Source organism: Silene latifolia, chromosome 10 (genome assembly GCF_048544455.1).
Source record: "Silene latifolia isolate original U9 population chromosome 10, ASM4854445v1, whole genome shotgun sequence".
Taxonomy (NCBI): Eukaryota; Viridiplantae; Streptophyta; class Magnoliopsida; order Caryophyllales; family Caryophyllaceae; genus Silene; species Silene latifolia.
The window spans coordinates 32,837,737-32,909,825 of record NC_133535.1 but is presented as its reverse complement, the minus strand read 5'-3'; the positions used below and the strand labels follow the sequence as shown (position 1 = coordinate 32,909,825).

The following is a 72,089-nucleotide window of genomic DNA, read 5'->3' as shown; positions in this document are numbered from 1 at the left end:
GTACAAAATATAACATTCATATCACTTAAGTACACTATGAATACAACTTCAAGGAAACATAATGCAAATTCCGAACACTAACATTACATAATTAAACATTTATTTCCGCGACATTACTCTTCCCCTCTTAAAGGAACTTCGTCCCCGAAGTTCACCGCTAAACACTTTCCGTACCGTGAACCAACACATACGTGCCAACTGTGACATTACCCATACTATAAATAACCTTACTTAATATTACCAAGCTTACTCTATGACATTACACAACTCATAGCAACAGAATGTGACGGCAATAAGTATAGACTCATACCAAACAGGGAAGTTACGATAGATAACATTGAATCATCAACATGCAAATGTGTAGACTCGGGGCAGTTATGACACGTTCTTACTATGTTTTAGTATTCCCACACTAAATAAATCTTCATGAATCGATACACTACCTCAAGTACGTACATACCAACGTAGACCGTTTACGCAAAATGATACTATGAAACACCTACCCACTTTAACATGTAACAACCACATAAATCTCACAGTTAATAATCATACATCACAAGGGGTCCCTGTAACAGTACAATTCGGCCGAGTATGAACGGTTACTCGGCCGAGTAAGCTCTACTCGGTCGAGTATAAGAGTATACTAGGCCGAGTAAGCACTACTCGGTCGAGTATTGTTTATACTCGGTCGAGTTGTAACAGGCAGAGAGCCAACAATTGCAATCCAACATCCTGTGTTACCTGCAACCAAACATACTACCACAATACGGAATATAACAAATTCCACGAGGTCCACCGTTAAGTCAACAGAAAAGTAACGGCCTTAAGGCCAAGTACAGTCATCCATAGTAACTAATAAATCCCGAAAGTAAAAATCCAACGAGAAAGTAATAAGTCCAACAAAAAAGAAATAAATCCAACATCAAAGAAGCTACTCCAAGAAATCTAACAACACAAGGTCAATAACGAGGACCCTCCTCCATGTCATCATCATCACCTGCGCCAGAAGTACCCGCGCCTGAACTGCCCACACCTGGAAAACCTGCTGCTGATGCATCTCCTCCTAGTTGACTGCCATAGTTGGCTCCCCACGGTCCCGCAAGGCAGCCAAACTCAGTCTCCTCCAGAGGTCTCCAGTAACTCGGGTCCACTCCATAATTGTGGAATACTCCCGTGTCCACTCCTGGTCCCCTCCACCAGACAGGCTGTGCTAGCTGTGTCCCTATGCCCTGGTTAAGGGTCATCTCGTGTAGGTTACGGAGCACCAAAGTGGTGGAGATCCGCTCATCCAGGTCACTCGGCTGCATCCTGGGGTTATGCACGGTGGGGTAGGGCGAGTACTGGTACGGGTAGAAGTCAGGGGCGGAGTAAGAAGGCTCAGGTACAACCGGGTCTACCCTGGACTGCCTCACCCTACGGCGCTCTCGAGGTGGAGGAGGTGCCTGCTGCTGCCCCTCAGGTACGGTGACAGGCTCGGGTAGGTCCAAGAGGATCCTAGGGTCAATCAGGTAGGTCTGGGGCGGAGGCCTAGGAATAGCACAAGGCTCCCACTCAGCCAAGTGGTCAACAACAGGGAGGCGAGCTGGATCTGGAAGCACCATCCACATAGATCCCCTCACCCTCCGGGCATAAGACCCGCCATCCATCCTCCTCAACCATCTATTCTGACACAAGTACTGAGCATCCATGGTAGAAACAGTCTCTACATACTCGTCCCTCTCCGGAGGTGGGGCCTCAAAATCTGTCAGGCGCTGAGCTAGGCGGGTAATTGTGGCCCCGCAAGCAATGTGTTGGGTATCAGACTGAGCCATGCGCTTAAGACTAGAGCACACTACCCCGGGAGCACTGTAGTAAAACGGTTTCTGACGATGTAGGTTAAGATAAGACATAAGCAATATGACCTCGTGAGAATTAAGCTTACTCACGTCGTCTCTCGAGTATAGCAAACAGGTCAACATCCTCAGAAACATACGAAGGGAAACGTGATGCACGTCATTGATCAGCATGGCACTAGCACTAGGAGCAGGTCTGCCAGTCAAATATGGAAGGTAAAGAGGTGCACCACTGTTCTTGGCCACATCACTAATGTAGCCCTCCCCCTAGGCCTCTAGACCCAAATGGTCAGCAAACTCATCTAAGGTAAGCTCATGATCCTCATTCATGAGACGAAAAGAGACAGTCTTTCCCTTCTTGTCATAAACATAGGAGCTCAAAAACTCCAAGGTCAAGTGGGGGTAGGATTTCTTCCTCAGGTGATATAACCCCTCCGTACCCAGAATCCTAAAGATGTGAAATATGTCCTCTTTAATCCCCAAAGTCTCAAGAATTCCAGGATTAACACAGCGGGTGGGGCGGAATGGACGACGCATAAGGGCCACAAAAGCCTTACGGTGATTGAAATCAGAGAAAATTACCGATGGGTGTGCCTCCACCGATGGAACCACAGGGTCACGGCTTGACTGACCCGTCTCAAGCTGAACATTACCACGAGTTATTTTACTGGGTACGCCTCTGGTATTCACCATACTGCAAGAGGACCAGTTTTAACAGGGGATTGACACAACAATTCTTATAGCAAAAGACGGCCTGTTTTCAATTGTATAAAGATTTTGAAACGATCTTTTAAGACAAATTTTATCATAAAATCACCAAATACCTTACAAATTATATGATTAAAAGCTTTAAGTTGTCTCAAACCAAAGGATAAACATCAAACAAAGAGGGTTTCGTTTTTAGCAACCCTAGGATATGGAAATCAAATTTTAAACCATGAAATTGCTTAAACAAGGGCATACACAAGGTTTATATACGATTAAATCCAATAATTAGTGAGATAAATGCTCGATTTCAGATGTTCGCAAAGAGAATTCGAAGCATAGCTGAAATTATACCATAACCTTGAAAATAGAAAGAGAAATCGACTTAAAACCTTACCTTAGATTGGTTTATAGCAAAAGAGAATGAATTAATCACCAAGGATTGACCCCAAAAGCTTGTGAAAGGAAGGATATGGAGTTTTAGAGAGAAGGAGATGTGAAGATGGGAGGCGGAAATAAGAAAGAATGGGACGAAAATAGGGTTTTTGTATAACCCGAGTAAGTCCCGCTACAGCAATACTCGGCCGAGTGTTGGGTATACTCGTCCGAGTGTCGACTACTCGGTCGAGTATCCTTATTGCTCGGTCGAGTTTTCGAGGACAGTAGCGATTATAATTTTCACTAAAACGGACACTCGGTCGAGTAGCTTTATACTCGGCCGAGTATGGTCTACTCGGTCGAGTACAATACTCTACTCGGTCGAGTTTCCAAGAGTGAAGAGGAAATCGTAAATTTTCATTGTTCCTGCAAAATAAATAACATCGTTCGGAGTTCCGTGCAACCGGCTCGTCACTATTAGAGCTTAATTCTACCACCCAAACACATATCAACACATATTTTGTACATTCACTACCAATTCGATCATCATTTCTACCTTCATTCCTCTCTTTGCTATGAAACAACTACTCCTTACCTTTTCGCATACTTAGCAATTAATTACTGTACTTGCATGGTCTAGCTCCCATAACACATCATCACAGATTCCGCTACTCACAAAATATACACTTACCACAATTACTAGGCAACAATCACTACACAACGCAATCACCATTTAACAATTGATTAGCTTACCTCTGATCGCACATCACAACCACTCCATCACCCACTCTAAACTTTGACACATATTAACATAGATATACACAACAATCATCATCAAGCAATCAACGACTCTCACTAGCTACCTTTTTCCCGTGTCTGGCTTAAGTTCGATGGGGCCATGATTTTGAAATGAGGGCGCCTTCTCACCCAAAATCTAGCATCGGTTGGGGCTCCCAACGCACATACACCAGGTTCATTTTAGTTGACACCATACATTCATTAGATTCCTTGGTTCAGGTTCCAAAATCGTCGGCTCTGATACCACTTTGTAACACCCCGCACACCAGGACGCCTTACCAAGGACCATCCCAGTGTGTGACGGTGTCACCATCTCGGTTTCCCGAGGGAGTAGATCAAATTAGACAATAAAAGAACAATTATAAAATATTAATATATCTCATACAATACGACTTAATACAAACTCTTTACGCCAATGATACAACTACAACACTCATGACACCGCATCTCTAGACTGGTAGCGTGATGACTCGATCCCTTCAATCTTAGCAGCCACAATCAACAGTACCTGCTAAGCCAACTGCTCACCATCCCCGAATGGATCACCGCAGGTTTTACAAAACAACAACAACGGGGTCAGTATTACTCAAACAATATACGACAAGCAATAAGGTAACTAGCTGATCACCCACACTCCCCAGTCTCCCGATCTCGCATAGTAACCGACTACACACCAAAGTGTGTAGCCCTGCCAGATTACCCATCGCAACAGGTAATCCACGCCGCCAGTGGGTGACCACAGCCAATCCCATCAAGTCCAGCTCATCAACGAGCAACTAAAACAAATCCCTGTCCCTTAATGTGCACATCCCCTCCCGTGGCGGGTTCCACGGAGGAAGAACTAGGGTGTGAAGCCACTCCCGCAAGTGACTCCACTACAATCATAACACACAACATTATACCTGTCACCACCTCTCCACACCAACACCGTCACCACAACGCCCATACTCTGATGATCAGCAGTTAACAATAATCACAAAGAAAATATGCCATAATAATTAACAGTAAAACTGAGTAGGAAACCCTACCTCGTCGCAAAGCATGTAAGACGTCCATACACAGCCACACACGACTCCAACAAGCATCCTAACAATGGTAACCACCTCCTATTACACAACTATACTCAAAGAATCACCCAAAAGAACACAAGGCATAGACTTACCTAACAATACGCATCGGCGGTGACATAGACGGCCACCACACACGTCATCCTTCGCTGGAAAATCCCGTCCTTTCCATGGTGAGGGTTTAGGCTATATACATTAGAGTGTGGAGATATGGGGTGATAGGAGAGGGAGATAGGCTAGGGTTAGAGAAAGAGAAACTGTCGAAGAAATGGGAAATGAAAATGAAATGAATTTCGCGAACTTGCATTTTATATTAACGTGTCGACAGCAGCCATACTCGGTCGAGTACGGGAGTACTCGGCCGAGTAGGCTCTACTCGATCGAGTATAGGTAATATTCGGCCGAGTAGCCTCAACTAGATTGAGTAAACAATCCTATAAAGCTCATGTTACAAGCCTGATCCCTCACCCATTCATCCCTAAGGTCCGTTTGGTCAACAAAGTCGGTCAACAGAGTTCTTAAATATCCTGGGTATTACAGTTTGTTGGGGATTCCGCGGATATTGTGTATCTACACTTATTATTGTAGTTCTTATTAGTACGAGTAGCTAAATATTTAATCTAGCATGAAAGGGGATCTAGGTTGTTATAAGGGGTTTAATTAATAAATTAATAAGTTAAATTGCTTTTTGTTGTGTTCAATTGTTGTCTTAAATCTAGTTAATGAATTAGGATTATTACCCATCGGATTAAGACTAATATAGGCTACGACAATTGAATAGAGTAGCTTAATTATAGCGACCGCATGTTAAGTTTAGATCTAAAGGGTATATAGTACCGACCGAATATATAACCTTAAATAACATAATTGCTCTGTTAATTATTTAAATCTTACTCCCGGATAACTGACCTAGTGAACTTGATCCCTAGATTTTTTTAATATTATTAAATTCGCTTTATTTACTTTATTGCAATTAGTTTATAAAAATCAATCAAACAACCCTTCGAGAAACTGTTACTTTAAGACGGACTTAAATGTTAGCAAACTGAATAATTACCGCCTCCCTGTGGATTCGATACCAGTCTTACCACTAGCTATTTGTTAGTACTGAGCTAGGTTTACTTTTAGGGGACACGACTTTACCTTTTATCGGGGTGGTTGCATGAGCAACGAAATTTGCGAGGGGAGGCCAAGGTGACCAAGTTTGTAAGGGGTGGCCATGGGAGACCAAGTTTAAGGGGTGGTCATAAGTGACCAAAGTAGGAGTTGATGGTTTGATCGGATAATTTGATACAATTCTTGGGGTAGCGGAAGATGGGGTAATTAGAGTGGTGGGAGTGGAAGAGGATCAGGTCTTAAGGCGTTAACCTTTATAAAGAGCACGAGGCTCTGATACCATGACAAAATTAAGAAGAAAGGTTTTACGAGTTTAGAATTGCATAAGCTACATTGATGAATAATAATACATATATATAGTGATCTACAAACAATAGAAAACTAACCTAATACAACCAACTAGCCGTAATACAAAAGATATGAGTGGAAAAATATTTAGGAAAATATAATCAAAGAGAATAAACAAATGATCCTGAGTATATTAACAATGTAAGCGGTGGAGATTATGTAAGATATGAATGAATCCTTTAATATTCTTATCAGTAAACACCTCCTAACTCGGCACCAATGCAACCCATTTCCCTCACCTAGCCTAACCTACATTCAAGCCCTAATCCACACCCAAACCATGCTTAAACCAGAGCTGAAGGCACCCTCAAACCCAACCTAAGAGCAGCGTTCCCGCACCCCTGCTCTATTTGAGCGCACGCGATTCAACCCATGGCTCGAGCTTTGAGCCACCACTCAAGCCTAACCTTTTCCTTGATATCCAAGCTTCAAATATCTCTCCATAATCCTTGCCAACCGAGCTGAAATCCTTTGTCATAAACCGAAATATACTACTTACCAAAAACCCTCAAATATCTTTCGATATTTCATATACCTATTTCATTCACACCCATTAGCTTAAATCTCAAGAAAACTATCTTTTATAGACTCCAACACCAGCTAATACCCTTCCAGAGTCGAGCCCTATATAGAATCCCTACCTCCATTCTCTATATAAGCATTCATATGAACACACCATTGAAAGAGATGAAAAACCTACAAAAAAACCTAGCATATCTCCATCACATCTCACGTAAATTCATCAAAAATCTCCTTGATAAGGTTATTTTCAGTCGTTTGCCTTAATCAAAATAAATCCTATACTACTACTAACAAAATAGCTAGTGGTAAGTTAGGGTCGAATCCACAGGGAGGCGGTAATTATCTAGGTTGTTGATATTTAAATCTGTCTTAAAGGTAACAATTTTATGGGGTTTGATTTCTAAACAACTAATAGCAATTTAAATAAAGATGATAAACAATAATATTAAAGAGTCTAGGGATTTGGGTTCACTAGGTAGTCATCAAAGGGTAGAATTTAATTCATTGATTGAGCAATTTATATTGTCGAAAGTCATATGATCGGTCGATTCTAATATGTCTTTTTAGATCTAACTTAACATGCGATCGCTATCATTAAGTTGGTCTAATTCAATTATCGTGGCCTATACTAATCTTAACCCGGTCGGTGATAATCTTAATTTATGCAAGATTAATTAATCAATTCTGATCAGTAATCAACTAATTAGAAGTAATACGATAATTGAACAACAATAGAAAGCAATTTAACAATCAATTCATAAGTAACCCCTTTTCTAACAACCTAGATCCCCTTTCACCCTAGATAAGAGATTTAGCTACGCATAATAGAAATAAGAACAACAATAACAATAATAAGAAACATGATTGCAAGCATAAAAGATGAACAATGAAATAAATGATTAATAATAAAGGAAAGATTAAGAACAATACCGTAAATAGCTAGATCCGGAAGTAAGAACAATAAATAAACTAAACTAAATATTTGAGAGAGTTTTCTAAGGTATCTATATTAAACCTATGTAAAATAAAGCATAAATAACCTAGGGTACGAGTTTTGGTATTTATATCAATACATAACCGACTTAAGGAAAGTTGCGGGAATTATAAAACTGGAAGGTTCCTCGATCGAGCCAAGGGTGACTCGATCGAGGCACCAAAGTTCAAGAACACCCAACTCTCGACATTGCGAAATTTAGTTGATTAGGTTGGTTCCTCGATCGAGTCGAGGGTGACTCGATCGATCATGAAGTTCCTCGATCGAGCCAAGGTTGACTCGATCGAGGCACCAATTTCCTGCTTCGCGCACTGAACTTCAAACGGCCGCCATTTCTTCGTTACTTGTCAGAAACAAGCGATTTTCACGGAGTTAGAAAGCTAAGAGGATAGGCTTTCACCTCTAATTGGAATTACTTGAAAATCTATTGTAGAACTCGAGATATGGCTCTTCAAAGTAGGCACTTGTAATAAGAAGCTCTTTTCTTCGTGTTTTCTTCTTAACTTCTCTTCCTTCATTCTTATGGATTCTTGTGCCATGCTTCGTATATCCCTTCATGCCCACTCCGCGATGCTCATTTCATTCCTTTGCTCCTCAAATGCATCATTCCTGCATCAAACATCAAAAGGCGGAAGTATCGACATTCTAACTTAAAAGGCATGTAAATGCTATAAACTAGCACGAAAATCGTATCAAAAGCAATTAAAGGGAGGCCTAAATATGTATATAATTATGACTCATCACTCCTCCCATACCTAGAAAGCACATTGAAAACTCACGCACGAAGCTTGGTGACGATTCGAGCATTAATTTGCTTTTTTCATCACTTTTATTCCTGTTTTGGACATCATATGTTTGTGCTCATTTTTTATTGTTTTAAAATCGTTACTGGTCTGGCCTTTTGTTAAACATCAAATATTTCATCTTTCACGATTTCATAACTGATAGGCTATCGCACACCTATACAAAGATAATATTTATACCCTAGACAACAAATGAATGTAGTACTTAGGGGTCGAACCCAAAGGAGACGGGAGTTATTAATTAATTGTTATGGAGCGAAGTTTATCTTGAGTCGATGCGGTTGATTGATTGATTGGTTGATTATGAAAATAAAATGAAAACAATAATAAAAAGAAATTGTCTAGGGAGGTCGGGTCACACATGCTAATTACGTAAATGTTTATGTCAAGTTAGGAAGTTGATTTTGCGGTAAATGATTAGGCTTAGAGATACCCACCTTACGGCATTAGTATCAACCATAGACCGGGTCCTAGAGAAATTCTCGTCCATGACTAGGTCGTCCTACTACACATGCTTAGTCTAATTCAATTCCGTGCCTCTCGACTTTAGAACGAATGAACAAACTTAATCGATGAATAAGGCCCTTAAACATAGATTAAACATTATGGTGCAAACATGTGATAGAAACAATTATACAATATTAACTTATCCTTATTTTGACATTTACAAATTACTTAATCATGCATGGCTTCCTTTATTCCCTAGACAAAGGTAAATTATTCTAACATTGTGAAAATATAAACTAAACTAATGCTAAATAAAATGATAAATAACATAATTAAAATAAAGATAAAATTACCTTGAATGAAAATAGAAGAACAATTGCAAATGGAAATAACTTGGAATAAATCTTGAACTTGATAATAGAAATGCTGTAACAAACTAATACAAGCTAAACTAAACTAAACTAAACTAAACTACTAATATTTAGAGAGAATTTTGGAATAAAAATATATGTGAATGGTGTCTAAAAGTGTGTGATTAACACCCCTTATATAGGAAATAAGAGAGTGAAATTTGTAGAGAAATCCAAAATGGCATCCTAAGCACACTCTTAATTTTCTCTTCAATTCTTGGTTTAATGCTCAAGGTATCTAAAGTTGGTGCTTTAATGCCTTGTTTATGAGTGCGATTAAGAGCATTAAGGAGGGCATCTTAAGTATTTTGGCATCCTAAGCTCTTCTTTAGCATCCAAATTTTCCACCACAATTTGGACTTGAATTCTTGGGCTTTGACTTGCACAATGACTTTGCTTGCATTTTCATTTTGATCCAACACTTTCTTTATGCAAAATCCATGCACTTCCAACACTTAGTCCAATCTTGCTCTCATACTTAGCCTTGCTTCTAGTGTTAGCACATTTTATAGTACTTTAGCTCATTTAACTCATTTTCCTACAAAACACACTTGAACACACAATTGCACTAGAAACACAATATTAGCTTAGAAACACTTTGATAAGTGCTAAATGATATGTAAAATCAAACTAATATAAGGGGTTAAAATGTATAAAATATGCACTTATCAATAACATCTTACGGATTAAAAATCCACTAAGAATTGAACTTGTGGCATCAATTTGAAAACTGTTGCGCGAAGCGCTCCAAACCGCGAATTTCAAGTGAGATTTTTGTAAATTGTTTTTGATTTATTTTAAAAGATTTAATCTTTGAAGAATTTTTTTTCAAAAACGTCGACGGCGTACCCTTAGTGAAAGCTTGCATACGACGTTCTTGAGCATCGTCTGAGATACATGTAAGTTGAGGGTGCAAATCCAATTCCTCTCTCTATTTATCATTTTTATTAATTAATTTCGTTAATTAATATTGTTGTTATTAACTAGTGTAGATCCCGCACAAATGCACGGTAAATATAGCCTTCAAATTTATAGCGTATTACTTATATTTTAGATTTATATCTCATGAATTTTTTTTTTAAATAATTAATCTTAAAATTAATCAAGAAAATTAAGTAATTCCATGAAGTGTGTTTTTCATGAAAATATTTTAACTACCTCAAATTATTTTAATAAATTCTTTTTCGTCACGAAGTTAATAATAAGATATACAGTTTATGTGTATAGACTATAGATTATAGTTTTATACCATTTTTATTTTATTTTTGTTAAAATATTATATTTTAAGTTTAATGATGAAAAGATTATTTTAAATGGAAAAATAATTTAATAAATGAAAATCTAAGTTATTTGCATATATAAGCTTGAGCATTTTGGAGGGAAAATTTTAGAGAAATTTTATTCTCTTAGTATAAGGAGAATTATGGTGGATTAATTAAGATACGATAATTAGAATGTTACTATTCATGTTGGGATCGAGGATCCGTTGTAATTGCTCATGTAATTGTATGTTGTTAGGTTTAGATTTGTTTGTTCTATATCGTATGATGATTTTGGCATGTTTGATTGAATTAGTTAATTTAATCTTGTTTGGATCGAATATGTTTGAGCATAATAAATTAGATCTCTGAAATAGGTTTAATTTAATTTGTTAAAGTTTGGGTTTTTAATTATATTAGCATGTTAATTTGTTGTTTCGTATGTTTGTTTAATTAATTCGCATGATTATTGTTAATTAGCATGTTTTGACGCAATTATGGAATAAATGGATTAAAATTGAATGCTTGTTAATAACGGCATAGATTTCAAATTTGACATATATTAATGAAATTAATTTTGTTTAATTCGCATGTTTGGATTGTTATTTGATTTAATCGTGTTTGTTTTTATTTAATTTAATTACAAAATAATTTATTAAAAATCACATGTTTTCTATTTTATCCTCAGTGTCACGTTTGTTTTGGCTAAGAATTAGACTTAATTCGAATGTTTACAATTGTTCATATGTTATATGAAATATAATGTATAATTTTGTTTGTTATTGTTTTTATTGCAATTGTTATTGTCAACTAACCATCGTAATCGTTTACTCTTGTTGTTTACTAATGGATCGCTTGGGTAAGTACTTGCTCTTATCCCAAACAGCTCCCCTTTCTCATCCAAGCCATGCCCATGATTATGTTTGCTAGAATAGCTAATCAATTCGCATGTTTAAATCACTTGACGAAGTTAGTTGTGCATTTAAATCACATAGAACGAATTTTATATGCTAGGGTTAAACATGAATGGATGCATACCGAGAAATACTATTTTGATTAAATTGGTCATTGTTTGACTAAGTAGAGGCCGTTGTTTACAACGGCCGGGGGTGGGTATTTAATTAATGAAATTCCCATCACGTACCCACACGCGGACCTATTTCTCTAAAACGATTTCTGAGTTTTCCTTAAAACTCGGTGGCGACTCCATGTTTTGAAAACCCCCGTGGATACAAATTCCTAGATCCATAGTATTCCTTATAAATATCTCATTGTGAGTTGGAGGGATAGTGCAAGGCCCATTAATTTTCTTGTATCGAATATGTTTAGTTAGGTAGTTTAAATAAGGGTTTTTAGTCTTATTCACCCTCTTACTCGGGACGAGTAAGGGGGACGAGTAAGGGTTTGGTTTGGGGAGATTTGATATAGTCTCAATTTACCCTATTTTAGACCCCTTATTTACCCCATTTACCTATCTCATTGCGCTCTTTTTGGCGGTGTGTGGTGCTAATATCTTCCTCTAGTGCTATTACTTGTTTTATCTTGATTTTGTAGGAAAACCATCAATTGATTTTCCTCAATTCGCGTGATCAAGAAGAAGATATGTCACTACGTGGGTTCAAGACGTGTCAAAGGCGGCCCCACGGCTTTGGAAGTCCCATATTGAGCACCCAAGCACTATCGAAGCAAGGCAAAGGGAACCCTAGTAGATAAAAGAGGCCGAGTCATTTCCCTTTTGGGAAACCATTTCCTAGAGGGAAGCTAGCTATTCTCCCCTAGTAAATCGCTAAAGCAAGAAGAGCAAAGGAAATAGGAGAAGCAAAGCTATGCAATCGGAACAGAGCCTGAGTCCTAGCGTTCCTTGTCGGGACAAGTTCTACCCAATTGGGAAAAATAAAGACATAAGCTATTTACAGAATTCGTTTTCCCTTATTTTTGTAATCCTATAAATACCATATAATGTAATTAGAGAGTACGAACCCTAGATCTTATAATTAGCTTTAATCCTTCCGTAATCACTTTAATCTTTCCTTAATTTAGCTTAATTTTTCCTTAATCTAGTTCTAGTTGTTGAATCTTTAGGTTTTTATGAAGAATTGGCGACTCAATCTTCTTCTATCAATCAAAGGATTCATCTATTTCCCTTATTTTCCTATTGTGTTGGTATAATTTATAATCTCTCTTCGTTTCTTCATTAATCTTTGTTTAATCTTGCTAACTACTTTAGCAATTGTTTAGATGAAATGCTATTATTGAATCCATGCTTAATTTCTTTAATATTGTTGTAATTGTTCTAGATATATGTGAGTAATATTATGTTTGGGTTATAGGGGGATTATGAGTGTTAATTAGGGGAGAATCTATGTTGTTAGTGGGTGGATTTGACTTTGGTTCTATTTCTAAGTCTTTGTTGTGGTTCATATTTACGCACTTTTAACCCCTTAACCAACCTTATTTTGCATGCCAATTGAGCTAATTATCGCCATATCTATAGTCATTTGCTTCCTATTTGCTACTTCCGCTCCTCTACGTTTGTTTTGTAGGAAATGAACCAGAAAAGGTGATCTTGGCGCGATATTGAGCTAAAATAAAGGCAAAGCGACTCAATCGATGATTGACAGAGAAGAGGAGCCCAAACACGAAGACCCGTACGTAGACCAATAACCAAGGTTTTGGGCAATGAATAACCAGCCCCCACGACCCGATAATAGCCCTCACGCATCTTAGGCGGCCAAGATAGAAAAAAGGAATCTTCACTGCCAACTCGCCTGAGTCAAGCCTCAAGCCGGGCGACTTCCAGGTGCCATCTCTGGCTCAACCCCCACGATATGGGTTGAAGACTTGCAAGGCGATGAATTCTCTTATTAAGCCAACACTTCATTTAAGCCCTTAGTCAGCCCTAATGTTGTAGCCACTATATATATATATATATATATACACATTACTTTGTAATAAATTAGGGTTATGCTTTCTACCCCTAGATTAGAAGTAGATTAGATTTAATCTTTCCACAAAGCACTTTAATCTTTCAATAATTATCCTTTTATTTACATCTTCAATAGTTTACATCTTGGATCTCTTAGGTATGTATTTGAAGACTAAGTGACAAGTTTTCATCTTTATACAAGGATCCTCCTTTATTTATGTTCATCTTTACTTCCCAAGATGGTACATTTATTATCTCTCTTTAATCCTTTGTTCTTACTCGCTTCATATCATCATGCTTAGTTTAATCTCTTTATTTGTTGTTGTTATTAGCATAGTTCTCATGATGATTGGTGAGTAGTAACCTTGCTAGGGTTAATGGGGGGAATAGGAAAATGATTAAAGGGTGAATCTATGCTTGTTGAGTCTATCAAAATGGATTAATTATTGTGGTTTCAAGTAGTGCATATTAAGTGTTTGATGAAATGCTTGTTTGACAAACTTGTATGAATCTCTATCTATTCAACACTCATATAAGATCGATAGCCTTAGGAGTTGTTAGACCATGTACTATATTAACGGGTAGAATGGGTGTAAGCAAGATCCAACCCGATTAGACCTAGGTAGGACCATAAGATCGAGAGTCTCGACCCATAGTGCGACTATAACCTTTACCCAATTTAGATTCACGTTTGTAGAGATCTTCGATTGCTCATATGAACCCATGATACCCTAGTGATTTCAATTAGTTGTTTACATCTTTGTCTTTGTTGCTTTAATTCCCTAGCTTAGTTTAAAACCCAAAACCTCATTAATTGTGACACTTGCATAAATTGAGATAGATAGACTTAGAACCCAAAGCACATCGTCCCATGGATCGACTCCGACTTAACCACTTGCTAGTTGTTAGTTAGATAATAAATGTGTTTGATAGAGTGAACAACAACTCACTCATCAGTCTTGCGCATGAAGTGTTTGATGAAATGTTTGATTGAATGATCTTTCATTTTTTTATCTATCTATTGCATACTAGCTAAAAGATCGAAAGACATAGCTTGCACAAAAAGTGTGGCATATTAGGAAGACCTAGTAAAACGAGAGCATGCCAGTATCAACCTAGGACCATCGTAAGACCAAGAGGACGCTACATTGTCCGATTACAACCTTAGTCTTGATACCCCCGACTTATAGATCCCTTAATTACGCTCATATGAACACGACCAGCCCTAACTTTATTCATTGATTGCTATACCGCTTATCTTAATCAACTTATCATTTTAGTTGTTATTTACCGCTTCTATCTAGTTTACTTTGTGTAGTTTAGATTTTACTTTCTCTAAACCAAATTTGTGACATAACATTTCTTCTAATAAACTTATAACATCAATTTGAATACCCCCGTGTCTGTGGATACGATCTCGACTTTTATATCTACTTCTTTGAGTTGTGTTTGAAAGGGTTTGACGACTTTGGCCCGATCACTCTGTCTTGCTTATTCTGTTATTGTCTTCTTCTTTTTTATCAAACTCACAAACTAAAACAACTTTGACCAAAGTTTAAATTGCATTAAAGTGATTTAGTAACAATTCACATGTTAGGGCTTAAAAATATGTTTTCATTTCATCTCTAAGTTACGCTCTTTATTTGACAACCGACAATTAACTTAGTGAAGGCCGCTAAATGTCAGAGCGGGGTTGGGTGTCTGACTAAAGAGCTTCCCAACATGTACCTTCACCCTTTACTCAAATCTATGGTTTCAAGATGCCGGAATCCATTGGTTGCGAGAGCCATTTTTACTTTAGAGTGACTAGGGACAAACCTGCTAATAACTTCTATCACTTTAAAGTCAATTTTGTTTTCGGCTCTTTTAACTAAAGAGTGTGAAGTAGATTATAACGGGTCCAAACTCCCATAAAATTTTGTGGCGACTTTAAAAAGTTTTAATTTTATCTGATTTGAAAATCTCACTTCAATTTGAAAGCAGCGAACTTCGAAAGCCAAGTCGGTATTGCGTGTCCATAGTTTAGCGACTCCACTGGAGAAAACACTAAAAGACACTTTGTTTTTAGCGCCCTATAGGCGAGACTCAAAAAAGACTCAAAAAGAATTGTCAATTTAGTAAAATGATATGTGTAATACTATGGATCATGTATAAATTTTGTGAGTTTTTACCCAGACCATCCATCCCATCTTTGTGATGAACGGGGCAAGGCCCCCTATGTCGCAATGTATTGCACTCTACTTACACCAATACGATCATTCGCTTGGCTCATATAGAACTGGTACCCATCTAGAGGCACTTTGCTTAGAGGTTCCATTCCACTTGGGAAGGTTTGGATCGTTGATGACGTAGACCGTCTCCTTGGCCCACCGAGAGTTATGTGTCCAGGAGCATACATGTATATATTGCAAGTAACTAATTACTTCGCGGTTTTCAAATCCAATTTTCTAAACAAAACTCTGTGTCTCTTTCAAATCTGAACCTTTGAACTTGTCACTTTCAAAATATCATCATTTTCAACTTGGGAATGCTGCCGAAATATAGTCTTATGTTTTTTTTACCCAAAGTCGCCCCTTTCATATCCCAACATGCTGCCCATGATTCTTGTTTTCTTTTAAATAATTTATGAGTTTTAAACTTCTAATAAGTCTTTATTCTCCAAACCCAACCTTCCTTCTTGTATTAGTCTAAGCCGTGTCAACACGTTTAGAGGAGTTAAAATCGTTCCCCACCATTGGAACGTAGGTATCAATCTAATTGAACCCTTTGTCCAAATCCGGGTGAATATTACCTAACTTGATGTCAGTCTAAGTTGATGTTGACTAGAGTCGAAAATCCGAGTCTAAAACCAAATTGTTTAGATCCTACATAAATGAATCACCATGTTCATTTTTAAGTCTGGGTCCAATCTAATCCCTAGTCTATAAACAGCGTCGAAACTGTGTCGATTTCTAAACCCTAATCACATAGTTTCTTCCCAAGTAAATGGTGTTTCGTTTCGAGACTCGTCATGTCAAATCTCGAGGCATCATACCGTCTTATCTAACACTCGAGTCAAAGCATAAAGTCAAACACAACGGGCCTTAGCCCCTGAAAACCAATCACGATTTCATGTAGACTTGTATTTACTATTTAGCATCAAGTTGGAGAATGTCGTTTCATATTCTATTTGTCGTTCTCATGTCTTTGTCTGCATGAGCCTAAGGCAAACCAAGTTGCGAAGGTAGATCAATGCTCAGAGCTATACATCTAAATTAATTGCTCAAGAAGAGCCAAGGCCGAGGTTGATGACTATAGGATTGATGACTACGGTCTTAGGAGGATTTTGAAATGATAGAAATGGACTTGGTTTAATTGTTTTATGTTGGATAATTGTTTGAAGTTATTTATTTTGCTTTTGTGATAATACATCCAACTAACCTATTGAAAGACTCGAACTTTAGATCAATAGGCTATATTAAGTCATAAAATCGCGCAAAGTTGGTAGGAAGGGCTATTAAGTTGTGAAAACGCGTTATTGTGACCCAAGATGGTCATAAAACCGAAAGGACTTGACCATTACTTCATCATCGACTTCAACACTCTTTGAACCTCTATCATCCATTTGAACCCGAAGGGACTCTAACTTGTATATAATTTGATTTCATACATTTACATTTCACTATCTTTTTTTCTTCCTATTTGTTTAGTAATTTTCTTATTTAGTACTCGTTAGATTTAGTTTAATTCAAATTAAGCCCAAAATTAAACTTGTGACTTAACATAAGCTAAAACAAATCTCTAAATAGCAATTTTAACACCCCCGTCATTATGGATACAATACTCAACTTACCTTTGCTACCTAACTTAGGTTAGTCTTAATTGTTTCATAATTTGAGGATTTCTAGGTCTGGGTGGCATGAATGTACCCCCATCAATTTTGATTTGAGAATTAGAATATTGTTCTTTATAGACTTGGCAAATAGACCGGGTCGTATTGGGTTTGTGTTCGTGTCGCATGTAAACGGTTTATGAACCCTTCAATCCAAACTCGACTTAATTAAATTTTGTGTCATGTTTGTGTCGAACCACATACATAAACGGGTCATCAAGCCTCAACCCTAACCAGTTAATTTCGTGTCGGGTTTGTGTCATGCCTATATTTGATGCACGATGAAGAAAAATTAGGATTAATTTAGTAAATAGTTCATTCGTGTCGGGTTCGTGTTTAGAGAGCTCAACCCAAACCCAACACAATTAAATCTCGTGTCATGTTGGTGTTAACCCACTTGCATAAATGAGTCATTAAAACTCAACCCAAATGCGTTAATTTTGTATTGGAATTGTGATGTTTTCGAGTCGTGTCATTATTTGCCGGTTTGAGTTTTTTAAGCCAACTGTAGACGGGCGGAAAGTATTGCGAAAAGACTATTGCATTAGTTAAGTAATAAATATACTAGGAAAATATATTAAACTAATGTAACACGGTTAAGTAAAAGATATACATACGATATAAAAAATGGGACGGATAATCCGGTCTATTGGAGACCGGGCGAGTAACAAAAACGAAATACCGGGAGGCTAAGAAAGCCACAACACATTTTCAAGGCAGGATGTTTTGGAGGGAAAGGGAGAGAGAAAGCAGGGACCTTGTTGGTGGTGGTCCACCCGTAGGCCAAGTTCGCGTCCTTGTCGTCGGCGATTCTGGTATTGTTCTCATCTAATTCCTCCCTTTTCTTACTTTTCTTAATTTCTATTGTATTTATTCTACCCCATAGTTCGCACACTACTCACTCCGTCCCAATCATTTGTTTACCGAAATTTGTTGAAACAACATTGGAATGAAGTCTATTAGTGATTTTAAAGCTTAATGATCAAGTTACTGAAATGGGTAAATTCGAATTTAGACAGTTGTTAGAGAAGATGAAAAAAGTTTGTTGTTAGGGTATTTAAAAATCAGTGACGGGATCACATGTGAGATTAGCTCAAATCGCTGTATTGCTTATTTTTATTATAGGGGTAATAGGTTGGTCTCACATATAAGACCGTCTCACCCTAAGTTTTTGTGGCGTGACAAATATTCAAGAATCTGAGGAAGGAAATTAGTTCCTTCATGTAGAGGACACGTTCAAGTCTTTGTTGGGACATGCTTACAGAAGTTGTTACTAGTCAGATTGGAGCTTGGTAGTCGGTTTATTGTGTGTTGCCAAACTTTTATCGAGGAATATTGTTGCTCTTCCGGTGGTGATCATAGCACGTGGCACGGAGCAACCAAACAATTGAGTAGTCACTAGCGACTCTTTTTTTCCCCTTTTAAATGTTTAGGAGTATAGTTTGACTTATAACTATTTGTAGGCTTCTGAGTTCTAATGTATGATTTATTTCTTCGTGAATGACTGTCGTATCCATATACTAGCATTCGTCGTATCCATATACCAGCATTCGTCGTTGCCATATACTAGCATTCACATTAAGTATTAAACTATATCTGTAATTAACCCTGACAAAAGTGTCTGAATGATTTCATGATTAAGGTCTTTTAAGTATTCAATATCTTCCTGTATTTGAATGGCTGTAATATTCATCACTTGAGCTCTGAGTGTATAAAATAATGGCGGGCAGGTGTGGGCAAGACATCACTTGTACATCTCATTGTAAATGGTTCTGCAGTTGCGCGCCCTAACCCAACTATTGGCTGTATGGTTTCAGTTAAGGTTTGATATTTTTGTCCTGACCTACTTATGAGATATAATGGTTTTCAATAGGGTTCTAATCCTTTTTGTTAAAACATATTTGGGCAGCATCTTACCTATAAGAGCTCTGCAAGCTCATCAAACAGCTTGAAGAGTGATATGGAGAGGGATTTCTTCGTGGAGCTATGGGATATTTCCGGGCATGAACGCTACAAAGCTTGCAGATCTCTTTTCTATTCTCAGATAAATGGTGAACCTTGATCTTTTATATTAATTTATACCATGTGGCGTTTCGTGCATGGGTACAAAAAGCGCTCATATTCACATGCATTGACTCCACTTTCTACCGTGATCTTTTAAGCCATTTTTGGTGTCTAAATGAGTAACTAGATGTCATATACACTTTCTTATTTGTAGTTTTTTCAGTCTCTCTCTCTCTGCTTTTTATGAGCTGGAGTGCCCTCATAACATACATAGATGGTTAGATAATGAGAAATCGTGGTGTCTTCTCTGTAGTCATGTTCCAATCTCAATATCTCAATTGCAACACCGCATCACCACTGGGTTGTCAAATTTGAAGATTTTGAAGGTTATTGGGCAATAGCATTTTGAGGCGGCATCGGCCGACCTCTATTACGCAATGGCCAAAATCAGGCCAAGGACTTATTCTGAGATGAAGTCTCAAGCTGAGATTTAACACGCAAGCTATTGTTCGCGACATGCCTATATGTGTGTTCTTTTTATTAATACTAAAAGCTTTTAGAGATGTATTCTTCTCTCGTCACAGACTCACAAATCGTTCTCTCCTAGTCTCCTCATGTTGTGCCCTAGAGAAAAACCTCCATTATTGCTAAAGACGCATGTGAGTTTTGCTGATGTTTTAAAAACTAAATCATGCACCTTTAACAGTTCGGTGTTTAAGGGATTGTGGATCTTGGTTGAGGATTATTTGGCAAAGGCACACGTTACTTTCCCTTCCTCACAGTGAGTATATCATTTTGTGACTCATATACCATATGTTTCAGTGTCGCCGAGGCCCTAAACAAAGGCCTATTCTTGATTCTCTAGCTTGAGTACTTGTGTTTTTAGGTTGGAGCACTCGTAAAATCCTAATTCCTTATATTTGTGTGGTAAACTGGTAACTTTGATGTTTTGCGATCGAATTTGCTGTATTGCAACTCTTACCTTTCCTACAAAAATCCACTTAGTAGCACCAATTTATTCTAGAAGGAAGTTAAGGACTGTATAACCTGATAGTTGCTCTTTCACATCCCACTCCAGAACATATTTCACCATGTGTTCTTATCTTGTAAATGTTATTATTCCATTGTTTGATTTTCTATTTTAAGAGAGTCAACTTCTTAGCTAGGTCAAAGCTATACAAACCAACAACCCCAATATTCAACCACCAAGCTCTTACCAAATCAACAAACCCTTCCGCCGCATTTAAAAGTCATTTTTGCTTTGCGAGATCTTCCATTACTAAAAAAATTGGCAACTTGTGGATTGATCTTCTTTGATTTCTTTTGGAGGCAAAAAGCTAACCAACGGTGGATTGAGTAGGTGATTGCATCATTGCAACATAAAATTCTTTTATTGGATAGCTAACAATAGGATGATGTTCAATAATAGTAAGACCTTCACAGTGATTAGGGAGGTTCATTTGGAGAAATCTCCTGTGAGGGAGGCAATCATAGTGTACGCCTTTGGAAATTTAGAATCTGATTTCCTTTTTAATCCCCAGTGGGTATTCGAGTTGAAGATGTTGCGGGAGTCTTGTTTTGTCCTGACATTTGGTGTAGGAATCGAAAATCCAACTCCAAGATATTTTTGAGTTGCTTCTCTCCAGAATAGCTACCACCGTGGAAGTTATTTTGTGGGATGACATACCCGTCATTCTCATCTTCACTTTTCCAACCTCCCTAATGTTTGGGAGGAACCTTCTGTTTTGAGGCTTTCGAAGTTGATAGAAACTGTCGTCTGTCAATGTCGTCCCTCGTGAAAATGGATGACATGATTAGTTTACGTAGTAAATGATGAGATGACTAGGTTCCATAATTAATTATTAGATGATCAGGGCTCGTAATAAATTACGAGATGATCAGGTTACATAACAAATCAAGGTTCTCAGTTCCTAGAAAAAAACATGCTTTTGTGGATTTTGAAGTTACTTCAATTTGGAAGAGTAAGGCTTCCCCTTAAGGTTCTTTTCTTACTTGGATTGTATCAAAATAAAATTCCAATGGAGACATGTTCAAGAGGAGTCCATTGATGACGAAGTGGCCATTGATCTTTTTCTGCTTTCTTGCCCTTGGGTCTTGCACTTACTTTTGCCAGCATGTTTCTCTTCAGCTTAAGTTCAGTTTACTCTTGTAAAGCTAAAGATGTTCTTTTTTTATTGGAGGAGAAGGATGAAAGCAGTTGGCTTAGTGAAGTTGGAAGATGGTTCATTTAGCTATTTGGTGGTGCACTTAGATCGAAAGTAATCATCATAAGTTTGATGATATTTCTTCTACACGTTAAGAGTTGAAATTTCATTTGTATAGATGGAGTCAAGCAAGTGCTCCTCACCACTTAAATATTCCTCTAATCGTAAGACTTTATATTGCTCATTAGAGCTTAAACATCTAGTTCCTGTTATGCAGGTGCACACCTTGGTGTCTTTTTGTTCATGAGTGTCGCCCCTTTTGTGCTCTTTATTGTACGTTGTCAATTACTACAACATTACCCCAATGCCTCAAGGGCTCCTGCAAAAGGGGTGTATGGTGAGGGCCGAGGGGTTGATGTACGCAGTATCACCCTTTGTTATAAACACAAAGAGATTGTTTTTGAATGATCCATACTGAAAATTGCGTCCAATATTGCATCAAATGACTGCCATTTCACAATAAAAAGAAGTGCAACTAGTTTACTGAGCCATTTTGCTATATTTCATGTACATTGTGTCGTCAAAGAATTCTCACCTCAAGCTTTCTGACACTTCGGTCTGAGTTCATCTTAGACAAAAACCTTCGCAATACAAGATTAGAGGCACTCATGTTGGCTGCTCTTGACTCTCGTTGTGCTTTTGTGGCGGTGCTTATAATTATATATTTGTTGATAATCAAAGGAACAGGGCTAATTTGTAATAGTGTATTTATAAGAATTCAAGATATTTGGATGCAACTTAATTTTGTTTGATTAAGACACCCTTCTTTCCAAGATGCAAGGCTGTGAGTTGGTTGAACAGCTCTCCTGTGACCAATAGGTGTTTAGAACATGGTTTTTCTAATTGTCTCCGACAAGAATAGGTGTCATGTATACAGGACATCATAAATTAATCAAAACGTGGATTTCAATAAAACGTTGTGTTAGGAAATTAGGAATATGTAATGTGTATACATTATACTTGTAAAACAGTTTGCAACGCATTGAGTGGTTGATCGTATTCGAAAATCTAGGTTTAGGGTCTACTTCATATTCCCCTCCTTCCATTCGGGACAGCAGATACTATTGAATCTGGATGGTTTATTGCTCTTTTACTTTTCTGCAAGTCTGCTAATTTAACTATTTTGCTGTAGCTATGAGTCCATATATCGATGTATAAACGATAGTCTTGCCACTTAAATGTATTTACGTTCAGACTGGAAGATGGAGCAGGTTCTAATTTTAAGAATTAGTGTCAACTTTGACTTGACATAGATGCCAGAGGCTTTTAAGTCAACGACTGTGGTGTTACGAAGGTTATTGCTATATTACTTTGGTTCCTTTTGACCTGTATAGCTGTAAAACAGTTACTTCTCCTCGAGTCTCCTGGTTGGGTCGGTTTGACTTTGAATATGGAAGAACCTCTAGCTAGGCTGGTAGCTGTTGACTATGTCTATTTAGCTTCTCTTGTGGGTTTTTTTCCTCCTTATTTATAGAGCGTACAATTACTCCTCCATCGGTTATGATATGGGGCAACACGCCTACACTAGGTTTGATGTAAGTCTTAAAGCGTAAGATTTGGGTACATTTAAAGTAAGTCCAAGCCTCCAAGGGATAATGTTGATGGGTCATGTTTGGGCCTTGAAGGGAGTTCTTGAGTTCTTCCCATGGTGATACTCTTATCAACACTCACTTGAGAGAGAATGTCAGACCCCTTAGGCATGTCTGTGCTTTTATAGAGTCTGGGGAGGAAACAAAAAATGTGAAGGAGTGTCAGAAAGTCTTAGGCAATATGCTAATTTGTTGTAATGATTAAACATCATTAATCCTGCCTTCAAATGAGATTGTTATGTACAACTTCAATTTTGTCTAACAGAAACAAAACTTTCATTTTACCAGTTCAGTTTTCTTGCTGTGTCATTGGGCACAGTGGTTAGCATGCAAGTCTAAAGGTTGAATTTGTCATCCTTCTACTTGGCAGGTGTCATTTTTGTTTATGATCTGTGTCAAAGAAAAACAAAAAAAGGACTCCAGAAATGGGCAGATGAAATTGCTGCAAACGGGACATTTTCAGCACCTTTTGCAAATGGCGGGCCTTATGGGCTTCCCGTGCCTTATATTGTCATCAGCAACAAAGTGGACCTTTGCTCAAAACAAAGTGAAAGTGGCAGCAGTGGTAATCTTGTTGATTTTGCGAGGCACTGGGTTGAAAAGCAAGGTCTGCTTTCATCAAGCGAGGATCTCCCCTCGACTGCAAGCTTCCCTGGAAATTCTGCCCTAGTATCTGTAAGAACCAAACCTGTGTTGTGACTCAAAGTGTGGCTTGCTGAAGGTTTAATTTGGTGACCTGAGAACAAAGGGAGTGGGGTGGTGGTTGTTCCTTACACCTTAGTGCTTGTTATGGAGCCATCAATTTGAATTACTACCTGAAACAATTTTTTTAATCTTGATTTTGTTGGAACAATGCTGTGTGTAGTAATTTTATGTGATAATCATTGATTTGAAAGTTATTTAAATCTAGAGGACTCGAAGTCAACCAACAAATATTTCTACTCAGATGAAAAAATTTCAGTTATTAATGTTGTCAAATAAATTTAGGAATTGAAGTGTAACAAAGTAACCCCTCGTTGTTATGTGTAAATAACCTGGGCTTTACTATGGGTGGTCTCCGAAAGGCATGGGAGCACGGTGCATACAACATAGGTAGGAAGTGAGATCTTCTAGAATGTTTACATGGTCTTTTCGATCCTTTTCAGTTTATTTCTATTTTCCTTGAGAAACCTTTTGTTGTAAGTTGTAACAAAGTTTTCATTCCGCTAGTGATTGTCTGTGGCGTCAATTACAGATTACCCATTTTGTCTGTAAATTTTTTACCGATTTTTGTAAAGAATATTATTCCTCATTGCTTCTCCCGCATGTTAATGAGGGCCAATGAATCTAGGAAATTGACTCTAATGTGACAAATTCATGCATGTAAATGTCTCTTCGATGCATCTGATATTTTCTAATGGAATTATGTAGGCTGCCAAGGAGGCGAGAATTGACAAGGAAGCTATTACGAAGTTTTTCAATTTGGTGGGTGTCTTCACTTACCGAAATAATTTCTGTTTTCTTTCCTTTTGGGGAGGCAGGTCCAGCCTAGAATAAAAACCGTAATATATGGCTTTGTAGGCTAACATTCGAACCATCATTCTATCAGTTGATTAAGAGAAGATATTTTGCTGATGAAGTGCCTACACTGTCTCCATGGTCTATTTCACCTCATAGAACAGCACCAGTTTCATCTGATATCTCGAGCGACGATGAAATTTTGCATCCGAATGTCAGGTGCGCTTCATCAGATCATTTTATCTATCAATATGCTTAATAACGAGTACAATAGAGACATAGAGTACAATTCAAACTTTCATGTCACTAGAGATTGCCTCCCTAGTCCCTCCTAGACTTGGCAATTGGGTCACTTGGGCAGGTTTTAGGATGGGTTTATATAGGCCGGATCATTAGTAAGTCAAATCGTTGTCAGGTTATGAATCGGGTCGAGTCGTTGTCAGGTCATCCCAAAATGGTTTTGCTCCGGGTAGGGTTTAGACAAATTGAGTTGTATCGGTTATCGGTTTGGCATCTGGTTGGATTTAATCCACCAATCTTTCGAAGGCTTGGGTGGTCTGGATCCGGTTTTGTGGGTCATGTTGTCAAATGAGCTTTTGCCAGCTTTTCCTCCTCTTGGCTCTTCCTGATTAAGAGTGAGACTACTTTATGTGCTCTTGTGAATTCTCATTTATTTTATTTTTTTAAAAAATAGGAATTATTAGAACCTAAAAATACGCAGAGGAGATTTCTACTCCACTGTACTGAGATTAACAGAAGTTTGATGGAACTCTCTGCAGGTTGAGCAGTAACGCATACAACTACAATATGCAGCAGCCGCCTCTTCCAGCTCAACATAACCTACCACCTCCTCCTACGTTGTACCCTCAACAACCAGCCTCTACCTCTGAAAACTATACGTACCCAAGAATCTCGCGAAATATATCCTCAGAGATGACATACTTGAAATCAAAGCGAACTGATATTGATGTGTGATTCTTGAACTTGAGGTTTCATGTTCTTATATTCCTACTTCTGGCCATCTTTGTGGATCCGTATTTTTTTTCCTATATTACAGAATATCAGCTGCAACATAGTGAGCTAGCTTATTGTCTATTTGTAAGACGGTCGGATTCCTGTAGTTTTTGTGTATGTCGAGTGAATTGTTTGTCTCTGGCTCCTGAGAAAACTAATGTACAGATTACAAAAATCTCAGTTTAATAGTAAAGAAGGCACACCAGTGGATACTGAATCAATGGTGTTGGTTTAGCAATCCGATATTAATTTGTCTTTGAAATGTCTCAGTATGAGCTTTGACCGTATTCATTTCCAAGTAATGGGGCTAATGCAATTATGAACTATTAGTACTTCGTTAGACAGTAATCTCGTCCTCTTTTTATTAGAGCGAGTTGTTGTTAATACACTGTTAGAAACCATAGTAGGAAAAACCCATGTTATAATTAAGACGTACATGCAGTAATGAATCGGCAACTATGGTAGAAATCTTCATCCTGTGTTTTAAGATTGTTGCATTGCTACAGAATTGAACTTGAAGCTTCAAGTTAAAGCAAAATCAATGTTTCTCAGGATGAAAACAAATACTCTCCATTTTAAAACAAATAAAAAATTGTTTGTATCAAAAGATATTATTAAGCAGAATATTCTCCAGCTCAATAACAACCAACCACTTGTTGCTATACTTGGTTAGTTTGTTTTGGGTGTGAACTGTGAAAGAAAGGTGTAAGGCCATTTCAATACAAAGGGGGTGGGGTTTCGAATTTGTGACCAAATTTCCACAAGCCCGCGGTCTGACTGCTCACTACTACACGCCATTTAGACAACTTTAAACAAATTAAAGAACATAAATAAACCTGTAATATACCGTGTGACAATTCAGTTGCAGGATTATTACAAGAAACAAAATCTCACTCAAATGCAAAGATGTTATCGGTATGAAGCTATGAAAGTTGTCAACACCACCCACGCTTCTGAAGGAAGTCCTTAGTTCGCTTCCTCATCCGGATGAAAACAATGATGGCACAGGTAAGGAGCCATGGAGGGATTCTAAAACCTTTCATATTAAACTTCTCTGCCCACGCAGGTGATTCAGTTACAACCAAGGTTATCAATATTGTTATAAGGACTACGCCAACCACGATCCTTGTAATGGGTTTAATCAAGGAGTCCTACAAAAGAAGACACGAATAACAGTTTTAAGTAGATATGTAATGGGCTACAAAGAAGCAACTAAAGTAGACGTGAAACGAATTACTAGCTCATGTTTAAGATTACACTTGCTCTAATAACAGATAAGCAGAAAGGGGTACAGGTAAGCAGAGACGGGCTAAAGAATAGCATGACAAATACCCCCCACCCCACCCATTCACCCAACACCTCCAAAATAATGAATTCCTACACAGAATAGCTATGCCTATAAGCAATGATTTTGAACAAAGCTACATTAGACAAACCAACTGATACAAAAGAAAACACCAGAGCAACTTAGCAAGTGTAGGGAGTTGCTGTGTCTATAAAGCATAAAGTATCTTTGCATAAATTATTACACCGAAGTCCACTAAGCACAACCTTAACTCCACGGAAAGCTTGAGAGCTGGAGAAGTCTGAGTAACATAGCACAGTATTACATTGATCGGGAAAAAGTGACTTGACCTGACCCATACTTGAACTGGAAAACCTCAATATGACCCAATCTAACCCAAGTTTTGATGTCTCCAATTTAAACCATACCCCGAAATGACCTCATAATACCACACCCGAAACATACTGGAACCTTCAATGACCCGACCCGACACGAATGCGAACACACCCTAAAAATGATCTGCCCCAGAACTGTGTCGTGTATATTTTTCCAATAAAATCACCGCAATAAAAAAACCTATGACGTAAATATGAAATTGGTAATAATACTAAACCTGGCAACAGTGATTTAGGTCAGGTAAGGTTCAGGCTGAGAACAGGCACACAGTGAGAGTTTTTACTGCCATGTGACAGTTCAATAACGAAAAGAAGTAATGACTATTACTTAAAAAGTAGTTCAAACCACAAATAAACAAGTTCTTTCACTGATCAGTAGCACTGCAACTGAAATGACGAGAGCTTAGCCTCGGTTCCTTTTTCAAGAAATGTTGCAACACAAAATGAAGGAAGCTTGAGATTTGTGACGAAGTTGGAGATGTACTAGCAAAAACTCATGTGCTAAAAACTAGTAAATTACCCATGAGTACTTAGATAAACTGGTAAAGGGTTGTTATAGCTTAAAAGTCTCGGGTTCAAACCCTAGGAATGTAGCACTGTTAAAACTCATGAGAGAAAGCGTCACCACCCTGGTGATCCTACATGGCTAGAATACGGATAAAACCGAATGGTATACACCAAAAAAAAAAACAAATTGTTGAGTTCACTTTAAAGATGTTCGGGCCTCGGGGCACGCGAAGTGAGTACCCACTACCCAAGGTGACAAGGCAGGAGGCCAAGGTGTATTATATTTACAAATGCATTTTGAGATTTCCCCAAAAAAATGTGCATAGGGCCTCTTGTAAAAGGCCAACATTTTAAGAAGCGAAATTGTGAATTGAATATAGAGGGCCAACAAGAATGGTAGAATGACAGTACAAACTAAATAATATATTAAAAAAGATTGCATTTGTATCTATGTTACTCCAACTTTAACAGCGAGTATCTTAAGCAACAAGTTGTCGGGGTGTCGAACAAGACAATAAAAAGGTTAGTGTTTTGGCCTAAAATGTAGTGTGTGTCGGTATGTTTCACGAGCAAGGTGTTACAGTACATGAATTGTTATGTGCCCCAACGTTTGCACATTGCACACATTGGATGCACCTCATAGATTGTACCTAAGGCAACGATAATGGCACCTAGGCACTCCGCAAGCACGCCTTTTTGTAACAATGGTTTTAGGTTATAATTGAACGGAAATCAAGAAATAAGGAAAGAGTGTAAAGCTTCCTAAATTTGCTCCTCACGCCAAACAAGTTGTTTATACCAATGAGTTGTCTATTTCGCTAGGTTTTTTCTTTTTGTTTTTTTCGAGTTGGTCTACTTTGCTAGTTAAGACCTAACAATTGACACTAATTATTACATCCCTATTTACCATGTAGTAGTTTACAGCATCACTACAAAACGTCTACCACAAAGTTGTAGGATATATTAATGATCCTTCTACAAATGATGTTGCCTCTTACAAAAGTGTCTTGCAATTAAGAGTGTTCTTCACAAAATAGGCGCTGGTACCATCTTTTGCACTAGTACGAAACCTCAACCAAAAACTCGATACCATTACTAATTGCTCCCCACTTCTCTACACTAAGTAACAAAAACCCAACAAAATAAACAACCTGGTGATAATGACGATGAATTCAAAATGCAACTTAATTCAACAATTGCATCTTATATCGTCATGTACTACTCTAACCAACTTAGATCCCCAATGCCTAAACAGTACCCCCAAACAATCTACCAATATAGCGTCCATACAATCACAATATTTTCCTCAATATCTCGTTTGTTTTGAGCAATTACTTGTCGAAACAATCACTCCAAATCAAATAACCCCTACTATGGTTCAATATGTTCCTCAATTTATCTTTTCTTTTGAGCTTCATTAGCATCGAAGCAATCATCAATAAGTGTTGTATAACCCAAAACATATACGATCATTTATATGGGAAATGGGGGTATCGCAAAAAAATGAAAAAAGAAAAAAATACCTTGGGTTCGCCATCGACGCAAATGAGGGAGCCATCCCTATAAGGCAATAAGGAGCGGCCATTCCGAGGGTGGAACCTGATGGGAACAGCTCGAGTAGAAGTAGAAGAATTGAAAGCGTAAAGGGTCTTGAAACCGTACTGTTCCATAATGTCACGAACCTCGAGCTGGTCTTGATCCCAACCGCCGAGACTAGACTTGAATTCTGCAATCGGACCTTTACCTTGTCTGTATACCTTCACCTCAACTTCTGGTACCTTAGTTCGGACAGATCTGCTGCGGTTCATTGTTGTTGTTGGGGTGATCTCGGATTCGGATGGGAGGTCAGGGTTTAGAAGTGGAGTGCTCTCTTCTTGTTGCTCTTCCTTAACCTCCATTCTTGATTGATGGATGTTGCTGCTCAAGCTGTGATGGATCGTCGTTTTCTTTTCAGTCTTGACTTTCCACTTTCGCTGCGATTTGTTTCTTATTCCTCGGATATTTTAGTTTGACCCATGGGGTATTTGGTTTAAATCATAAAAGTACGAGTTATGAGTTTGAAATAAGTGAAACTCATACTAAGGAGCTGTTTGGTTTGGGGTAATAAAGAAAGGGTAAGGGAATAAAAATTGCTGATTCCCCTTTTTTTTTGACAACGATAAACTCGGATTATAAAAAAATAATTCAGTTACAATACGAACTCCGGCATACCGGAATAATTGAAACTACTAGTAAGCCAACAAACCGAACTAACGGTAGAGGAAAAGAAAGTAGAAATAGTGAGACGACATTTCTTGTAGGGAGGATGATAAAGTTCCTCAAAGTGGAATAAGTCAACCTCCTTTCTTTTAGCCCTCATAGTCACTACAGCTTTCTTCTTGGTGTACCTGCAAAGAAGATAAGAAAAATCGACAGAAACGAAAGATCTTTTCTTCAAATGAAGACTAGCTTGGGTCACACGATTTCGGCACCGGTGAGAATAATCCACCTTACGTCGACAACTCTTCTTTTTGCTTTCCTTAGCCGTAATAAACTCAAATTGAACCGTAGATACCCTGAAGTAAGTGCTGATTCCCTTTGTTAGGGTTTGTTTAGTCATTTTAATCATTCCCTTACCCCCACCCTTACCTCCAAATCTCTCTCAGTTGTTACCCCTCATCCCCCAAGGGAATGAGATTTTGTTTCCCCCTTACTTACTCACCATCACTAACCCACCCAGTCACCCACTGACCCACCATATCACTTCTCACCACCACCACCATATCACTCACCACCGACAGTCAAACCACCACCAACACCACCGTGATTGGTCGCTGCTGCTAGACTCTCCACCGTCGCCGTGGACCAACCACCACATCAAGACCCATTACCACCATCAACACCTATTATTACGACCATACAGACTACCCGCCACCACTTGCTACCATGACGACGACCACCACCGCGCCAACGATACTCCAGACCACCTTTGTCAACGCCCCGATGCTCCTAGAGGCGACCAACCCCATCAAAACCCCCATTATATTAGAGGAGTTTTGTATATAATAGGGGATGACCGGTGGGTCTAGTGGTCAGCTAAAGTGTCGCCGGCAATAAGAGGTTGACGTCGGCGCCTCTGTGGTGTAGGTGAACGGTGGCAATGGTGGAGGTGAACGGTGGCAATGGTAGAGGTTGGAATTAAATGAAGTAATTGAGAAAATATGTGGTTGATGGTGAGTTGAAGGGTTATTCTCTTCCCTGTTATTACCAAACAAGTAGGTAAATTAGGGGTTATGTCATTCCTTTGCCCTTCTCTCCCTTTCTTGTTTCAATTCCATTTCCCTTTGTTGAACCAAACGCCCCCTAAGTGTTTGTTTGGCAAAAACAGAGGTATTATACTCAATCTCAAACCCATGAGGTATGAGTTTATTATAACCAGGGGGAGGTGGGTATGAGATTGATACTCATGGGTATCAAGTAATAAAACCAAAAAATATGAAAAAAAATTAAATGGAAAATTTTAAATGATTTTTTTTTTTTTTTTTTTTTTTTTTACATTTTCATGATTTTTTAGTATCAAAAATATTTATTTTTAATGTTGTATTTTAGATTTTTTAACTTTGACAAAGTTCAATCTCATTTCACCCAAAATTGAAACAAACACATGGTATGGGGAATCAAGTTCCAAACCCATACCACCCCAGTATGATTCTTGATTCCAAACTCATACCCACGCGCGGACCAAACACCCCTTAAGTTCATTTTCTATAACTTCGGTTCAACGGTTTAGACAAGTTCATAAAACTTATACAATATAAACTATAATTTATACCTGTTTTTTATTACGGTATTGCTTTTTCACATATGAATTTTACTCTTTTACATACGTCATTTACAATGTTACCCTTGTCATTTCTTCATCCTTTACCAAATCAATTTTTTTCCTGCCTTCCCTAATCCCCCTTCACCCCTAAATCACCACCACTCACCGCCATTCACCACCTTCGGTCACTCCACTCGCTGGAAACCCTTTCTCCGGCCGACCCCACGCCTGCCGACCTCAGTCAGCCTCCATGTGCCCTGCGCTCCCATCCCCCTGCGACTGACACGACAACCCTTCTTCCCCATCCCACCCGACAACCCTCCTTCTCTATCCCACCCGACAACCCCGCACTCCCCTTCCCTGCCCCGACCATCATGCACTCTCCTTCCCTGCTCCGGCCACCATGGACCACCATACCCTTGCTCTGAACACCACCGTCCACTGTCCCACAATCAAACCACCATGCCTTCCGCCATCAACATAATTGAAGAACTTTTAAGTATTATAAATCCTAATTTTATGAGACTAGTTAGAAAGTCGCGTGCTCCGCACGCGGCATCCAACATTTTTCAATTGCAGTGATTGTGTTTGCAGACGATTATACAACCATTTTTAAGTTGTTTACTATTGTAAATGATAAAGACTACTATTAAAATTCGATATAAAAAGTGTAGAAAAACATTACTTTATTTATAAATACAAATAAACATTTTTAAAAAAACAACAGGAGATATATTATACAATTATTGTATCCCTTATTTTTCTATTTACATTACTATTAACATTACTGTTTTGATAAAGCCGAGTTCACTGTTTAATTTGTTCAGTCCTCATCTGAAAGCGATAGAAGTTCAATTTCAGGAAGGATTTCATGTCATGTGGCCGTGTAGTAGGCAGCTTTTAAAGTGTTGTAGTTGTGTTGTACCAGTTGCATCTCGTAGTAGTTGAAATCAAGGACATCGAATCCATATAAGCTCTTCAGAAATTTTATAGCCTTTCTTGCGCAATTTTGATGGGACGGTCCGACAAGCTTGGACGATATCCCGATAATTTTTAACGTTTCGGAAGACGAATGATCAGTGCGAATGCGAACGTAACCTCTAAGTTCATCTTCAGTAACTGCATGAATACCGAATTCTGCATTCGGTAACTGAAGTTGTTTAAGTATTTCATTTAAAATAATTTTTAAGTTTACTTCAACAGGACATCGTTGTATTCCTGAAGTGTCTGCACAAAATTAGATAACAAAGTCAGTTTAGTATATACAGGAAAATGTATAATCGAAAGAACAACGTTGTGCAAATAAATTTGAAAAGTAAAGATTAAAAGTAATACCCATCGCAAAATATTTATAACGATTAGTTGTTTTCAGGTTATCATCCCATGTATCGTATTTATACATATTTTTACGTGCATGCAACATGACCGTTCGTTTTTATTTTTTTTGCCATCTGTAAGGTACGTGTAGCTTAGGAGGACTGCATTTAAAATATGTGGCGCAGAAATTCAACTACTGGGAAGGATTGAGTTTCTTTTAGCGGCAACCAGATTTGTATGAGTTAGCAGAGATTAAATTTAAATTACACATATTCAATATAAAATTACTTCAAAATGATTTTGTGAATTAGTATCGTCCTTTTTTTTTAAAAAAAACACGATAATTAGAAACGCAGACTGGACAGCGTTTCGATTAAATTACATTGAAATATATTAATTTTTTGTATCATCTTACGAATTTGTATAACTTTGTATAGAAGAAATTAACTTTATATAAATTATACATTAAATGACGTCAGTACGACAAACGCAGCCACGGTATTAGACTATGAAAGGAGTTTCATCTATTTACTGAATATTATTTGTTAATAGGTAGATGTATATACAATATATCTCCTTTTTTAGTTAATTGTTTGTAATTCACTTACCATTAAATTATATTGACAGCAACATTTAATTGTAAATTCATTTATATTAAAGCGTTTTTTTTGTTAACATAATTGATAAAATAACAATGTGGAAACTCAAAACGCTAAAAAAAATCGCTATTGTAATTTATTGATTTTAATATCTAATTGGTTTTTAAAGGAATCGGTGAAATAAAAATCAATATTACCGAATACGATACAAGCATAACGTAATTTCGGCAAAGAAAATTTGCCCCTAAAAGTATTATTTATTTATATAGGCAATATTTTCTATCTATTACTGGACAAATTTTATTTTAGACATAATTAAAAAAAAATTACTGGCATAGTATGAAGTACATTTGTGATTGTTTATTTTAAGAACAAAAAAAAAAACAAAAGCATTACGTATTAACTAAGCAAATTACTACTGCAAAGTATTCTTGGTTGGATCTAGGCATTTGCTTCTTTAATCTGTTGCGGGCTGAAACGCATTTGTCGAACTGGATCCGTTTTTATGTACGAAAGCAGCTCTATAACGAAGGACTGGTCCTTTACTCTAGTAAGAGTTTCATCTACAACCGATCTTCGTTCCTAATATGTGTACATAATAAATTTAAAATCTTATGTTATATTGAATAGTAAAACGTAATATAAAAAAATATAATATTGAAAGAAGAAGTTGACAATACCTCTGTCGTTAAAGTTGCAAGCTCAATGATATTTCTTTTTAGAACTTGTTCAGCTAGGGAGTTTAACAGCGAGATGCGTGTATCTCCGGTGTCGTCGGTAAAAATTATTCTTAGATCACATCTAGTTTAAATATTATCATGGACAATGGCACACATGTTATCTAACGAAAGGTAGATTAACTGTAATAAAAATATATGATGTGAATGACTTACGTAGACTGCGATATGCCATAATGATCTGTTTGGCCGGCGACGCATTTGAAGCTTGAGCCGCTTTCAACTGTCGTAGATTTTCTACACTTATTGCAGGAATTGTACACAAAATTATCAGGATTTGTGATAGATTTATTTTTCCTTCTATTAGTATAACTTTGTCTGCCTGAAAAAAAGATGTAAAAAAATTGACAGTCAATGCGAAGGATAGGTTGACAATTGTAAAAGTTGTACACATATATTGAAATGACGACCGCTTGGTTTGCCAGAGAGCTAATAGGTACCGGTGTTTTCAAGTTTTCAGTTTGTTGACACGAGCTTTCTCCAAAAACATTCGTACGAAAATTACTACTGAGATTTTGCAGAATTTCTTTCTTGTCCATTGCCCTACATTTAGACAATAGTTATATTTTGTTTGAATAAAACAAGTAAAACGAAAAAAATATATGAACATACCAATTGTTTAAATCGCTTAATTCGCTAAATTATATAAGCAACTATTAAAATTCGATGTAAAAAAATGTAACAAATAAAACTGTATTTTATTTATGTATAAATAAACATTATAAAAACAAAGAGGGAATATAATATACAATTATTGTATCCCTTATTTTCTATTTACATGATTGTTTTGATAACGCCGAGTTCTTTGTTTAACTTCTTCAGTCTGCATTCGAAATGGACATATGTTCAATTTCAGGAAACGGTTCATGTCTCGTGGCTGTGTAGTACTCAGCTTTGAGTTTGGTGTATTTGTGTTGTATCAGTTGTAACTCGTAGTAGTTGAAATCAAGGACATCGAATCCATATAACTTTCTTAGAAATCTTATATCTTTTCTTGCACAATTTTGATAAGATTCTCCTACGAGCTTTGTAGATTTTCCGATAATTTTTAATCTATCGGAAGAGGAACGGCCAACGCATATTCGAACGTATCCCCTAAGTTCATCTTCGGTAACTGCATGAATGCCAAATTCAACAGTCGGTAATTCAAGTTGTTTAAGTGTATCATTTAAAATAATTTTTAAGTTTACTTCAAGCGGACATCTGTGACACCCCCATACTCCAAGTGCCTTACCAGGACCACTCAGGTATAAAGATGTCACCATCTCGGTTTTCCGAGACAATGATAATCATAAGACAATAACGAAACAATATTTAAATAGTATAAGTTTAGTGAATAAATACAATCCCAAAACCAAATACCCAAAATACGGGTTACTAGTCCCCAAAACAACTGTCTAAACAACTAAACGAAATATCTGACAAACTACTCAAGCTACAGCGGAAGACTCTATCATCTGAAGGTGACACATCCCATCTATCCCATGTATCTCGACTCATACCTGCTCAACAACTGCTCACCATCCCCGAATGGATCACCACAGTTTTTAAAACAATAAACGGGGTCAGTACTAATCACACAATTTATATAACTCAACAATACAACAAACAACACAGCTCAATCGTCACAGATATACTCCGAACTCCATCATCAACTCCACAACACTGACTACACACTAAAGTGTGTAGCCTTGCCAGAGTACCCATCGCAACAGGTTACTCCTCGCCGCCGGTGGGGGACCGCAGCCGTTCCCACCTAAGCCCCGCTCATCTCCGTCGAGCGATAAACCCAAATCCATTAATGTGCACATCCCTTCTGTGGCGGGTTCCACAAAAGGCGAATAATGGGTGTGAAGCCACTCCCGCAAGTGACTCCACTCAGCCAGGGACGCCCCCAAAGAACACGGACATATACAATCAACCACAACTACTATCAACAATCAAAACCAACAACCGTCACAATACTCGTAGGATAATATTCAACAATTACAAAGCACAACCAACACATCATGTGACTAATAATGAGTAGAGAAACTCTACCTGGAATACAATACAGTCAGACGGTCTCAACAACTGTTATCAAAAGGCCTCCTCTACGAATCCTCCTCCTAACATATGATCATACAATTACTAACAATCATAAAAGACAACAAAACCCCCAAACCCCTTAAATTAGGGTTTAAACAACCTTAACGAAATACCATAAAAACAGTATGTAGATCTTACCCTCGACGCAAGGAACACAAGAGTGTAAAGAACGAAGAATTCCGACCTCCCAAGCTCCGGGATTTGTCAGTAATGCGACGGATGCGAAGTACGTAGGTTGCAATCTCTTTTCAAATTAATTAAGTTTTTAAAAGCGTTTTATGAAAGTGACGGAAAGGTTTAAATACTAAATCGCATTATTAACAAAACCCGATAAAACACTACCCGTAAACCGGGCTACTCGATCGAGTAACTGACGTACTCGATCGAGTGCCGCCTACTCGATCGAGTATCAAGGCTACTCGATCGAGTACCCTACAAGTCAGAAACTATTTTAAAATGCAAAACACCTTACTCGACAGAGTAAGGCCCACTCGATAGAGTACCCAAAGACTCATAAAACCGAAGTATTACAGTCTTCCCTCCTTAAAAAGAACTTCATCCCCGAAGTTCAAACCACAACAAAACAAAGACATACTACTACACTCCCGACACAACAACCAAAACAAAACTCAACATAAAAGCATGCTACTAACCAAACTCAACCCGACTCAACCACAACAAAACATGCCGACACAACACAAAAAGGGTGTAAAAACTCTTAAAAACTCTTTGCGATCATCTCCTACCCCCCCTAAAAGAAACAAGGTTACGTCCCCGTAACCATACATACCTGATCAAAAAGAAAAGAGTAACGCTCTCTCATGGCCTCCTCTGCCTCCCATGTAGCTTTCTCAACCTCGTGGTTAGACCAAAGGATCTTAAGCAAAACTGTCTCACCACTCCTAGTCTTCCTAACCTTCCGGTCAAGAATCTGCTTAGGCACCTCAAGATAAGACAAGGACTCATCTATCTCTATGCTCTCTGCCTCTAACACATGTGACGGATCGCTCACATACTTGCGCAACTGAGATACATGAAACACATTATGCACTCTCTCCAACGCAGCTGGTAAAGCCAAACGATAAGCAACCTCTCCAACCCGATCTAAGATCTCACAAGGTCCGATGAACTTCTGACTCAACTTTCCTTTCTTCCCAAATCTCATAACCCCACGTATAGGAGACACTTTCAGAAGAACCTTGTCCCCAACCTGAAACTCTATATCCCGGCGATGTAGATCTGCATAACTCTTTTGCCTATCCTGAGCCGCTCTCATCCTTTCTCTGATCATCTTAATCTGCTCAACCATCTCATGTACCATCTCTGGTCCTAGAACCACTGCCTCAACACTACTGTCCCAACAAATCGGACTCCTACATCCCCTCCCATATAAGGCCTCAAACGGTGCCATGCCAATACTGGTGTGATAGTTGTTGTTGTAAGAAAAATCAATCAAATATAATCTATGTTCCCAGCTACCACCAAAGTCCATCACACAAGCTTGTAACATATCCTCAAGAGTCTTGATTGTTCTCTCAGTCTGACCATCTGTCGCAGGATGAAATGTTGTACTCATCTTCAAAGTCGTTCCCAAAGATTCCTGCAACTCTTTCCAAAACTTTGAGATAAACCTCGCATCTCTGTCAGATACTATGTCCTTAGGGACCCCATGTAAATTTAGCACATTCTTCCGATAAGCGATAGCTAATTGTGCCTTAGTCCATGTATCTTTCATTGGCACAAAATGAGCTGACTTGGTCAGTCGATCCACTATTACCCATATCATGTTGTTACCATGTTGACTCTTCGGCAAACCCACGATAAAATCCATAGAAATGGATTCCCACTTCCACTCAGTTACCTCTAAAACCGAATCTTACCTTGTGGTCGTCGTTGTTCCCCTTTAACTCTCTGACATGTCAAACAACGGGCCACAAACTCAGCTGTCTCTTTCTTCATCCCTGGCCACCAGAACGTGTTCTTTAAATCCTTGTATAGCTTGTCACCAACCGGATGTACTGAATATGGTGTACAATGTGCCTCTGTCATGATTGTCTTTTTACGCTCCTCATCATTAGGGACACACCACCTCCCATCAAACCTTAAACTACCATCTGAATGAATAGAGAATCTAGACACTGTCCCTTTCTCTACTCCAGCTCTCCACTCTACCATCTTAGTATCCAACACCTGTTTACCTCGAATATCATCATAAAGATCAGGCTGTACTGTCAAATCTCCCATGACATCCCCCCTCTGCATCATATGTATCCCAAACTTCCCCACCTTATCTCTCAACCTCATCAAAGATAAAGCTGTACACAAAGAATGTACACTCTTCCTGCTCAAAGCATCTGCAACAACATTGGCTTTCCCTTCATGGTAGATAATATCCATGTCATAATCGCCAATCAGCTCCATCCACCTCCTCTGTCTCATATTCAACTCCTTTTGAGTGAAGATGTACTTGAGACTCTTGTGATCAGAAAATACCTTAAAGGTCGCCCCATAAAGGTAATGTCTCCAAATCTTGAGAGCAAACACTACGACACCGAACTCTAGATCGTGTGTAGGATAATTCTCCTCATAAGGCTTCAGTTGCCTAGAAGCATAGGCAATCACTTTACCGTTCTGCATCAACACACATCCCAACCCATTCTTTGAGGCATCTGTATAAACCTCAAAGTTCTCACTCCCTTCAGGCAATGCTAAGATAGGAGCTGTGGTCAAACGCTCCTTTAATGTTTGGAACGCCATCTCACAACTCTCATCCCAACGAAACATGTTCTCTTTCCTCATCAAAGATGTCATAGGTCTAGCAATCTCGGAGAAATCCTTCACGAACCATCTGTAATATCCAGCTAAACCCAAGAAACTCCTGATCTCAGCCACATTCTTTGGTGCTTCCCACTTGGTCACTGCCTCAATCTTTGCCGGATCCACAGCTACCCCACCCTTAGAGATCACATGCCCTAGAAAAGCAACTCTCTCTAACCAGAACTCACACTTGGACAACTTAGCATATAACTCATGCTCCCTCAAGGTCTATAACACAATCCTCAGATGCTCCTCATGCTCCTCCTTAGTCTTGGAATAGACTAAAATATCATCAATGAACACCACCACAAACTTGTCCAAAAACTGACTGAAGATTCTGTTCATCAAATCCATAAACACAGCCGGTGCATTAGATAACCCAAAAGGCATCACCACATACTCATAATTGCCATACCTCGACGTGAAAGCTGTCTTTGGTATGTCCACCTCTCTAATCTTCACCTGATGGTACCCCGACCTCAAATCAATCTTAGAAAAGACTGATGCGCCACTCAAATGATCAAACAGGTCATCTATCCTTGGCAAAGGATACTTGTTCTTCACCGTCACTCGGTTCAGCTCCCTGTAATCTATACACAACCTCAAGCTCCCATCTTTCTTCTTCACAAAAAGAATTGGTGCTCCCCACGGTGATACACTAGGTCTAATGTATCCCTTCTCTATCAGATCATCCAACTGCTTCCTGAGCTCCTCCAACTCTTTAGGACTCATCCGGTACGGTGCCTTAGAGATTGGCCCCGTCCCCGGTTTAAACTCAACCGTGAAATCTATCTCCCTCTTCGGTGGCAACCCCGGAATCTCCTCTGGAAAAACATCTGCAAACTCATCCACCACGGGTATCTGATCAACTGTCGGACTCTCTATCCGGTCATCTCTCACATGGCACAAGATCAAAGGACATCCCTTCCTCAGATAGGACTTCAAGGTCACAGCTGCAATCAGCTTAACTTTGGGTTTGACCACAAACCCACGATAAGACACACTAACGCCCTTAGGACCTCTCAAAGACACTTTCTTTTGATGACAGTCTATCTTAGCTTTGTACTTTCCCAACCAATCCATCCCGACTATCATCTCAAAACCGTTTAAAGGAAACTCTAGCAAGTCCACTGGTAGATCAACCTGCCCAACTATTATAGATACATCTCTATACAACCTCCCACATGATACAGACTCACCCGAAGGTATACAAAAATTCTCACTTACAGACTCATATACCCTCAAACCCAACCGTTTAACATGACTCGAAGATACAAACGACTGAGACGCCCCCGAATCAAACAAAAAAAGGTATGAATACCGTTAACAAGAAAAGTACCAGTGATAACATGTGCGTCGTCCTCAGCTGCTTTCTTGTCCATCATATACAGCTTTCCACTGGTCTTCTGTCCACCTCCCTGGACAGTACTGGTTGAAGTGGTCGGCTTAGCACCCGACCCCTGATTGTTGTTGTTGTTCGTGGCTGGTTTCTGATAAGAGTTACCGCTATTGCGGTTACCTCCACCCTGGTTGCTCTGACCTCCCCGGTTAGACCATGACCCAGCCGGTCTGTTACTCGCATAACTCTGTGCCGGCCCCTGAGAATAGCCCCCCCCTAAGCCGATCTCTGAAAAGCTCCCGGTACACTCGTGCACTCATGTCTCTTGTGGCCTACACCGCCACATCCAAAGCAGGTCATCCCCCAACTAGCACTACCGCTCCCACGGCCACGCCCAAAAGAAGCCCCAACATTGAACCCCGAGCCAGAAGAAAACGCTCTAGCCTGATTGTGGTTGCCTTTCTTGTAGTTAGATTGTCCACCACCATCACTCTCAGCCTTTCGTTTCTCACTTTCTCTCTCCCGGGCCATCTCCACCAACCTCTCGGCTCTCCCAGCCCTCTCATAAGCTTCCTTAACATCAGTAAGGACTCCCACGGGTAACTTGTCCATGATCCTGGGGGTCAACCCCCTCTCAATTCTCAGCGCTAGGTTCTCCTCACTCAAACCCATGTCCTCAACATATCTAGACTTCTCATTAAACTACTTGTAGTACTCAGCAACCGACATATCAAATGTCATCCTAAACCCATCAAACTCCTCCCTCAGCTTACTCCTCACATGCTCAGGTACAAACTCTCTCCTCATAGCCCTCCGGAACTCTTCCCAAGGTATAACAGGCAGACCCTGCTTCGCATACATCTCTCTAGCACTCGCTTTCACCTTGTCCCACCACTCGCCAACCGCTTCCCTCAAGTAGAACGCAGCTTGTTCTACTTTCATCTCATCAGGACAATGTACCAGATCCTGAATGTTCTCCATCTCACGATGCCAATTGTCAAGAAGAATTGGCTCCCCGGTCCCCTTATACTCTTTTGGGTTAAACCTCGCTATATAAAGACTGATCTTAGAGTGATCAACCTCCTTATCCTTCCCCACTCTCTTTAGGGCCTCCGTAAGAGCATCTTGATGCTCCAACATCTTAACTATATCGTCGATGTTCATGCTCTCAGCTCTCGCATACAAAGCGGTTTTCTTTGGCGACATCTTGAAACTATATAAGAAAAGGTAGATATAAACATACATACCATAACCCCAAACACGAAAACAACCTGCCCAGAACCCACTCGATCGAGTGCCTAAACCTACTCGATCGAGTAGAGGCTACTCGATCGAGTGCCCCGACTCCAGACCCAAAACAGACCTTCTGATCTCTGACATACTCGACCGAGCAGCCTAACCACTCGATCGAGTGACCCCCTACTCGATTGAGTGCCCCTATGTACTCGATCGAGTACCCAAAAACACGATTCTGATCATAAAAACGTCAAATACCCACTCGATCGAGTCAGACCCCCTCGATCGAGTACCTCACCCACTCGATCGAGTACCCCCTACTCGATCGAGTCATGCAGACTCGTGAATACTACCCGCATGTTATCTCACATAACCCAACATACTATGCAGCTTCATAATCTCAACATTATACAACAACTACGCATGCAAATCTACGCAATTCCTCATACAATCAACAAAATAATCTACTTCATATTATTAAATGCCACATAATAAATAACCATCATGCTTCTTTATGCAAACCAACATATATACGCACCCCACCAACTTTTCAATCACGATTTCTATCCTCCACTCCCAACATCCAAACTAACAATTCACATACTCCAACAATTCACAACATGTATCGTTACGTTCACATACAAACTAACGGACACCACATACGACCTTGACATATAACCCCCCCTCCCCATGTGACCGGTTCAAAATTGTAGGGCGAGTTCACGACTTTAGGACGTCTCCCAAGCCTTTGCATTAGCTCCTACAACCTTTACTCCGGGTTCATTTTAATTGACTCCCCATGTTCATTATATTCATTAGTTACATGTTTCAGGATCATCGCTCTGATACCACTTTGTGACACCCCCATACTCCAAGTGCCTTACCAGGACCACTCAGGTATAAAGATGTCACCATCTCGGTTTCCCGAGGCAATGATAATCATAAGACAATAACGAAACAATATTTAAATAGTATAAGTTTAGTGAATAAATACAATCCCAAAACCAAATACCCAAAATACGGGTTACAATTCCCCAAAACAACTGTCTAAACAACTAAACGAAATATCTGACAAACTACTCAAGCTACAGCGGAAGACTCTATCATCTGAAGGTGACACATCCCAGCTATCCCATGTATCTCGACTCATACCTGCTCAACAACTGCTCACCATCCCCGAATGGATCACCACAGTTTTTAAAACAATAAACGGGTCAAGACTAATCACACAATTTATATAACTCAACAATACAAGAAACAAAGACACTCAATCGTCACGATATACTCCGAACTCCATCATCAACTCCACAACACCGACTACACACTAAAGTGTGTAGCCCCGCCAGCAGTACCCATCGCAACAAAGTTACTCCTCGCCGTCGGTGGGGGACCGCAGCCGTTCCCACCTAAGCCCCGCTCATCTCCGTCGAGCGATAAACCCAAATCCATTAATGTGCACATCCCTTCTGTGGCGGGTTCCACAAAAGGCGAATAATGGGCGTGAAGCCACTCCCGCAAGTGACTCCACTCAGCCAGGGACGCCCCCAAAGAACACGGACATATACAATCAACCACAACTACTATCAACAATCAAAACCAACAACCGTCACAATACTCGTAGGATAATATTCAACAATCACAAAGCACAACCAACACATCATGTGACTAATAATGAGTAGAGAAACTCTACCTGGAATGCAATACAGTCAGACGGTCTCAACAACTGTTATCAAAAGGCCTCCTCTACGAATCCTCCTCCTAACATATGATCATACAATTACTAACAATCATAAAAGACAACAAAACCCCCAAACCCCTTAAATTAGGGTTTAAACAACCTTAACGAAATACCATAAAAACAGTATGTAGATCTTACCCTCGACGCAAGGAACACAAGAGTGTAAAGAACGATGAATTCCGACCTCCCAAGCTCCGGGATTTGTCAATAATGCGACGGATGCGAAGTACGTAGGTTGTAATCTCTTTTCAAAGTAATTAAGTTTGTAAAAGCGTTTTATGAAAGTGACGGAAAGGTTTAAATACTAAATCGCATTATTAACAAAACCCGACAAAACACTACCCGTAAACCGGGCTACTCGATCGAGTAACTGACGTACTCGATCGAGTGCCGCCTACTCGATCAAGTACCAAGGCTACTCGATCGAGTACCCTACAGGTCAGAAACTATTTTAAAATGCAAAACACCCTTACTCGACAGAGTAAGGCCCACTCGATAGAGTACCCAGAGACTCATAAAACCGTAGTATTACAACATCGTTGTACTTTTGAGGACTCTGAAACAAATAACATAACAAAGTCAGTTTAACATGTATGTAAAAATGTTTAATTTAAAGAACCACGTTTTACAACAAAATAAAAAAAAAGTATAGAGAAGAATTGATGCCCATCGTAAAGCGGCTACCGTGAGCAGTTGTAGTGAAATGACAATCCTATCTCGCGTATTTATAGAGAAATGTACGTGCATGCAGCATGAACTTATGTTCAGCTCTATTTGACATTTGTACGCAACATGTTGTTGTATAGATTTCAAATTAAATTATGTGTCTCACTATTGTAATTCTTTCGAATGATATGCATTCATTTTATCGGCAAATGGATTATTTTGATTTAGCTAAAATGAAACTAAAATCACATATGTTGTATATAAAATGAAGGGAATGTATTTACATGAGTAAATATCTGCTTGTATTTTTACAAATAAGATAAGCATCAAGGGTGGCCTGTATAGCTATTCAATTATATTAAGTGCGTCACAAGTTAATTTTTTCTTAAAGATACAATTTTATTTTATCGGAAAAAAAAATTGTACGACTTAAGACCAATGAAATTACCATTATATATGCTCCATGTTAAATGACGTGAAGACACACGAATTAGCGATATAGATTAATGCATGGAATTCTCTATATATATTAAAAAAATGTTAATAGGTTATTATATATAAAATATGCATTTTTTTTTCAAAAAACGGTTGATATATCCCCTGCAATTAAGTAACAGTTTATGTCGCATCTAATGTATGGGTCATGCTAGCAAATTACAAATAAAACAATATGTACTAAAGCTAAATATACGTTTTTTTTAGACTGATTTTTTTTAAAGGTAATGTCTATGATAAAATAAGAATTTGGAACAAAAAAACACGATACTAGAATATGCTATTGGAATTGTAATTTACAAATGTTATTTTTTCGTTTGATTTTGGTATCGCTACTATAGTAAAAAAAATGCGCATTTTAACAATTATAATGTTTCCAAAAATATCACAACTTGAAAGTTGAAGGAGAATCAAAAATAGACTGCCTTTCGCTATTTTTTTAAAACTCTAAACTAAAATTATATATTATTGACAACGATGCATGCATATCGTACTTATGACTAAAAAAAATATTATACACATTTTATTTCTTTACATATTTTTTTTTGAAGGTATTAGTGGAAAAACATTATTTTATAAATACAATAAAAGCAACTACGGACATGATATTACCAGCATCTCCTATTTTTTATTTTTAAAAAAACTAAAAACAAAATATTCTTTGCGAAATAACTAACTAATAAGTCCATTTTATATAAACTTTATCTTCTTCTTTTAGCTCTAATATATTTGACATTATGCACTAACCTTAGTGATTTTGAGCTAATATTGTATTCTAGTTGCATTTGCATGTTCTATCATATTTTGTAGGTACTTAAGCTTTAAGGAGCTTAATTCCACATATTTACAAGCACTAGGATACAAAACTAAGTTGAAGAGAAGAATTGACCAACAATGAAGTAAAGCATGGAATTGCATGAGCAAATGTGGTGGATTAATTTGAGAAATGCACAACACAAGTCAAGAAATGTCAATCCCAATTAATAAGTCCACACAAACTCAACATGGGATGCTCAACTTTGGATGCTAAATTGTGTGATTAACCAAAGTCTTAAAGATGGGATTAATGCTCACTTAGGATTCCTTTGGTAATTAATCAAGCAATTAAGAGAAAATATTTGGGGTTGACTCCTTGTATTTTCTCTAAGTTTCACCCCTTATTTCCTATGTAAAGGGTGTAGACTTCAACACACCACACACCATTCATATACACAATTTCTCATAATTCTCTCTAAGTTTAGTAGTTAGATTGGTTTAATTATTAGCTTAGCTTAGATTAGATTTACTTTATGTTAAAAACATTTCAATACAATTTCCATTCAAGTTTTATTCCAAAATTTCATTTCAAGTTATTTCATTACAAGCATTGTTCTTCCATTTCTAGTTCATTTCCATATTGCAAGGTAATTTCTATTTACATTTCCATTATGTTTATCATTTTAATTATCATTAGTGTAGTTTACATTTTCATCATGTTTGAGTAGTTACATTTGTCTAGGGAATAAAGGAAGCCATGCATAATTAAGTAATATGTAAATGTCAAAACAAGGATAAGTTAATACTGTATAATTGTTTCTATCACATGTTTGCACCATAATGTTTAATCTATGTTTAAAGGCCTTATTCATCGATTCAGTTTATTCATTCGTTCTAAAGTCGAGAGGCACGTAATTGAATTAGACTAAGCATGTGTAGTAGGACGACCTAGTCATGGACGAGAGTTTCTCTAGGACCCGGTCTATGGTTGACACTAATATCGTAAGGTGGGTGTCTTTAAGCCTAAACATTTATCGTAAAATCAACTTCCTAACTCGACATGAGCATTTATATAATTTGCATGTGTGACCCGGACTCCATAGACATTTTCTTTATTATTGTTTTATTATTACATAAAACCAAACCAATCAATCAACCATTAATCTACCAAGGTAAAATTCAATCCATAACAATTAATTAATAACTCCCGTCTCCTTTGGGTTTGACCCCTAAGTATTACATTCATTTGTTGTCTAGGGTATAAATATTATCTTTGCATAGGTGTGCGATAGCCTATCACTAACGACACAAGTACTGAATATTTATTTTATTTTTTTTAGATCTAGGGATTTGTTTCTTTAATTTGTTGAGGAGTGAAACGCAGTTGCGGAACTGGATCATTTTTTATGTATGAAAGCAACTCTATAACGAAGTACTGGTCCCTGACTTTAGTAAGAGCTTCGTCTACAACTGATCTTCGTTCCTAAAATGCGTATAGAAAAAAAACGTAAAAAGTTAGGTTGTAACAAATAGTAATTAGTAAATAGTAAAATATAATTTTAAGAAAAGGGTACACAATACCTCTGATGTTAAAGCTACAAGCTCAGTGATAGTTCTTCCTAGAACTTTTTTTGCTAAAGAATCGAACAGCGAGATTCGAGTTTCTCTGGTGTTGTCGCTAAATATTATTTTCAGAGAACATCTATTGCAAATGTTATTAAGAACATTGTCAAGTAGGTTATATAGACAAAGATAGATTAACTGTTATGAAAATATATTGTCTGGCTCACTTACGTTACGTAGATTGAGAAATGCCATAATGACTTGTTTGACCTCCTACACACCTCAAGCTTGCGCTGGTTTCAGTTGTCGTAGATTTTTTACACTTATTGCAGGAATTATATAGAAAAGTATCGGGATTTGTGATAGATTTTATTTTCCCTTCTATTAATATAATTTTGTCCACCTGAAAAATTGTTGCAAAGAAAATTATTGTCAATATATGTGAATGACATAGTTTTATTAGTGTAAAATATTTATATTTATGCAACTGAAGACCTCTTGGTTTGGCAGATCGCTAAGCGGTACAGTCGTTTGTAAGCTTTCAGTTTCTCGACTCGAGCTTTCTCCAGAAACGTCTGGACGATAATTATTACTAAGATGTTTCAGAAATTCTTTCTTGTCTGTCGCCCTATAATTAGAAAATATTTAGTTGTTGCTGAATAATAATATGTACAATAAAGAAAAACAATATAACATACCAAATGCGTAGTTCTTCTGCGGCTGGCCCGGTACTATCTAATCTTAGAGTTGAAAAACGGGTTGTCCATGTGGGAATAATCTGTATGCTTTCCTTTAATAATAAGGATTATAACGAAATTATAAAGATGATAACTAGTCATAAAAGAAAATTACATAAACAAAATTGAAGAGGATGAAGAATCAACCTTCGGTCCTAGCAAATTCGGCCTAAGAACAATTCGCAATGATATTCGCCTATTAGTTGCACCCAAGATGCTCCGAGAAATGCCCCTCAAATTGCTAGAATGAGATCCCCAATTTTCTGTAAATATTAGGGTTTGTGTGTGTGATTTCTGATGAGAGAAAATGATAAGAAAAATTAGGTTAAAAATGATCTCGCTACTCCCTCTTATAACCGAAATAGGAGAGTATTAAGGGAAGATATTTTTCCTCTCTTTTTCTTGTATTTAACCGAAATAAGGAGATAAATCTCCTTATTATTTTCGGTTTTCCCAACTACTAAAATGAGGTGATTAAATCTCCTTATTTTTGGTAGTTTACAAAATGTATATAAAGTGTATAAATTATAAATTGTCATTTAATTTATTCCGTATTAATTAGTCTACACACAACAGCTTGCAGTCGATATATTAATGCCGGTCTATAAATAATTATGACAATATCGTATAATATATATACTTTAACTATAAATATCGCATATTTATAATTAGCTAATTAAATATAGCTGGTTACGTTTAATTATGAATTAACATCTTAATTCGTTTAAGCTAACATTATATACATTTATTAAATATAACATATTATATTCAATTTACGAATTGACAGTTAATTCGTCTCAGCTAATATTATTTAATTAAATTAAATAATCGTTTCATCAACACGTTGACTAACTGTTTAGTCAAATACATGAACTAACCTTTTAGTCATATAAGGCATCAATGTGATTACATTTCCATAATCACATCTCTCAAACACATCCTTTAGGTGTGACTTTTAGGGACCAGATTGATCACCGCCATATCGTATGATAATAACGTCAAACTTTCTAGCAAGCCAACCGTTATTAGGTAATCGTTAATCAACTGATAAAATACGAAGTATACCCTTGTGAACCTATAAGAGATTTATAAATGTTATCACACTAATTTGTGGAGGACACAAGCTCCAACAAACTCCCACTTGTCCTCACAAGTGTATGTGCGATAACCGATTCTCATATCCTAAAATTTCTCCCACTCAATGTAAAACAATTTGCAAAATCCGTATTCACAAAGGTCGTATTTTACAAGTGATCAATATCAAGAGTGGTTTCCCCGACTAGAGAGTAACTTAACTGATAAACGAATCATCATTCGAGCATGGCCATGCATTTCAGTTATAACTCCTCGAGTGGCCCTGAGAAATAACTATACCTGATAAGGGTTGGATATTTTCTTCAACTCGAATCCTGCAGATGTAATCACAGTATGAAATGACCCAGAAAAAATCTACTTAGTCTCCAGTTACGGCAGACCATGAGAAAGAAACCAAAGTCACCCAAAAACTGCCTTAATCTCAAGAGACAATCGATAGTCAAAAGAATCGACTCTAGGAACACAATGGACGTCCAATCCACGACCTGGCACCGAATGTTTTTAAACATTTAGGACTCCATTACGTTGTCACGAAAAATTTGTCCTACGAGGTATCGTAATAATCTCGCATCTGTGATCGATCAGTCAACCGTTTGACTTATGGCTCGTTGAACCCACCATCAATCGAATGCACAATATAATAGCCAGAGTTATCAGCTCATTAAGGCGATTACGGACCAAATAAATATAATGTAATTCAGTTCACTTTGTGGCGTTCAATGTTGTTGGTACAATCCACATGAAAAACAAAATATGAAATAAAACGATGAAGTTATAAATAGTATATGAAAAAGATAATGTATCAAATCCATAATCAACTACTACAACTCAGGAACACGTTTAATTCCCATGGAAATAACGTGCCCTTCATGCTTATCATAATTCAACGGTTTAGTGAGAGGATCCGCGATGTTGTCATCCGAAGCTATCTTGTCAATCACTATCTCTTCTTTCTCCACGTAATCACGGATCAGGTGAGCTTTCCTATGTACATGTCTAGATTTGTTGCTAGACTTAGGCTCCTTAGCCTGGAAGATGGCACCTCTATTGTCACAATAGATGGTGATCGGGTCATTCGAACTAGGAACTATCGTAAGTCCTTGTAAGAATTGACGCATCCATATAGCTTCCTTAGCTGCTTCCGAAGCGGTATAGTACTCGGATTCAGTGGTAGAATCTGCTACAACACTCTGTTTGGAACTCTTCCAGTTGACCGCAACACCATTAAGAGTGAAGACGAATCCGGACTAAGACTTTGAATCATCTCGTCCGTTTGGAAGCTAGAATCTGCGTAACCGATTGCGCATAGCTTAGTATCGCCTCCATAAGTCAATACCCTATCCTTAGTCCTCCGTAGGTACTTGAGGATGTTTTCAACAGCTATCTAGTGTGTTTCACCTGGATTCTTTTGGTACCGACTCGTCATACTCAATGCATATGCCACGTTTGGACGTGTGCATATCGTGGTATACATGATTGATCCTATTGCAGATGCATAAGGAACACGACTCATGCGCTCAATTCCTTCAGGCGTCGTGGGTGACTGAGACTTGCTCAACTGCATCCCAGACGTCATTGGAAGGTTCCCCTTTTTGGAGTTGGTCATGCTGAACCTCTCAAGAATCTTATCCAAATAAGACTCCCGACTAAGTGATAACGTCCGTCGTGATCTATCTCGGTAGATACGGATTCCCAATATGCGTTGTGCCTCACCCAGATCTTTCATCTGGAAATGGTTATTCAACCATCCTTTAACCGAAGATAAGAGAGGAATGTTGTTTGAGCTAAAAATAGCACAACAAAGGAGGCCCACTTAATAAAATAAAAAGCTATGGAAGGAGTGATAAGGAGGAAGGAAGCCCGCGGTTGGAGAAAGGGGAAACGGGCTCAAGGGAGATCAGGAGCCCATCATAGAAGGAGTCCGGATTAAGGAAAGAGGAGTTAGGGAGAAGTTAGGGAGAATTGGGAAAGACGGCCAAGTATGGAAAGAGTTCTTATGGAAATTATATTCCCTTTCCATATTCGAAGTAGGACATATCTAGGGTTCTTACCCTATAAATAGCCAAGGAAGCAAATCAAGAAGGACATTCAACACACCCGTATTCACACATCAACATTCAAGATCACATCAACACCTCGGCGTATTATTATACTCAAATATACATTCGTCCAAGATCTTGCAGGCCTGACGCCTAGGGATAGCAGGATTAGCTTTGAGCCACAATTGTAATCATCCTCCTATTCAAATAGTGCAATACTTGGCAGGGTACCGTCCCTCCCGCGGTTGTTCCTACATTGGGTTTTCCGCGTCACCAAATCTTACGTGTCAATTTACATTGCGTACTTTATTTCTTTACTTAAGTATCAACAAACGAGCAATCATACAATTAACCAACGAGTAAGACCGCATTAACCCTAATCAATCAACTTGGTAAAAAATACCTAAACAGTTTGGCGCCCACCGTGGGACATTGTGGTCGTCAATCGTTGATATTCTAGATATACAATGGATAAGCAAGCATCTGAAGCCGTGTCAGGGAGCAGGCAACCATCTCCACCGCCACCATCTACTCAAAACCCGACAACAACAGTGGCTACACAGGCTCCCGGACACACCCCAAGAATCATACTGACAACAAAAACCTCTTTACCTCCAAGGACTCCTGCTGTCGCGGCCCAAGCTAGATCAGATAAAGGAACAACAAGTTCAGGCCTCCCTCCGCCACCTAGTCCCACACAAATCTTACTCACTGGTGTAGAAAATCTTCAGAAAGCTATGGAAAACATGAGAGAAGACCAGAGGAAAGCTGAAACTGAAGTAAGAAGGAGGGACAGAGAGCTCTGGGCACAGATAGACATCCTCAAACAGCAGTCTGTCACCCCATCAAGCAGGACAGTCGTGGGAAGGCCTACACTAGTAGATCTGACGCAGGGGGCATCAGGCAGCAGGAATCCACTTAGACAGGTACCGGCTGAATTAAAAACGAGATTGGATCTGTCCACGATACCATCAGATGGAAGGATAACCCCACAAGGGCTGGGATACCTCACGTCAGATAACTGGCCCGCAGCTAGCTGTATGGAAGTACGAGCAGGTGGTATCCTCGTCAGTAGCCCCACCACAATCGATTAGACGCCTGGAGCAGGATCCGAGTCAAACCAACAAATGGACTGCCAGCAGGGGACAGTCGTTACAACAACTCCTCTAGCAGTTGGGACACATCAGAACCTTCAAGAGCTCGGATCAGGAGGCAATATATTAAACCAGCAGGCAACCGACATACGGACCCCAGATTCAGGCAGCATAACGAATCAACAGTACTTGGAGTTAAAAGAAATACTGAGCAGGGTCCCAGGATTGCGACCCCTACTCGAGAAAGCGGCATTAGACAGCTATGCCGATTCACCGTTCGTGGACACCATATCCATCACAGCCATGCCAAAGGGATTCACAAATCCAAATATGCCTCTCTTCAACGGCACAACAGATCCCTTTGATCATATAAGCCAATACAAGCAGAAGATGATGACAGTAACAGCTGTAGGGCAAGTCAAGGAGGCTTGAATGTGCAAAGGGTTCGGGTCCACCCAAACAGGACCAGCACTTCGATGGTTTGTGAGCCTGCCCAACAGGTCGATATCCACATTTGCTGAATTGGTGAACGCATTTACTCAGCAGTTCGCAAGTAGCAGAAAACCACAGAAGCATGCAGGAGATCGGTACAGAATCGTCCAGGGGGCAGGAGAGAGCATTGGAGAATACAATACCAGGTTCAACAATGAGAAGGTAGCAGTGCGAGAGTGTGATGTATCAACAACAAAAGAAGCCTTCAGAAGAGGCCCCCACCACGACTCCGACCTATATAAGCAGCTAACCATGCATCCGTGCCATAGTTTCGAAGCGGTACAGAAGAAGGCAGCTGCCGCAATCAGATTGGAGGAAGATATCCTAGCCAGAGCTAGCTTACTGAGCACGCCAAGTATCTCTAGTACCTCAGCCGTGGAGAAATCAGGAAGAAAGCAAACCACCAGCAAGAAGGATGAGAGATACAGACCATATGGAAGGGGAGTCAACAGAATCGAGGAAAATCAGCTACTCCCCACTCTGGCAGAATATGGATTCACTACGGGTATCGGAGGAATCTTGAAGGAACTCAGAGAGATGGGAGATGGAGTCAGGTGGCCCAACCCACCAGTGGGAGAGCAAGCTTGGAGAAAGGATAGCAAGAAGAAGTGTGAGTTCCATCGTGATATCAGACACAACACTGAGGACTGCTAAACATTACGAAGAGAGATCAAGCGCCTGTACGAACAAGGAAAGCTGAGCCACCTATTACCACGTGGGGGCAAGCAACATGATAAGGTAGGCTCCGCCAAGCCCGCAGACCCACCCACATGCACCAAAATCATAAACGTGATAACAGGCGGCTCAGACTTAAGTGGACTGACATACTCAGCAGCTAAAAGACGTGCCACTGAGATCAAAGGAGACAGGCCAGCCAATTATTGCAAAATTTCTCACAGTGACCTGCCAGCGGTCAGCTTTGATGAGGGAGATACATACGACGAGCGAGAACATCACGACGCACTTATTATCACCTTATCGATGGCCAATTGCACAGTCAAGAAGGTCTTGGTGGATACAGGAAGCTCGGTTATCCTAATCATGCTGAAAACTATAGAAAATATGGGATTCAGCGAGAAGGATTGGCAGAAGAAGACTATTCCGCTAGTAGGCTTCAGTGGAGAAACAGCCAGCTCACTAGGCGAGTTAGTCATCCCAACCTATGTGGGAGGAGTCAACAAGCAAGTCAGGTACCTGGTTATAAACGGCCCCTCTACCTACAACGTCATCTTGGGAAGACCATGGTTGCACCAGATGAAAGCAAAGCCCTCAACATACCACCAGTGCATAAAATTCCCCACACCATGGGGAGTAGAAACAATAAGAGGAGATCAGGAGGAAGCTAGAGGCTGCTATAAGAAGGCACTCAAGTGCATTGCCAGCCCTCCCACATAGCAATTACAGAAGCAGCATATCCAGGACGAATATATTGAACCCCCAGCAGAAGAGCTGGATCAAATCAACCTGGACAAGATGCACCCGGAACGAACCGTGCTCATTGGAGCAGGATGCACAGGAAGCTTAAGACAACAGCTAGTCAAGTTCTTACACGATAACATGGATTGTTTTGCATGGTCACACGATGACATGATAGGAATAGATCCGTCCATCATAACACATAAGCTTAGTGTGGACCCAAAGTGTAAACCCATCCAGCAGAGAAGAAGAAAGTTTGCAGCGGAGAGAAATAAGGTGATCAACCAGGAAGTAGATATCTGCCGGGCAAGCGAAGAAAATAAGAGAAGTAAAATATCCAGAATGGCTGTCTAACGTAGTGGTGGTGCCTAAGAAGAATGGGAAGTGGAGAGTATGTGTGGACTTCACCGATCTTAACAAAGCATACCCTAAAGATCCCTTCCCGCTGCCTCATATTGACGCAATGGTAGATGCGACAGCTGGACATGAGATATTAACATTCCTGAACGCATGGAGTGGATACAATCAGATCAATATGGATCCTGCAGATCAAGAGAAGACGACATTTATGTCTGAAAGAGGAATATATTGCTACAACGTCATGCTATTCGGCCTAAAGAACGCAGGCTCCACATATCAAAGGCTGGTTAACCGAATGTTCAAAGAACAGATAGGAAGAACAATGGAGGTGTATATAGATGACATGGTGGTGAAATCAGAAAAGGCCAAAGATCATATGCGGCATCTGGCAGAAACGTTCAGCACCCTCAGAGAATACAAGATGAAGCTAAATCCATCTAAGTGCACCTTCGGAGTATCTTCTGGCAAATTCTTAGGCTATATAGTAACCCAAAGAGGAATAGAGGCCAGCATCGAGCAAATCAAAGCCGTCTTGCAGCTGGAGTCACCTGAGAAGCCTAAGGATGTTCAAAGACTAGCTGGAAAGGTAGCAGCACTGAACAGGTTCATTTCTAGATCTTCAGATAAATGCAGGCTGTTTTACGACGTACTAAGGAAAATCCAGAAGTTTGAATGGATATCTGTGAGCCGACTGAGGAGGATTGGAGGAGGAAACAGGTGAAAAACCAGAAAGCAGGTCTGGGAACTTTCTCTCAGATTCAGAGATGCTAAACAGTTTGCTGCAGGCAGGGATCTTGGCACCAATACGGGTAAGGTTACAGGGGCCTGCACGAAGACGATGAAGTAAGCTAGTAAGCAGCGAGATAAAATAAATCAGGTGACATGAAGGCTACTTACTCGAAGTTAGAACCCATTTCTCAAAAATATAATCAACAGGAGGCTGAATGGAGTCTTTCCTCACGTAGAAGAAGTCCTCAAACCATTTTTCATCACGGGATTTTGACACGTGTCTGAAGGGAGCCTCTCCACGGCCCCGGAATGAGAATTGACCCCTGCCCAGGGATCTGATGTTGTACATATGGGCTAGGTCGCCCAGAGTGACAGATTTACCAGTATTCTGACCGGCAATAAGAGAATAGAGAAGAACTCTCCAAATGGCAACGGAAATTTGTGCCATGGCAAAGTTGTTGGTGAAGATGAAGTCTTGAACGAGTTTAGGAAAAGGAAAATGGAGGCCGTATCTAAATGGGTGCAGGTAAAAACTAACCCACCCTGGACGGAGGGCGTCGGCTTTCTGTCCCGGTTCAGGAATGACAATGTCCACCCCGTCACCAAGACCAAGCAGATTCTTGATCGTGGGAATGTCGGCCACAATCAAGGCGGAGTCGCAGTCGTGGGGGTGCTTAAAAAGTCCCCGAGAAGGAAAAGTGGGGTCGAGATTACGGTCATAGGGTGTGGAAGATTGTTGAGTTTTGCCCATGGTGGAGGGAGAAAATGAAAATTAAAGAAGAAAAGAAGGTGGATTACCTGATGAAAGAGACGGGGAAGAGGAACAGTGAAGCCGGCAAAGGATAAAGAAAAAAGAAGGTTGAGGGTTTAAGAGAGAAGAGTATATTTTTTGAAATGATTTGAGATTAATGAAAAGTGGAAGGTGGAGGTTGGAGTTATAAAGAGGAGAGAGGGAGTTGGGTGCGAGAAAAGAGGAGTAGGGCGACTGACATGATGGATTGCATGGGAAGGAGTGTAAAAGACGGCTTAGGGTTTTTAGCATTCGATTACGTAAATTCCTTTCTCGATATCTAGAAGCGTACTTCACAAGAAATTTGGGGCAAACTGTTTGGGCTAAAAATAGCACAACAAAGGAGGCCCACTTAATAAAATAAAAAGCTATGGAAGGAGTGATAAGGAAGAAGGAAGCCCGCGGTTGGAGAAAGGGGAAACGGGCTCAAGGGAGATCAGCAGCCCATCATAGAAGGCGTCCGGATTACGGAAAGAGGAGTTAGGGAGAAGTTAGGGAGAATTGGGAAAGGCGGCCAAGTATGGAAAGAGTTCTTATGGAAATTATATTCCCTTTCCATATTCGAAGTAGGACATATCTAGGGTTCTTACCCTATAAATAGCCAAGGAAGCAAATCAAGAAGGACATTCAACACACCTATATTCACACATCGACATTCAAGATCACATCAACACCTCGGCGTATTATTATACTCAAATATACATTCGTCCAAGATCTTGCAGGCCTGACGCCTAGGGCCAGCAGGATTAGCTTTTAGCCACAATTGTAATCATCCTCCTATTCAAATAGTGCAATACTTGGCAGGGTACCGTCCCTCCCGCGGTTTTCCCACATTGGGTTTTCCGCGTCACCAAATCTTACGTGTCAATTTACATTGCGTACTTTATTTCTTTACTTAAGTATCAACAAACGAGCAATCATACAATTAACCAACGAGTAAGACCGCATTAACCCTAATCAATCAACTTGGTAAAAAATACCTAAACAAATTTCATTCCCAATCAAGAGTATGTCATCGACATACAATATCAAGAATACAATCTTGCTCCCACTTGACTTGATATATAAGCATGGTTCCTCGACCGATCGAGTGAAACCATACTCTTTTATCACCTGGTCGAAACGATGATTCCAACTCCGAGAAGCTTGCTTAAGTACATAAATGGAACGCTTAAGCTTGCATACTTTCTTAGGATGTTCAGGATCTACAAAACCTTCGGGTTGCACCATGTACAACTCTTCCTCCAAATAACCGTTTAAGAAGGCGGTTTTCACATCCGTTTGCCAAATTTCATAGTCATGAAAAGCGGCAATCGCTAAGATTATCCGAATGGAACGTAGCATGACTACAGGTGCAAAAATTTTATCATAATGCAATCCGTGCACTTGAGTGAAACCTTTTGCCACTAGTCGTGCCTTATAGGTATCTGGTTGCGCGTCTACAGAATGCTTTATTTTGTAAAGCCATTTGTACTGTAGAGGTTTTACCTTATTAGGTAAATCAACAAGATCCCATACGTCATTCTCATACATGGAGTCCATCTCGGATTGCATGGCTTCGAGCCATAGCTTTGAGTCGGAACAGGCCATAGCACCTTTATAGGTAGCGGGTTTATTACTCTCTAGGAGCAAAACGTCATTCTCCTCGACCATACCAATGTATCTGTCCGGAGGATTAGAGACTCTACCCGACCTCCTAGGCTCCTCATGAATATTAACCGTATCATCAGGTGGAGGAACAACTTCCTCCATCTGTTCCTCGGTTGTTGGTTCTGGAATCTCCGACAGCTCGAAGGTTCTATTACTTGTCTTGTTCTCGAGAAATTCTTTCTTTAAGAATGTCGCACTAGCCGCAAACAAAAACTCGATGTTCGGTAGGCGAATAGAAGTAATGACCAAACATTCCTTTTGGATAACCAATAAAGTATGTCTTGACCAATCGCGGGCCGAGCTTATCCTCGTGTCTCCACTTGACATAAGCCTCGCAGCCCCAAACCCGAATAAAGGACAAGTTAGGGACCGTTCCCTTCCACATTTCATATGGAGTCTTGTCAACAGCTTTAGTCGGACTTCAGTTAAGTATAAGAGCAGCTGACAAAAGAGCAAAACCCCATAATGAATCAGGTACTACCGTGTGACTCATCATGGATCGAACCATATCAAGTAATGTTCGATTTCTCCATTCGGACACACCATTTAATTGAGGTATTCCAAGTGGAGTTAACTGTAAAACGATTACACAGTCTTTAAGGTGTTGATCAAACTCATTTGAAAGATATTCGCCACCCCGATCTGAACGGAGTGCTTTAACCTTTCTACCCAGTTGGTTTTCAACCTTATTCTGGTATTCCTTGAATTTCTAAAAGGACTCACTTTTATGCTTCATTAAGTAGACATATCCGTATCTACTCAAATCGTCTGTGAAAGTGATAAAATATCTAGAGCCATCTCTAGCGGTAATTGACATAGGTCCACAAACATCCGTATGTATGAGTCTTAATAGGTCACTAGCGCGCATTCCAACACCTTTGAAGGAAATTAGAGTCATTTTGCCAATGAGACATGATTCACACGTGCCATATGTAGAAAAATCGAATGCGGGAATAGTCCCATTATCGACGAGTTTCTTCATGCGTTTTTCATTTATGTGTCCCATTCGACAATGCCATAGATAGGTTTGATCTTTGTCACCAACCTTTAATTTCTTATTATTCACGTGTAATACTTCCGTGGTTTGATCTAAGATGTAAATTCCATTCATGGAAACTACTTTGCCATAAATCATTTCATTGAAAGAGAAAATACAGCTATTATCCTTTATTAAAAATGAAAAACCGTCTTTATCAAGTACGGAAACTGAAATAATGTTCTTAGACAAACTGGGTACATAGTAACAGTTATTTAAAAATAACTCAAAACCACTAGGGAGTTGGATAACGTATGTTCCCTTCGAGACTGCAGCAACTCTAGCTCCATTCCCGACTCGCAGGTCCACATCACCCTTTCCGAGAGGTGTGATGTTTTTTAGGCCCTACAAATGATTACACAGATGAGAACCACAACCAGTATCAAGTACCCAAGTTCCGAAACTTGCATGGTTAATCTCAATCATATGAATATAAGATGACATACCAACAGGAACGACGCGGCCTGCTTTTATGTCCTCACGGTACACAGGACAATTACTCCTCCAATGTCCAGTCTTGTGACAATGGTGGCACTCAATGTCACCGCCCTTGCTCTTTGTCTTGACTTGTGAGCCACTAGTCTCACCAGGCCCACTCTTACCGTTTCCTGGCTTCTTGAACTTCGGCTTACCTACAGTTAGGTCGCCTGGAGCTTTGCCCTTACCTTTATTCTTGTTGGAAATCTTGAGAACATCCTGCTTCATGCTCCCACTCAATTTCATATCCTTCTCGGTCTGTACGAGAAGTGAGTGTAGCTCATGAGGACTTTTCTTCAAGTCATTCATGTAGTAGTTCGCCTTGAAAAGGGCAAAACCATCATGAAGAGAATGAAGCATTCGGTCAATGACTATGCTCTCACTGATTTTGCAATCAAGTGCCTCCAATTTCTCGACATTCTCAATCATGTTAAGAATGTGTGGGCTAACCGGTTGGCCCTTTTGGAGTTTCGCATCAAAGAAGCGACAGGTATGCTCATAAGTAACGATTCTCGGTGCTTTTGAGAACTCGTTAGTGAGCATGGTGAAAATCTTGTTTGCACCTTGGGCAATGAAGCGTCTCTGCAAATTGGTTTCCATTGCAAAGATGATTACGTTCTTTATCGCACCCGCTTCCATGACGAAATCACTATAAGCAAGTGACTCATTAACTCCTGCATTGGGGCCTGGGTTTACCGGTATTGGCTCAGTTAAGTACTTGAGCTTACCGTCAACAATGACAGCATTCCGTAGTGCTGCCTCCCAGTCCGCAAAGTTGGACCCATCATTCTTCAGTCGTGTGAACTGATTCATGTTGTCCATAAAAACTTTAAGCCAGGACTCGCGTCCAAGTGTGGCACTCGGCATTGGGATTTCGTTATTTCCAGCCATTTGTTGTAACAGTATTATCAAAATAAACGTATTCTACACTGCGAAAAGAAGAATAAAAATAATAAGCATATGCATCGTTTTGATTTTAAGTCTTAATGCAAAAACTGTTATAAGCGAAGACTCAAGCATTTATATAATTGACCTCCCTCAAGAATTATATAAATGATCCCAAGACTCAATTATCTGTAAATTGATAAGCCAATCTTTTGGCTAATTCTACTGTTAGAATTCTTGGTCGATAAATTTCTGTAAATTCTATCTTTAGTCCATCATAATCACGAGAAACTCTTCGGACTATAATGTTGAGACAAACTAAGTCAACACAAACTACTTACCCAACGTAGAAGGGGTCATATTATGCTTACCGACGAAGAAGGGATTCATAGTTGTTTGCCGTTATAAAGACTAATCTCAATTTCCGTTTTAGAAGAAGATCCCATCAACTTTATTTTAATTCATTTTAAGTGAACTAATATCTAGCATGCGTGAATGAATAAACTAAGGTGATGGCTTAAACTACTATGAAAACTAACATACAATCTATATGAGTCAATTTTCATGCATTTTAGTAGGTGGTTTGGTTTAGGCGGAATATGATGCACTAACTATCATGTGAATGAAAAGCAATAAGAACGGTAAAACGTAAAACAAAAATAAAGTCCTAGTGTGGCCTATATATCAAAATGAACATAAATACAACTTTGGAATCCATCCTCGGACCCGAGAAGCTTATCTTGATGTTCCATCTTGATCCATGTAGCGGGAGTGAGCTCCAATCTCCATCTTTAGTCTTCTCAAAAATTACAATTTAAAATTACATAATAAACCTATTTACATTCTAATTTTAAAACCGTAACAAATAAAGAAAACCAAACGGAGATACGAGATCTCAAATTACATTAAAAATTATGTTTCCATCATTACGAAAACATAATTTGACTAAGGCCACACTAGGTATTACAAATTACAACCGATTGCAAAAATACGTAAATAAATCCATTCAACGATTCATTCAACTAAAAAATGCATCAACTAAATAAATTAAACATGCAAGACATAATTCCTTAATTATGTAGATTAATTTCCAAACCACCTATTTAAAAGATCAAATTAAGTGACAATTCCTCAATTACTCACATTAATTTCAATCTTAATTCACATTAAACTTGTAATATGAATTTAATCCAACATTATTTTAAACTTCTTTAAAATAATTAGGTATCTTATAATTGTGAACTTCTTCACAACAATTAATCATACATTATAAATTTAATGTATAATCAAAATTGGCCAAAACAAACAAAAACAAAAACCTTTTTTTTTTTCTTTTTGGTTCTCGGCAAAACAGGGAAAAAAAACAAAACAAGTTTTTTTTCCTTTCGGCAAAAAGCAAAATAAAAAAACAGCCTCCTGTCTTTTTTCTTTTTCTCGGCTATTGCCCTAAAACAAAAGCAAAAACAGTCCATTTTTTCTTTTCTTTTCAGCTCACGGCCAAAGCAAAAACAAAATTAAAACCGTTTTTTTACGGAACACGGGCACACAGCTGAAAATAAAAAAACAAAACAGCCTTTTTTTTTTTTTATTATACACGGCTGAAATGAAAAAAAAAAAACGAAAACAGCCCTAATTTTTCATTTCGGCATTATGCCCTAAAACAAAAAAAATTAGATGAACAAAATTGTTTATAGTTGCTATTAGAACAAGATTGGCATAATCACCTTATAATTTAAACATGTAATTTATGAAACATGATTCTAAACAACGATTTAGAACCATTTATGCCAAAAACTATATAGCAAAAACAATTTATCATCATCAACCAAAACTATTCCATTTACATTTCAATTTAATCCTAATTAAATCAAAACATCTACAAATTCATCATGTAATCATTTTAACTTATTAAAACAATAAAATGAATGAATCAAAATGGAAATAAATCACCAAAAAAAAAAAAACAAAAGCAATCGGCAAAAAAATAAACCCTACGGCCAAATTTTTTTTTGACAGTCGAATCCCTTTTTTTTTTCTCGAAAATTTGTTTAAATCAAATATGATAATCATCAAAATAATTTCGTGGCCTTGGCTCTGATACCACTTGTGGGAATAATTTGTATGCTTCCCTTTAATAATAAGGATTATAACGAAATTATAAAGATGATAACTAGTCATAAAAGAAAATTACATAAACAAAATTGAAGAGGATGAAGAATCAACCTTCGGTCCTAGCAAATTCGGCCTAAGAACAATTCGCAATGATATTCGCCTATTAGTTGCACCCAAGATGCTCCGAGAAATGCCCCTCAAATTGCTAGAATGAGATCCCCAATTTTCTGTAAATATTAGGGTTTGTGTGTGTGATTTCTGATGAGAGAAAATGATAAGAAAAATTAGGTTAAAAATGATCTCCCTACTCCCTCTTATAACCGAAATAGGAGAGTATTAAGGGAAGATATTTTTCCTCTCTTTTTCTTGTATTTAACCGAAATAAGGAGATAAATCTCCTTATTATTTTCGGTTTTCCCAACTACTAAAATGAGGTGATTAAATCTCCTTATTTTTGGTAGTTTACAAAATGTATATAAAGTGTATAAATTATAAATTGTCATTTAATTTATTCCGTATTAATTAGTCTACACACAACAGCTTGCAGTCGATATATTAATGCCGGTCTATAAATAATTATGACAATATCGTATAATATATATACTTTAACTATAAATATCGCATATTTATAATTAGCTAATTAAATATAACGGTTATGTTTAATTACGAATTAACATCTTAATTCGTTTAAGCTAACATTATATACATTTATTAAATATAACATATTATATTCAATTTACGAATTGACAGTTAATTCGTCTCAGCTAATATTATTTAATTAAATTAAATAATCGTTTCATCAACACGTTGACTAACTGTTTAGTCAAATACATGAACTAACCTTTTAGTCATATAAGGCATCAATGTGATTACATTTCCATAATCACATCTCTCAAACACATCCTTTAGGTGTGACTTTTAGGGACCAGTTGATCACCGCCATCTGTATGATAATAACGTCAAACTTTCTAGCAAGCCAACCGTTATTAGGTAATCGTTAATCAACTGATAAAATACGAAGTATACCCTTGTGAACCTATAAGAGATTTATAAATGTTATCACACTAATTTGTGGAGGACACAAGCTCCAACAGTCCCCTAGAATCCTCCTAGTAATGCGTGCAGATGGTTATTATAGGTTTGTTTATAAACTAAACCAATTTATAGTATGTATATATATATATATATATCTATAATCAGATGCCTTAACACGGGCTATCTGAATAATAGGTAAGAAGTCTATCGCTCTTGCAATTTTTTTCAGTAGGCTCTAGAGCAAGCGCACACCAAGCTGTTAAAACGACGGGCCTCATTCTGCATATATAGCAGACTTCAAAAATATATGCAATTATTTTAAAAAATATTGTTGTAGGGAAAAATGTATGTGTGTAGATACCTCATTTCTGCACCTCCCGCAAACCACTCGGTGATGATTGGGCCGCATGATTGGTACACGGAACGATTTGTGATAGTTCGTAAGTTTATCATAAAGTGATTGCTCAAACACTTGTGTCTACCTCATAGTCGTTGTTTAGGTATTTTTTACCAAGTTGATTGATTAGGGTTAATGCGGTCTTACTCATTGGTTAATTGTATGATTGCTCGTTTGTTGATACTTAAGTAAAGAAATAAAGTACGCAATGTAAATTGATAGGTAAGATTTGGTGACGCGGAAAACCCAATGTGGGAACAACCGCGGGAGGGACGGTACCCTGCCAAGTATTGCACTATTTGAATAGAAGGATGATTACAATTGTGGCTCAAAGCTAATCCTGCTGGCCCTAGGCGTCAGGCCTGCAAGATCTTGGACGAATGTATATTTGAGTATAATAATACGCCGAGGTGTTTATGTGATCTTGAATGTTGATGTGTGAATACAGGTGTGTTGAATGTCCTTCTTGATTTGCTTCCTTGGCTATTTATAGGGTAAGAACCCTAGATATGTCCTACTTCGAATATGGAAAAGGAATATAATTTCCATAAGAACTCTTTCCATACTTGGCCGCCTTTCCCAATTCTCCCAAACTTCTCCCTAACTTCTCTCTAACTTCTCCCTAACTTCTCCCTAACTCCTCTTTCCCTATTTGTAGGAAGTTTGCCGTGTCAGCCTACTTGACTGATTTAGGCGAGTCATGTCAACGTGAAAAAGCTGGCGTTCTGACTCAGCTAGCTGCCGTGTCAGCCGGATGGCTGATTTAGGCATATACCGCAATGTAAGGAGGAGTAGCCATGTCAACCTAGGAGGCTGATTTAGACCAGCCTGGTCAGCCTGAATAGGCTGATCCAGACTAAGCTAGCTGCCGTGTCAGCCGGATGGCTGATTTAGGCGTATGCCGCAGTTTTGGACTACTTAACCTTGTTCATGACGCAAGGTGTGTTCGTCACGTTTAAAGCCAGCAGGGGCGTAATTTAGGCAAGTTTATCGTCGTTCTAGGACCAATGGGACGCTGTAGGATTCTGGTAGCGCAGATATCCCTACGTTCCATGTTCGTGTGCATGCATGTTGGGGCCCTGATTAATTACGATTAGTGCGAGCTACGTCCAGGGGGTGGTATCAGGGGTAGCTGGGTAAGCGTATTCAGCTGTCAACCAGGCTCCCTTTCGTATGTTCCCATCACTTTGGTGAGGGTGCTTCTTGTGGAGAAAATAGGTTAGGCATGTTGGAGTGCCATGTGCCTTGTCACCCCGCGTTGGCAGTTGATAGTCCTGCTAGACATCATTTCAAAGTACCATAGACACTAGGATTCAAAGTGATGTACTTAGAGAAGCCTAAAAATAAGAAAATCTATTAAAATGATGTGAAGTACCTGTCGCCATCTCATGGGGTACCAGAGCAATTGTGGTCCTAGGACGCTGCCAGACCACACCACCCAATAGTAATTTAAAGTTTTAAAAGAGCTATAGACACCAGAAATAAAAGTGAAATTGGTAGTATGCCTACTACCGGATTTTATTTTAACTTTAAAAGTGATTTGGCTTTTCATAGTACATCATTCTGAAAGCTAAAGTCTACTTATTATTAAAAGTAATATCTCTTCAGGTGAAGTATGTTCCATGGGCGTTGTATGATTTGACCGTCCATAGTCATCAGTCTGTATGCACCATGGCCAACAACTCCTTCTACCTGGTATGGTCCTTCCCATTTGTAGGCGAATTTGCCTGCTTTTCGATTCTTGGTGTTTTGGAACACTTCTCGGAGAACCAGGTCTCCTACCTCCAGGAGCCTGACTTTCACATTCTTGTTATAACTCCGGCCACAGATCGTTTTGTACGCAGCCAGGACGGATTTTGGCGCTTGCTCGCAGCTCGTCAATTGTGTCCAGGCTTCGATCATCTCTCGTATTATTCGGTTCCCTGTCATATTTTCATACTGTGAGTGGGAACTAGAACTTCGACGGAATGATCGCTTCGCGCCAAACACACCAGACCAAGGGTGCTTGACTGTTGCTATCTTTGGTGTCGTTCGTTTGACCATAACACTAGTGGCAATTCATCCGCCCACTTTCCTCGTAACTCTCGTAACCTCCTTCTTAGATTGTCCATGATGATTTTGTTCTTTGGATTCAGCTTGCCCGTTGGACTTGAGTCCTAGGTCGACTTTTTAAGGTGATGTTCCACCTGGCACAGTATCCCTCGGTATCGTTGGAGATGAATTGTGAACCATTGTCACATATGATTTCTGATGGGATACCAAACCTGCAAATGATGTTTCGTTTTATAAACGAAATGACCTGTTTATCTTTTACCTCTGTAAATGCTTCTGCCTCTATCCAATTGGAGAAGTAATCTGTCATTGCTAGCATCCAGGTTCTGTTTCCTGTGGCCCATGGTAGAGGGCCTACTATGTCCATGCCCCATGCCATAAATGGCCAGGGAGAAATTATAGGGTGCAGGGGCTCTGCTGGCTAATGGATCATTGGTGCTGAGCGGTGGCAGAAGTCACATTTACGTGCATGCTCTGCTGCATCTGCCTTCATTGTAGGCCAATAATATCCCTGTCTGAGGGCTTTATTTGCCAGACTCCTGCCCCCTGCATGGTTTCCACATTCGCCACTGTGGAGAGCATGTAACACAGTCTGTGCTTCTTCCTTGTCCAGGCACCGTAGGTAGGGGTCTGCTAGCGACTTTCTGAATAATATATCATCAATAAGTTTGAATCTGGAGGCCTTCACTCTGAAAGCTCTTACTTACTTCTTATCATCTGGTAGCTTGTTATGGCGTAGCCAGACTAGGTAAGGTGTGCGCCAGTCGCCTGCTTGTTCGACTGTTTGGTCAGGCGTCTGCCTGTTTGGCGGGGAGTTCTCACCTTCCTCTGTAACTGCCTGGACTTCTTTCTCGTTCTGTTGGTCCTCCAGTTCACCTTTATCTATTTCATCTGCCTTCTGGATGGAAGGCTCCAGCATGTGTGCTATTGGAATGCTGGATAGTTCTGTTAGTTTAAATGTTGCCCCCAGAGTTGCCAAGATGTCTGCTTCCACATTCTGATCTCTGGGGATCTGCTTAAGCTTGCAAGTTTCGAATTTCTGTTTTAACTCCTTTGCTACTTTAGGTATGAAATCATCTTCGAATCTCTGGCTATAAACTCATCATTCACGTGGTTGACTATTAATAGAGAGTCACTGGATATGAGCAGGTGCCTGACCCCTAACTCCAAAGCTAGCTTCATTCCTAATATCAAGGCCTCGTACTCTGTTTCATTGTTGGTTGCCTTGAATTCACATCTTACTGCTTGCGCTATCAAGTCTCCCCGTGGTGACCGCAGGATTAATCCCACGCCTGCCTCCCCCCCCCCTTGGTTGGAGGCTCCGTCAATATGCATCTGCCAGACTTCTGTCTCCTTGCTTCCTTCTAAGGTGAGGATCTTCGTATCCGCGGATTCGGATGGTGGGTCAAGTCGACACGAAGTCGGCCAGTGCTTGCGATTTGATTGCTGTTCTGGGGTCATATTGGATATCGTACCCACTGAGGTGTACAGACCATTTTGATATTCTGCCTGATAGTTCAGGCTTCCTCATGATAGATTTTAGCGGGTAGTTGGTCACGACATGTATGATGTGGGACTCAAAATAGGGGCGCAGTTTGCGAGATGCTACTACTAACTTTTCAAGGGATGTGTACCTGGTCTCTGCCGGCAGCAGAGACTTGCTTACGTAGTATACTGGCTTCTGCTCCTTTTCTTGCTCTCTGACCAAGACAGCACTTACTGCCACTTCCGTGACAGCCAGGTATAGGAATAGTGGTTCTCCTGGCTTTGGTTTTGACAGCAGGGGCGAGCTGCTGAGGTAGTGCTTCAGCTCTCTGAAGGCTTGCTCGTGCGCATAGGTCCATTCAAACTTCTGGCTTTTCCTTGGTACGTCGTAAAACAGCCTGCATTTATCTGAAGATCTTGAAATGAACTGTTCGTGGTCGCTACCTTTCCAGCTAGTCTTTGAACATCCTTAGGCTTCTCAGGTGACTCCAGCTGCAAGACGACTTTGATCTGCTCGATGCTGGTCTCTATTCCTCTTTGGGTTACTATATAGCCTAAGAATTTGTCAGAAGATACTCCGAAGGTGCACTTAGATGGATTTAGCTTCATTTTGTATTCTCGAGGGTCTTTGAACGTTTCGCGCGGATGCCGCATATGATCTTTGGCCTTTTCCGATTTCACCACCATGTCATCAATATACACCTCCATTGTTCTTCCTATCTGTTCTTTGAACATTCGGTTAACCAGCCTTTGATATGTGGAGCCTGCGTTCTTTAGGCCGAATGGCATGACGTTGTAGCAATATATTCCTCTTTCAGACATAAATGCCGCCTTCTCTTGATCTGCAGGATCCATCTTGATCTGATTGTATCCACTTCATGCGTCCAGGAATGTTAACATCTCATGTCCAGCTGTCGCATCTACCATTGCGTCAATATGAGGCAGCGGGAAGGGATCTTTAGGGCATGCTTTGTTGAGATCGGTGAAGTCCACACATACTCTCCATTTCCCATTCTTCTTAGGCACCACCACTACGTTAGACAGCCATTCTGGATATTTTACTTCTCTTATTTTCTTCACGCCGCGTGCTATCTACTTCCTGGTTGATCACCTTATTTTTCTCCACTGCAAACTTTCTTCTTCTCTGCTGGATGGGTTTACACTTTGGGTCCACACTAAGCTTATGTGTTATGATGGACGGATCTATTCCTATCATGTCATCGTGTGACCATGCAAAACAATCCATGTTATCCTGTAAGAACTTGACTAGCTACTGTCTTAAGCTTCCTGTGCATCCTGCTCCAATGAGCACGGTTCGTTCCGGTTGCAGCTTGTCCAGGTTGATTTGATCCAGCTCTTCTACTGGGGGTTCAATGTATTCGTCCTGGATATGCTGCTTCTGTAATTGCTATGCGGGAGGGCTGGCAGTGCACTTGAGTGCCTTCTTATAGCAGCCTCTAGCTTCCTCCTGATCTCCTCTTATTGTTTCTACTCCCCATGGTGTGGGGAATTTTATGCACTGGTGGTATGTTGAGGGGTCTGCTTTCATCTGGTGCAACCATGGTCTTCCCAAGATGACATTGTAGGTGAAGGGGTCGTCTATAACCAGGTACCTGACTTGCTTGTTGACTCCTCCCACATAGGTTGGGATGACTATCTCGCGTAGTGAGCTGGCTGTTTCTCCACTGAAGCCTACTAGCGGAATAGTCTTCTTCTGCAAATTCTTCTCGGTGAATCCCATATTTTCTATAGTTTTCAGCATGATTAGGTTAACCGAGCATCCTGTATCCACCAAGACCTTCCTGACTGTGCAATTGGCCATCGATAAGGTGATAATAAGTGCGTCGTGATGTTCTCGCTCGTCGTATGTATCTCCCTCATCAAAGCTGACCGCTGGCAGGTCACTGTGAGAAATTCTGCAAGAATTGGCTGGCCTATCTCCTTTGATCTCAGTGGCACGTCTTTTAGCTGTTGAGTATGTCAGTCCGCTTAAGTCTGAGCCGCCTGTTATCACGTTTATGATTTTGGTGCATATGGGTGGGTCTGCGGGCTTGGCGGAGCCTACCTTATCCTGCTGCTTGCCCCCACGTGGTAATAAGTGGCTCAACTTTCTTAGTTCGTACAGGCGCTTGATCTCTCTTCGTAATGTGTAGCAGTCCTCAGTGTTGTGTCCGATATCACGATGGAACTCACATTTCTTCTTGCTATCCTTTCTCCAAGCTTGCTCTCCCATTGGTGGGTTGGGCCACCTGACTCCATCTCCCATCTCTCTGAGTGCCTTCAAGATTCCTCCGATACCCGTAGTGAATCCATATTCTGCCAGAGTGGGGAGTAGCTGATTTTCCTCGATTCTGTTGACTCCCCTTCCATATGGTCTATATCTCTCATCCTTCTTGCTGGTGGTTTGCTTTCTTCCTGATTTCTCCACGGCTGAGGTACTAGAGATACTTGGCATGCTCAGTAAGCTGGCTCTGGCTAGGATATCTTCCTCCAATCTGATTGCGGCAGCTGCCTTGTCCTGTACCGCTTCGAAACTATGGCACGGATGCATGGTTAGCTGCTTATATAGGTCGGAGTCGTGGTGGAGGCCTCTTCTGAAGGCTTCTACTGCTGTTGATACATCACACTCTCACACTGCTACCTTCTCATTGTTGAACCTGGTATTATATTCTCCAATGCACTCTCCTGCCCCCTGGACGATTCTGTACAGATCTCCTGCATAATTCTGTGGTTTTTCGCGCTTGCGACTCGCCGAGTAAATGCGTTCACCAATTCAAAATGTGGATATCGACTGTTGGGCGTGCTCACAAACAATCGAAGTCTTGGTCTGTTAGGGTGGACCGAACCCTTTGCACATGCAAGCCTCCTTGACTTGCCCTACAATTTATTACTATCATCATCTTCTCGCTTGTTGGCTTATATGATCAAAGGGATCTGTTGTGCCGTCGAAGAGAGGCATATTTGGATTTGTGAATCCCTTTGGCATGGCTGTGATGGATATGGTGTCCACGAACGGTGAATCGGCATACCATTTGTCTAATGCCGCTTTCTCGAGTGGGGGTGGCAATCCGGGACCCGCTCGTATTTCTTTTAACTCAATCGCTTGATTCGTTATCTTTTTGAACTGGGTCCTTTGTCATTTACTCTTTGGTTTAATATATTGCCTCCTGATCCGAGCTCTTGAAGGTTCTTATGTGTCCCAGCTGCTAGAGGAGTTGTTGTAATGTTGTCCCCCGCCGAGTCCATTTCTTGGTTTGACTCGGATCGCTCCGGGCGTCGATCGATTGTGGTGGGGCTGCGACGGGGATGCCACCTGCTCGTACTTCCATACTGACTAGTCGGGGCCGATTATCGGCGTGAGGTATCCCAGCCCTTGTGGGGTTATCCTTCCATCTGATGGTATCATGGACAGATCCAATATCGTTTTTAATTCAGGCGGTACCTGTCTAAGTGGATTTCTGCTGCCTTATGCCCCCTGTGTCAGATCTACTAGTGTAGGCCTTCCCACGTCTGTCCTGCTTGCTGGGGTGACAGACTGCTGTTTTAGAATGTCTATCTGTGCCCAGAGCTCCCTGTCCCTCCTTCTTGCTTCAGTTTCAGCTTTCCTCTGGTCTTCTCTCATGTTTTCCATAACTTTCTGAAGATTTTCTATACCAGTGAGTAAGATTTGTGTGGGACTAGGTGGCGGAGGGAGGCCTGAACTTGCTGTTCCTTTATCTGATCTGGCTTGGGCCGCGACAGTAGGAGTCATAGGAGGTAAAGAGGTTTTTGTTGTCGGTATGATTCTTGGGGTGTGTCCGGGAGCCTATGTAGCCACTGTTGTTGTCGGGTTTTGATTAGATGGTGGCGGTGGAGATGGTTGCCTGCTCCCTGACACGGCTTCAGATGCTTGCTTATCCATTGTATATCTAGAATATCAACGATTGACGACCACAATGCCCCACGGTGGGCGCCAAACTGTTTAGGTATTTTTTACCAAGTTGATTGATTAGGGTTAATGCGGTCTTACTCGTTGGTTAATTGTATGATTGCTCGTTTGTTGATACTTAAGTACAGAAATAAAGTACGCAATGTAAATTGACACGTAAGATTTGGTGACGCGGAAAACCCAATGTGGGAAAACCGCGGGAGGGACGGTACCCTGCCAAGTATTGCACTATTTGAATAGGAGGATGATTACAATTGTGGCTAAAAGCTAATCCTGCTGGCCCTAGGCGTCAGGCCTGCAAGATCTTGGACGAATGTATATTTGAGTATAATAATACGCCGAGGTGTTGATGTGATCTTGAATGTTGATGTGTGAATACGGGTGTGTTGAATGTCCTTATTGATTTGCTTCCTTGGCTATTTATAGGGTAAGAACCTTAGATATGTCCTACTTCGAATATGGAAAGGGAATATAATTTCCATAAGAACTCTTTCCATACTTGGCCGCCTTTCCCAATTCTCCCTAACTTCTCCCTAACTCCTCTTTCCTTAATCCGGACGCCTTCTATGATGGGCTCCTGATCTCCCTTGAGCCCGTTTCCCCTTTCTCCAACCGCGGGCTTCCTTCCTCCTTATCACTCCTTCCATAGCTTTTTATTTTATTAAGTGGGCCTCCTTTGTTGTGCTATTTTTAGCCCAAACAGTCGTCATCTACGCGCCGATACGGTCATTTTGACAGTAATTAGAGTACATTTGGAGTCCGGGTCGAAAATCGTCTTCATTTTCTAATAACCGTTTAAATGCCGAGTCAGAATGTTCTGGAATGTTCCGGATATTTCTATTCCATATTTTTTCCAATCTTTTAATCTTTGGTAAAATATATCCCGAAATTATCACACAAAGTATTAAGGAAACAAGATTAATCCGCTATTCCATAATAGAAACACGGAAATCTTTCGTCCGCAGGTGGAAACCACTGAGGAAAAGACGCAGCATGTGCTGCGCCTCTTCCAAGAGACGTGGTGCTTGTTGCGCCTCTTCCTCAGTCCTTTTCTCCGTATTTTTCGTATCTTTTCGAGATTCACTTCCAAAGTTTCTCCGAAAACCCTAATTTCCTCCGTGTGATTAGTATAAAT

General features: G+C 39.5%; 2 protein-coding genes across 2 annotated transcripts; one reads left to right on the top strand and one right to left on the bottom strand.

The window, feature by feature from the left end:
* Positions 1 to 18,120: 18,120 nt before the first annotated feature.
* Positions 18,121 to 26,048, top strand: LOC141605462 (small GTPase LIP1-like). The gene is made up of 7 exons (XM_074424238.1): positions 18,121 to 18,291; positions 19,207 to 19,298; positions 19,386 to 19,527; positions 23,665 to 23,969; positions 24,705 to 24,758; positions 24,883 to 25,010; positions 25,571 to 26,048. The coding sequence occupies exons 1-7, from the start codon at positions 18,198 to 18,200 to the stop codon at positions 25,764 to 25,766; spliced, it is 1,011 nt and encodes a 336-aa protein (XP_074280339.1). The 5' UTR covers positions 18,121 to 18,197; the 3' UTR covers positions 25,767 to 26,048.
* A 471-nt stretch (positions 26,049 to 26,519) lies between these two features.
* LOC141605461 (uncharacterized) lies at positions 26,520 to 30,007 on the bottom strand. Its single transcript, XM_074424237.1, has 2 exons — positions 29,516 to 30,007; positions 26,520 to 26,956 (listed from the first exon to the last, which is right to left on the bottom strand). The coding sequence occupies exons 1-2, from the start codon at positions 29,888 to 29,890 to the stop codon at positions 26,741 to 26,743; spliced, it is 591 nt and encodes a 196-aa protein (XP_074280338.1). The 5' UTR covers positions 29,891 to 30,007; the 3' UTR covers positions 26,520 to 26,740.
* Between the last annotated feature and the right edge of the window lie 42,082 nt (positions 30,008 to 72,089).

Coding starts and splice junctions, on each gene's coding strand:
- LOC141605461 (XM_074424237.1), bottom strand. CDS start 29,890: ATGGAGGTTAAGGAAGAGCAACAAGAAGAGAGCACTCCACTTCTAAAC. Junction 26,957..29,515: donor GCGTCGATGGCGAACCCAAG/GTATTTTTTTCT, acceptor CTTCTTTTGTAG/GACTCCTTGATTAAACCCAT.
- LOC141605462 (XM_074424238.1), top strand. CDS start 18,198: ATGTTTTGGAGGGAAAGGGAGAGAGAAAGCAGGGACCTTGTTGGTGGT. Junction 19,299..19,385: donor GCTGTATGGTTTCAGTTAAG/GTTTGATATTTT, acceptor ATATTTGGGCAG/CATCTTACCTATAAGAGCTC. Junction 24,759..24,882: donor TTACGAAGTTTTTCAATTTG/GTGGGTGTCTTC, acceptor TCATTCTATCAG/TTGATTAAGAGAAGATATTT.